The sequence below is a fragment of the Amaranthus tricolor genome, chromosome 14 (genome assembly GCF_026212465.1).
Source record: "Amaranthus tricolor cultivar Red isolate AtriRed21 chromosome 14, ASM2621246v1, whole genome shotgun sequence".
Classification (NCBI taxonomy): domain Eukaryota; kingdom Viridiplantae; phylum Streptophyta; class Magnoliopsida; order Caryophyllales; family Amaranthaceae; genus Amaranthus; species Amaranthus tricolor.
The window spans coordinates 1,038,204-1,100,458 of NC_080060.1; the positions used below are offsets into that span (position 1 = coordinate 1,038,204).

General features: G+C 28.5%; 3 protein-coding genes, 1 non-coding gene and 1 pseudogene across 5 annotated transcripts in view; 2 read left to right on the forward strand and 3 right to left on the reverse strand.

The window, feature by feature from the left end:
• Positions 1–3,686, reverse strand: part of LOC130800225 (fimbrin-2) — an 8,594-nt gene extending 4,908 nt beyond the window's left edge. Inside the window, exons 1-7 of the mRNA XM_057663669.1 lie at positions 3,435–3,686; positions 3,169–3,339; positions 1,885–2,126; positions 1,614–1,785; positions 921–959; positions 729–797; positions 516–632 (exon numbers count right to left, since the gene is read on the reverse strand). Of these exons, the coding sequence (XP_057519652.1) occupies positions 516–632; positions 729–797; positions 921–959; positions 1,614–1,785; positions 1,885–2,126; positions 3,169–3,339; positions 3,435–3,521 (897 nt within the window). The 5' untranslated portion in view covers positions 3,522–3,686. The remainder of the gene's footprint in view (positions 1–515; positions 633–728; positions 798–920; positions 960–1,613; positions 1,786–1,884; positions 2,127–3,168; positions 3,340–3,434) is intronic.
• A 6,130-nt stretch (positions 3,687–9,816) lies between these two features.
• Positions 9,817–12,610, forward strand: LOC130800226 (60S ribosomal protein L35a-3-like). Its single transcript, XM_057663670.1, has 5 exons — positions 9,817–9,965; positions 10,067–10,102; positions 10,866–11,094; positions 11,196–11,238; positions 12,410–12,610. Exons 1-4 carry the CDS (start codon positions 9,931–9,933, stop codon positions 11,235–11,237), a joined length of 342 nt encoding a protein of 113 aa, XP_057519653.1. The 5' UTR covers positions 9,817–9,930; the 3' UTR covers position 11,238; positions 12,410–12,610.
• A 5,402-nt stretch (positions 12,611–18,012) lies between these two features.
• LOC130800227 (uncharacterized) lies at positions 18,013–22,523 on the reverse strand. Of its 2 annotated transcripts, none has more exons than XM_057663671.1 (4): positions 22,366–22,523; positions 22,056–22,268; positions 19,197–19,412; positions 18,013–18,546 (listed from the first exon to the last, which is right to left on the reverse strand). In XM_057663671.1, exons 1-4 carry the CDS (start codon positions 22,369–22,371, stop codon positions 18,496–18,498), a joined length of 486 nt encoding a protein of 161 aa, XP_057519654.1. In that variant the 5' UTR covers positions 22,372–22,523; the 3' UTR covers positions 18,013–18,495. The 2 variants fall into 2 exon arrangements, with proteins under 2 accessions (XP_057519654.1, XP_057519655.1); XM_057663672.1 differs by having other exon boundaries at positions 19,197–19,409; positions 22,366–22,522.
• Positions 22,524–36,463: 13,940 nt separating this feature from the next.
• On the reverse strand, positions 36,464–39,215 carry LOC130800119 (uncharacterized; annotated as a pseudogene).
• A 9,536-nt stretch (positions 39,216–48,751) lies between these two features.
• Positions 48,752–48,867, forward strand: LOC130800550 (U5 spliceosomal RNA). Its single transcript, XR_009039431.1, has one exon. It is a non-coding gene; the product is annotated as a U5 spliceosomal RNA (small nuclear RNA).
• Positions 48,868–62,255: the final 13,388 nt, after the last annotated feature.

Sequence of the window (62,255 nt, forward strand, 5' to 3'; positions counted from 1 at the left end):
AAACTACATGAGTGAAGTTAAAGGTTATGATCATGTACTTATCCAAGTACAGCATTAACACGCATAAAGAAATAATTGAACACTTCACAGTATCATTTTCCATTCAATATTCTCTTCAAGTCAAAATATATTCCATCAGTCCAATTATAGTTGCCTCCAAAACCTTTTTGAATATGAACTTTTTGAAATGTGAATAAAGAATAGGTGTAGAGGAGTATATGCATTATTATCATTGTGTCATTACATGTCCAGACCCTATCCATAGTTTTTCTATAGGCGGGATACACCGGGTAGGATGATGATGATGTCCATCTAAAATGCCAACACAAAGGCATATCAGTATAGTACAATTTTAAAACAATTGTGCAAAACCTCATAAGATGGACAAGGGGTGGAAGAAGTGTCAGCTATTTCTTATTTTTGTGGTTTTCCTTCCTCTTTTTATCAAATAGTGGAATCTAGGAAATACATTGCAATGAAGATCAAAGAGAGGGAATAAAAAAGAAAACATTTACCTTTATGTCAGAGGAGAAGTTAGTGATGACTTTCCTGTAGCCAGCCTTTTTTAGCTGGAAGTTCATCCATCTCAACAAGATCTTTTCTGGTGGAAGACTCATCAACTCTTCTGCATCCTAAGAGTTTGAGACAGACACCAAGTAACTCACCAATTAGATAGATATTGACATAGAAGATCAATACAGAAAGAATTCAGCAATAAGAGATCTTACCTCACTGCTATCCACTAACTCAACCAACTGAGGTGTTTTCTTCAAGTTCAGGTCCGCCAAAAGTTGTATCTACAAATGAAAAACCCATACTAAGTACACTTATATGCATTAATCATCAAATACGGCTACAGAACTCCTCAATTGAAGTGAAGAAATAATCTACAGACAGACGATAGTAAGTTAGGAAGATACCTTTATAATTTGTGCAATTAATCCCAGCACAAGATGGCGCTGTAACCAAACCAATTGTGAAGTCAGTATCTCTTGTCAAAATATTAGAGCAATCAATGAATTTAAGATATGAACATTCATGAAATCTGTCACATGTGAGAAGAACAAAATAAGAAAAAGGAACCAAACTACCCAAGGGATCGCAATGTTTCAGTGTCACATGATTTGCTAATTTTCTTGGGAATTATGAATCGAAAAAAGTGAATTATGGTCAGTTCAAGCTATTTTTGGGCCATTTTAAGTGAATCACGAATTCAAACATCAAATTAGCAGAGCATCATGTTACACTGGTATGTTTGCATCATTTGTCCTGCTTACCTTATTATTTTTCATCCTTTTACAAGCATGTTTATGTATTACATACAGTTACATGCATAACTTTTTCACCCAATCTGATTGCTGCATGAGACACTAAATTTTGCCTCATCTGTGTAGGCCATCACAGAAAATTCTGATTTCTGAGATTTGCTTTATTTAAAATGATATGTCAAACTTTCCCTAAATTCATCAATCTCATACCCATGACTATTACTTGTTGTGGCTTATAGCTATCAGCAATTACTTCCAGCAACTATTGTAACATACAGGACCATCCTTAGAATTTTGAGTGAAACTAGCAAGGTTAAGAATCATTTAAACACGAATTAGTCTTACCCTTCCTTCAATGAAGTCTTGTGTACCAATATTAACCAATGTACACCCTATAGCCTTAGCTGAATTAAAGCATAGAGTATGGTTTTCATTTCTCTCCCATGGATTAAGCATTCTCTTCATGTTAATCGCACGTTCATCAATTGTCCCAGGAACCGCAACATTGATAAGTTTACTGCATAAATTGCCAAGCTAAGTTGGATAACTTGCCTAGGTATATAAGCCAAACAAAACTAGAGCATTGCAATTAAATGGCAAGGGAAAGAGTATTGACCAGAGAAGAACTCCATCCTTTACGATCTCAAACAAATCATTAGTTGAGGGATCAATGGGAAGGTACTGCTTCAAGAATTTGTCTTCTCCAAGATAATTGTTGATATGTGATACATAAGAAGCTTTCTCCGACTCGCTTATTGTGTGAAGCAATGTTGTAGTAGCGGCTTTAAGAAAGGCTGACGAATTCTTTGCTGGACTTCCCATTTTTGAACTTGCATGTGTGTGCAGCTTCAAATACACCTGTAACATCCATAAAGTTCTTCCTATGTAACTCCACATCTTTAACACTCTTTAATTTCTCCATGAATTATAACCATGAGAAGGGTAAAAAGCATATATTTACCCCTTAATCTCGAGGAAGTCGTATTTAACAACAATTAAACAAATGCCAAGCCACTAACAGCCTTAGTGGTTTACAATTTATGTTTCTTGTTATCAATTCGCAAATCAATATAGGTAGTTAAAATTGATTTCTCCTGCATTCTCCCTCACTTATATACTTAAATTTGTAAATTCATATCCAATTTTTCCATGAAGTATTTTTTTCCATGAAGTATTACATGTTAGTCTCCATGATTGCCACTCGCTCTCCTCTAATATGATTAGTGAAAAGCTAGAAGAAATTAGTCTTTTGCTTTTACTGTTTACGCCTATATCCAGTTGCAAAGAGATAGCTTTATCATCAATCTCAGCTCAATCAAGCTAGCATCAAATGATACATTTTACCATACTAATAACTAATACAAGGACAAATTCATCATAGATATTGGAGTGTTTTCGTACTAAAACATTTGATTATTACGCTTTTATATATATATTCTTCTAAAAAAAGAAAAAGTCATTCAATTATATAGCGTTACTTCTAAAAAATCAATGATCACAGAAACTTGTACAGTAAACAGCTTAATTTAATCCGCTAACCAATTTAATTTACACTTCAGACATCTGGATATCCGCCATCAACAAACATTTTTCCGATCAATCATCTCGAACAATAAACAACAACAACAAATCATCAACTTACATACCCTACGAAAAAGCTCAAAATCAACCTGATCATTCAAATTTTGATTAGTACTAGTAAGAAACAAATCACCACCATGTTTAAGAAAGTTCCTCTAAGAAATAAATGATCAATTAAACTTGAACAATAAACAGCTAAAATCAATCCACTAGCCGCAAAGAGATTTTCATTTCACATATCATAATATCCGTCAGTAACAAAGATTTTTCCGATGAATCATCTCAAACAATAAGAAAACAAAATCTTAAACTTACTTACCCTAAGAAAAAGCTCAAAATCAACTTGATCATTCAAATTCTCGTAATTACTCTTGAGAAACGAATCTCTTTCCTCTTCAGTTAAATTTTCTCCAACAACTTTGAGTTTCGACATCTTCGCTGGCAAATCGGCTAGAGTAAGAGGTCCACTTTCTCTCCTCATTGTATGAAACTGCATTCCAAAAACCAGAAAATTTCAATCTCGGCCAAGCGACTTTCATCAACAACAAAAAAAAAATCAAAAAGACAAAATGATAGAATTGAGACCTGTGATTTCAAGCTGCGAAGCTCGACTTGAGTGAACTGATTTTGAAGCCATGGATCTGAAACAAGAATTCCGATGTATCCAGCCATTGATTGATTGAATGTAAAGTGTTACGGATATGATGGAGTAGTATGTTTCTCTCTCTTGAGTACAATGCTTGGGGTAGAGTGAGAGAGGAAGGGAGTAGGCCGAAGGAGAGCTGTCAGAGCAAATAGAAGTATGCTTTTTTTGGAATTCAAAATAATGACTGTTTTGTTCTATATTCCCTCCCTTTACCGTTGGTAGGAGGACTTCTATTTTTTTTTTTTTTTACTATTCCAATAGGAAATTTTTTATCAAACAATTTTAAATATTTCCTCCGTTCCAATTTATTCAAAACAACAAAAATACTATTATTTATTTATCTCTTTTAATTTGTAATTAATTTTTAATTTATAAGTTAAAATATAGTTAAATGTGATTTTATTTGATTTGTCTCGATGTAAAGATTATTAATATCAAATTTTTATATTTTTTATTATACATAATTATAGATATAAAGAATTGAATTAGTGTATTGGACCACGTAAAAAACAAACATTACAAGTATTTCACAACCAAGGAATTATCTCTTTGTGCACAACATTATCGATTTAACTATATTTTTGGTTATTTTCATTGATAACTCTAGAGTTTAGGTAAACATATGTCTCGAAAAATTTTGATAACTCTCGAGATATTCGTATTGGTCTTTGTTGATTGTCGTTGTATTTTCACGGAAAATTTTGACTTATCACATTTTGTTAGAGTAATTTTCAGAATGAATATTTTATGTCTGATATTTAAGTCTAATATGATAGTGGCTTTAAAATATAATTTCTCAATTAATTTATAATCAACTAATAGTCTAATACACATTCCACGTAATTAATGAATCTTTCTAGATAGCATTATAAGAGCAGAAATGTTAAGAGAAAGTTTGTAATTAGAAAGATTTGATCTTCAACAATGAATACTCATGATTCCATCCAACATAGCCATCAGATTTGGAAATTCCATCAAAACTTAGGTAAAAATTTTCCCAATAAAGAAATAACTTTTACCAAATACTTCACTAATAACTGATTTATCAAATAATATTTTTAATTAGTTAAATTAGCCAATAACTTTAACAAACAATATTTTGTCAAACAAACAACTTTAATAATATTCACCATTGTATTTATATATCTTTTGTTATTAATAACTAAAAAGTACTCCATAATAATCTATAATCATAAAAATAATTCAAATAAGATTCTACTCGATTATTTTTTCCTAAACTCATTATACATAAAATAAACTTAAATATTATAAATGATATATAAACACCTATAGGAAAAAATTATATAATATAGCTATAACACCATCATAATATTACAGCGTAAGTATATGATGGCTAAACACGTGAAAGTAATCAAATAAAAGCTTATTACGTGACGCATTTACAAATTAAACCAAGCACTGCATGTGGCCAGTGGCTGGGAAGAGCCTACTTCTTTTTTCGAAGGTAGGTATCCTTTAATTTTACAGTCTCTTTGGCAGGTGGTAATGAGAATTAAAAATAAGTATATTTTTAGTTGAAAAATTTTCTTGGTTATCTTAATGGTCTTGCTTGTCCAACATCAATTATTTTATTTTCTTCATAAAATTCATTCTAATGCATTACCATTGGAAGACGTGGTATTAAATGGTAATGAAAATTTATAAACAAAAAATTTTTTTTGTGATCAAAGTTTCATTATCATGGGAATGATTTAAAATTTTTAATGAAATTTTAAACTATAAATGATTCTCATTACCACCATTTAATACCACTAATCAAACGGACTGTTAGGATTTAATTTGTCATTCCATTAGTGTGGCCCACCATGAATTATTTCTACTTTTTTTCAAAAAGTTTGAAAGACAGTGATAACCCAACGGCTACTTTGTTTTAATTCTTCAAAGATAATTAGTCCTCTTTTTCTCGATTAATCCTTTATTTTTTTATTTTTATATTGTAGTCTGTAGGATAGTCCTAGGATAAGAGAAGATTAGATGAAAATCAAATTGATAAATAGTATGATGACACAAGTCGTCCTCATCATTGTAACTACTATATTTCACTTATATAAGCTATCAATATCAAAGAGGATAAAAGAGGTTGCAGCTAGTGAAACCCTCGACTTGAAAAAAACTTGCAAATAAAAACTGAAAACCTAAAATATATCATAGGCATGACAGAAAACAAAGCAAATCAATACAAATATTATGAATAAAAATATAAATACAATAAAAAAGAAACAAGCATTTAACATATACCCTATGAGATCTAAGACGTTTCTGGTTAGTTTTAAAATTGTATTCATCAAAACAAAGTGATATATGAAATTAATTTCCTTGTATATCCGATTTAAGATATGGTGACACATTTTATGAACCTCAAACCTAATAATTCAGTATAAAAGACAAACTTAAAGCACAAAACAAATATACATATATTTTTTAAACTCTAATTTATTTAATATTTAAAAAAATTTTAGGATCTAATGAATAAGCAATTCAATTAAAAAAAATTAATTTTTAAAATCCTTTATTTTTAAAAATTATATATTTATTTACTCCTTTATTTAAAAAAATTAAAATTTAAAATTTTAGTTTGCCATACCTGTTAAGCACTTACAAAGGTAAGGCACACACCAATACACCATGGATCAAAGAGAAGAGACGGGAAAATTAGGGATACTTAAAACTGGTAGGATTGTGGGGCCTTATTTAGCTTAAAGGCAAGCAAACAAATATGGGCCTTATCTACAGATTTGCATGTACCAAGGACCCAATTTTAAGTTGGTGGGGAAAATTTATGTAGTGCCACAAATTTATAAAAAAATTAATTAGTGAGAGGACATTAAAATAATGAGTTTATGTAATTATATTTTCTTGCTTTTTGATTCGTACATATAACGTATTTTATAGAAAGACCGTCCTATACAATAATTTGTATAAAGTTAATAGTTTTCAAAAATTAGTGTATTATAAAGTTTTTTTGTGAGACTATATATGTGTTAAATACAAATTATGAAAATATAAACTTTTTTTCGAGGTAGTCTAAATAAAAAATAGTCTCTCACGAAAGTAGTTGATTAGTTTTAATCATATAAGGTGATATATTTTCAGGCTCATCTACTGGATTAATATGTTCAAAATAACAAGTTTTTAATTATGCAACATAAAAATATTCATCGATTAAAGATTTTTAAGAAGATTAAATGTTGAAGAAAAATAGCAATCATAAGTTAATATTGAGACGTCCTACCTAACAATATTAAAAGAAGATTGAGAAATTTATAATTAATTCTTTTTATTTTGTTTAGCATTAGAGAAATATAACTATTAGAAAAATAAATAAGAAAAAAATTTATTTTTTAATATTTATTTCTAACCATTTTAACTATTCATTTCCATTAGAGAAATAACAAACTTATTCTATTTCTTCATTTTAACCATCAATTTTTATTGTTCACTTTTTTTATACCTTATTGAATTTTCCTTCTCACTAATTTTCATCTAAAAAGTAAATAATGCTAATTGAGAGAGAAAGAGAATTCATTTAGTTGATTCCAATTGTTTACTTTTCTATTTCATTCAATGGTCCCCATCATTAATTTTTATTTGTCTAAATAAATTTGTTATATTTTTATTTTCACAAATTCTCAAATGAAAGTCTCATGGTGAGACTATTACTATTAGATTGACCCAATACACATTGGTGAGACTATTACTATTAGATTGACCCAATACACATTTATTGTCTTAAAGTGATTATTTATAACCTTAAAAACACCACCTACAATTTTAAAGTGATTATTTATAACTTTAAAATAATCAAATAGAGAAATGAGCTAAATATATAATATCCTCTCATGGTGAAACATTCTCATATAAAACTTGTTATTCTATTTTTGAATATAACCCCACCAATTTTACTCTATATATTTTTTTTGCTTATTTTTAAATATTTTTTTTAACTTTAATGCATTATATACAACTCCTTAAACTATATATTTAAATGAAGCAAAATGGTCAAAACTTATAGGTAACTAGTGGTTGCTCACTCACCCATATGCGTTTGTGATCCTTGTAATCAAACACTTGAAAGCACCATCATTACTAGCTGATTTTGCTTTGAATGATCATTAAAGCTATAGTTTAATTAATGTTTTATTTGATTCTGTAAGATATTTAATTAATATACGTACTCATATTATATAGTAAAATAGCATCGACATTGATGTATAAGATTTTTGAGTTTGTTTATTGTATTATCACTATTTGGTAATCGGTACTAAATGGTGATAATGGTAACAAAAATTTAGTGTAATGTAAAGTAAAAATATCTCTTAAAAAGCTTTATAGTTATGTTATACTTCTTCAACAATCTTATTTTGTCACAAAATTCATTTCAATGCATTATCATTTGAACATGTGATATTAGTGGTAATGGAAAATTGTGAAGAAAATTTTTTTTTATGATCAAATTTTCATTACCATGTGAATGAAAGGTACATATCATAAAAATTTACACTACAAATTATTTTCATTTCCACCATATAGCACCGATTAGCAAACAAACCGTTAGATACAAGCAAAATTGTAGACAAATTTTGTAAAATTAATAAAAAATAAATTTGTGGCTATCTAGACCAAAACCTTGACAATTTTCCAAAAATAATATATTTAATATTTCACACAACGTTGCTTTGAACCCAATAAAGATTAAAATATACTATTAAAGGGTTGCTTGGATTGAGAGTGAATATTTAAGGGGATAAAAAAAATCAAACTAATGTAATAAAGCTAATTAAATATGCAAATGAAGTTATTGAAATAATTGTGATAGAGGTAGAATGAGGCAAAAAATTTATCCACCCTCCCTTAGGGTAAATTTGTACCCAAACTAAGAAAACTAATTGCTATATTCTTCATTTTTCATTACCTTCTAATCAATTTTTTCACCTCTTTAACAATTAAATCTTTTTAATCATTTTTCTAATTAACTTTGTTTTTCTAGTTTGATTTTTATTTACCCTATAAATATTTACTTTCAATTCAAGCCATCCCTAATTATAACTATTTAGTATTTACACTACAATTTCAAGCACATGTATTATTGCATTAAGAGTAGCTAATTCTTTAATAAATTTAATACTGATTTATGTAGAGAAGAAAATTTATATATTTTCATCAACTTGCAAATGTGCCCATTACTTCCGTTTTTTAAAAGATTGATTTTCGTCGGTGTGTACTAGCACGTTAATAATCCAAATTATCTATCAATCTTCCTCATTTACACAAATTCTTGTATGAGACGGTCTCATCGTGAAACATACCTCATACTTAGGTTAAATAATTCAATAATAAAATTTTTACAATTTTTTATTTTAAAGTCGTCTAACCGTACTATAAACAGTTTTATATAAGACAGGCTGCTACATTTTTAATATAAGATCACACCTTTCTATACGCACTTCTTATTATCATGTTAAAGATCAAAGGCTGAAGTAAAATACAAATACACATCAGTGCACAAGGCTACAAATGAATAAAGATCAAGATGTTGCACGGATTAAATAGGTTATATTAGATTGTTTCAAGTTTAAAAATTTAATCATAATCAAACTCATTTATTAAATATATCAAGTCAGTTTAATTCATTGAATTAATTGAGTTAAAAGTTTCAACCCATATTCACTTTTTTCGGGTTGGATTTATGTCAAATTAGCATGCGAATGAGTTTGTGCCGAGCTTACCCTCAACTTATAATATAAGTTTTTATTTGAGTTATTTTTTTAAAGAGAGTTGACTATACTATAAGCAAAAAGTCTTGTATTAGACCATCTTACCATTATATGAACCGATATAGTTACCCTGTTTCTCTATTTGATTACTTTAAGGTTACGAGTGATAACTTTAATTGTTGTTATGACTTTAATGTTATAAATGATCATTTTAAGACAATTAGTATATATGTATATTGAATCAACCAAATAAAAATGGTCTCACCATGAGACCGTCTCATTTGAGATTTGAGAATTTATGTACCATAACAAGTTTGTCTACCCCTCTTGTATGAAACCGTCTCAACGTGAGATGAGTTCATGCAAGAGATCCATTATGTTAAAAGTTTCTATTATTATGCTATTTAACCTAAATATACAGTATGTCTCACAGTGAGACCGTTTCATACAAAAAATTGTGTAATTAGATTAGAAGGAGAGACAGCCCAATACAAATAACTTTCACCCGACCTTTAAGAACCTCAGCCCAAGCCCCAAGCATTTAACCCGATCCATTAACCCACAAACTTGAAGACTCAAAACCCTAATCCAATCACTTCGTATAAATATCAACTTTTCAATAATTTTCAAGCTTTTATGAACTGCAGCCGTCTTCCTCCTCAGAACTAAGCCCCAAATCCCAATCCCCAGCAAATCGAAAATGGTGAAGAATGGTCGCCAAGGAGAGCGCGTCAGGTTTATCTATCATTATTAATCTCCATTTTCATAATCTTTTCGTCTTTTTTCTGTTTCAATTCATGATAATTACAGTCGTAAATCTTTTTATTTGATTTCAGGCTCTATGTCAGAGGATCAATTCTTGGATACAAGAGGTAAATATACGAAACCCACTTTTTTTTTTCTTTTTTTTTTGTACTGGTTATGTGCTTATTTTGGTAAAGATCAATTTTTTTTGGAGGGATTTTTGTATTGATTTGTTTTGTTTACCCTCTTTTTGTGATTTGGGATTGATTGAATATGTATTTTGATATTACTATGTTCATCATTTTCTGAATTGGGGATTGTTTATTTTGGTTGAATTAATTTCTTTTCTCTCGTGGGGTTTTATTATTGTTTTGTTATGTTGTACTATTTCATGAACCCTAATGTCTGTTTTTGCTAAAATCTCTTGATTATTGATACTGAACGATGGTAATGATAATGAATTATTGATTAGTACTCCCTCAGATTTTGTCCCATTTGTTTTTACACTCAATCCAATGTATTAATTCAATCCTGAATCTCGAATAGTGTAAAAAAAATTAAATGGGATAATTGATGTGAATTGGAGGGAGTATTAATGATATATGTTTGACATTGAAGCTTCCATCCTCCAAACATGTATTTTCGTTTACAATTATTGTGAGATTGTGATCATCTAGTACTACCTTCTCAAGTGATAATGCTAGCGAATTAAATTTTTGTTGACAAAAATAGTGATTGTAGCAAACTCAAACTGACAGAGGGCATAGTTTTTCTTTTGCTAAACTATATTACCTTTTTTTAATTAATATTTTCACCGTTTGATATCAACAAATAAATAAGTCTTTATTGTTATGAGATGTTGATTTTTCTTTACGATTTGTATGTAATTAGGTCGAAATCAAACCAATACCCAAACACTTCATTGATTCAAATAGAGGGAGTCAACACTCAAGAAGAAGTTGCCTGGTACTTAGGAAAGAAATTGGCCTACATTTACAAGGCTCACACTAAGAAGAATGGTTCGCATTACCGCTGCATTTGGGGAAAGGTTTGTAGGCCTCATGGTAACAGTGGTGTTGTTCGTGCCAAGTTCAAGTCCAACCTTCCTCCTAAGTCTATGGTATGATATGTATTGTGCCATTTGTTCTTCAACATAGTGAGTGAAACTATTGTCGATTTTAGTCAAGATTTAATCTTTTTTTGTTGGGTTTTATTTTGCAGGGCGACAAAGTTAGAGTCTTTATGTACCCTAGCAACATCTAAGGTACTTCTTGCTTTCTTCTTTTCGCTCAGATGTTGAGCCTGTTTTGATAAGTGCTTGTTAAATGAAATTCATTCTTGAAAGTGAAATGATTCATTGATTAGTGTTTGTTGATTTTATTGTACTAGGATGATGTTGAAGGCATCTAAATCGAAATATTTGGCCTTCTGATCAATTCCTAATATGTGTATGATATACGCAATGCTTGGTGTTTAATATTGTTCCTAGGTGTTGAAGAGTTTAACAAATAGTCGAAATAGCGATAATTGGTTCCTGATCAATTTTTGGCCTTGAAATAGCCGAAGTTGGTTCTTGACTCTTGATTGTAGCGATAATTGTAGTAAAGGTGATATTGTTTGCTCTCCATTCACTATCCCTGATTTCAATGAATGCCTTATGGACTTGCAGCTCTTGATCGTACATAGTTGGGGTCGGCTGATACTTCACAATTTTGACTGTCACATTTCTTTACTAATAGATTCAACTGTTTCGAGCTGTAAATATGACTGTTTCAATGCTGTATCATGTAGGGTTACGTTTCCCTCATTTGGATTCCTATAGGGCAAGAGAGGGAAATGGAAGGAAAAATTTTGACGAAACGAATCTTTCCAACATTGTTGAGATTTGGAAGGAATTCATACTAATCACTCCTCTGATCCCTTTCCCTTCCCTTAGCTTCTCTCTCCTTCCTTTCCTTTGAAAAACGTTATCCAAACATTGTGCAAGTAGTTAGCTATTGATACTCGTACCATTTGTTATGTGAATTCATTAATTTCTTCATCTGACTCTAAATATTAAGCTATGTGACTTGGGCTCTTCATTTTGCTTCACATACTCGTGTCTAATCGTTGATGCTCAAACATTGGTATAGCACTTAGACACTTCATTTTAAGCGTAAAATTAAATATTTAGATGTATCCGACACTTTGACACGTATCAGTATCCGACATCACTACCCAAGTCCAATTAACATAGATATTAAGTCTTCCTCTTCTATTCATGGTATTGTTCTTTAAGTTGCTAATAAGAAGATGCACTTACTGGTTAGTGAAGATTTGATTTTATGTTTTGATGGAAGCATTTGAGAGTTCTCGCCTTCTCGGATAGATTAGGATAGTGCTACCGAAAGTGCAAAATTCGAACGCTAACAGTTTGTATTTTACTTATTTTGCAGAAGCGAGCTATGCAGATGGTGAATTAATGAACTAGCTACACCCTAGAGTTCCAAGAGACTCAATTTTCTTTATTTATCTAGCTTGTAGTGAGATAACTCGATGGTCATTTTTGGTGTAGGATGTATTGAAGATTTCTTGGTTCTAATACCTGAATTTTTGGAATTAATTTCACAAGTCGAAGTATACTTATCGTTGCTTGATATTATGTTTGATTTCCCTTCATTTCAAAAAAAAACGATTGATTTCCTAGCATCTTTTTGTATTCATGTCTTAAATCGTTGTTGCCTGAAAAAATCAAAAGAGGACAGTAAATTAGAAGAACAGGGTAGTATGTGCGCAACGGCTGTGCTGTGGTTCATTTGGTGCGCAGGCGATGTTGTGTGTCTGCGGCTTTGTGTGAGTGCCAATTAAGTCTGCTCAGCTACCCGGTACTCGTGTACACGGTAAAACACTCAGTTTCATCATATTTGGCCTTCTATGATTTGGGGCATGATGGCTGACCTTTTATGACATGAATGTGTTTTGGTATTTGTTGTCTTCAAATGCCCCTCGACTCAAATTGCTATTTTTTCATCACGACTTAATGGGTGGGAAATACGAGGTAGTAGGGAGTCATTTGACAACATTGGAAATTTTTTATGCTTTTTGTTACGGTGAACGTACAAGTTTTCTATTGCAATGAACTACATGAACATTTTCTTTGCGATAGACTATATAGATTATTGTTTAGATAGTAATCTTTTAACAATTAATTAACTAATCTCATTGCGAGTTGCGAATAACATTTTCTTATGGTAACTTTTGTTTTGATTTTTGATTCATACTAAAATTTGTGTAGTGAGTTAGGTACATCAATCAAAACTCAAGTTTCAATCAATAGATTAGACAACAAAAGTACAAAGGTGCCTTCTAAAAACATCATTACAAATTTACTATATCCCAACCAGAGTTGTTCATGGGCGGGCTACTGTCCGGTCTGCCCGGCTCGAAAAACGAGCGGGCATGGACAGCGTTTTTTAAAAAAAATTTAAATTTGGACGGTTAGTATCCGTCTGCCAAGATAAATGGGCGGATAGCGACACTAAAAAATACCCGCGGGTATACCCGCCCGCCCGCTTAGTTTAATATATATTAAATTTTTAATAATCAATTATATTAAGTTACCCAAAAGATAAAAAAAAAGAAAAAAATAAAAAAGGAAGTAAGGAACCACCTCTTTTAATGTTTTAAGTTACCCTAAAATTTCAAAACCTGCTTTTCAGATCTTGCCTTCTTCATATCTCCCTCACGGGCACAAGGCTTCACAGTTCTTCATTCCTCCCTCACGGCTTCACAGTTCCATTCTCCAATCTCCATTAAAGCTTCCCAGCGATTCGCGCCTGCTGCGGTAGTTCTCCAGAACTGCGGCTGTCTCAGGTAGTATTTCCGTAATTCTCCAACTTTATATTTTGTATTATATTTTTGATATTTATGTAATAAATACCCGCCTACCCGCGGGTCCCGCCCGCTTTAAAAATGGGCGGGTAGCGACAAAAAATTATGCCCTCAAATGCGGGCGCGGTTTTGTATATTTGTGCCCGTGGGTAGATTTTATACAAATACCCGGTCCGCTACCCGCCCATGAACAACTCTTATAGCCCAACAAATACAATTACTAACATAGATTCTTTGTTTTAAGGTTATTTTACTGAAAGATGGTCTCTAACAAGAGTAGTTAAAAGTTCAAACATCATTAACCTCATACATCAAAACTAAAAACGAAAACATCTACCAAAGTATTATAACGTATACAAAATATTAAATTACTTGCTCATGAAAACGAAAATAACATAACAATATATAAAAAGAAAGCGACAAAGTATTCGTTATATTCAAATGAATATTATACGTATTGTGATGATTTACTGAAAAATTGTATTATTCACAGTATTTTTATAAAAAAAATAAAACAATGCTCTCTGAGGAGATTGAACACACGGCCAGATGGTGAAAAGCCATGCGCTCTACCATATTCGCTAATTGATATAAAATAGTATTATAGTATGTCTAAAGAACAAGTATTGCGAACTACAATTTAGTTTATTCTTTGTATTAATTTTTTTAAAAAGTAGATGATTTGCTTTTAAGAGTGTGGTTATAATTGTGCATGAAAAACTTCTATGAAAATAACTTCAACGATAATCTTTTTTATGTTTGTGTTTTTCTTCTTTGTGTTATTGAAATGGGTACCACAATTTTTTGACTAAGATGTCTCATGGTTATACCAATTCTACTGACCTATTCCTATTTAGAATATTAGAATGATTACTTACACTTTTTAAATGATCAATTGTAAAAATGAGCTAATTATATAGACCCATCTCATTATGAGACAATCTCATACAAGAGGAGCTATATTCGGGAATAGAAATACAATATCACTACTCAGGCCCATTTAACTGCTCTTTTGTGCTATTGCTGTTATGTCACTCATTCACAAATCACACTTAATTCTCTGTTTTAGCCATTTAGCTCTATTGAGTTTAACACGACTAATAAATTGGATACAATTAGTTAAAATAGTGAGTTATTTAGGAATAACAGTGAATATAAAAAGTAAAAATAGTAAAATCAAATTCAAACTATTAAAAGATAAATTTATTGAAACAAATAAATTGAAAAATATGGCAAATCAAATGCGACGAAGAGCACGTGATAGAGCACAAATTGTTGTATGTTCTGTCATATTGTGAGTATGAAATGTCGTAACATGGACTGGATTTACATTTTCATTTCCAGCCTTTTGGTCAAATTTACTAGGCTTTGAAACTGAATTATGGGTCATATGTACTTTATCAGAAATACTCGATACTATTGGTGTTGGATTTTTGACAAATTGAGGATTTTGGATATTTGATTAGGTTTGTTTTTTAAATTAGGCTTCAGCATATTATGGGAAAAATACAAATTATACACATTTTATAAGTCAATAAAATATTATTCTAAAATTAAATAGCAATGAGACGAAAAGCTCTAATAACTTATAAAGTGTACATATCATCTTTAATTAATCGATGTGCGATAAACCATCCCTACACCCCTTCACTTAGTCATATACGAACCTTCGTCAAGTTTGCATGTGAAAGTAATTAATTAGAGTAGGAACGCCATTTTTTTCGAATCTACCATTTTAGTTTTTAATCAAACCATCAGCTGTGATACCATATTAAATTAGGCTATATTTATTGTGAATGTCAACATATTATCAGGGAAATACGAGTTGCACACATTCCATAAGCCAAGAAGATACCATCCCAAAACCATATGGCAATGGGAGGAAAGGCACCAATGACTTAGTATCACTTTAATTCATCGATGTGGGAAAACCATCGGTTCTGATACCATGTTAAATTAGGTTAGATTTATTGTAAATGTCAAGATATTATTAGGTAAATACAAGTTGCACACACTCTATAAGCCAAAAAGATACCATCCCAAACCATATGGCAATAGGAGGAAAGACTCCAATGACTTATAAAGTGTATACACTATCTTTAATTCATAAATATTAGATAAACCATACCAATGATTTTGAGTTGAAAATGTACGTATCTAATTAGTATGTTAATTTAGTATCACTGTATGTTCATTCGAATTTGGGTCGAATTGAGCCGGTTCATGTATTTGCTACAAATCTTGTTCTTGTACTCGTGGTATCTTTAATTAGATGTGATGTGAACATTGCACGGTGCATCCGTGTCCGATGAGTCAATCAATTAAATATAATGAAGCTTCTTCTAAATTACTTGTATTTGTGGGGTGTTCTTAGTGGGGGCTATAAAGATGCCGTTTCTTTCACTTTCTTGGCTAACACAAGGCTCAACTTTAAGCTTGATGAAAGAAACAAAGGAAAACTAAAAATAAACTTTAGCTTTAGCCTTTAATGGCCTCTAAACTTAAGGGTGCACTTCTTTAGATAAAAAGAAAAAGTTTTAAGGTTCAAAACAAGTTTAAAGAAGCCATAAATATTCATTTGTCCTACCTTTGTGAAGTTGTAGGGCTGCTACACCTCAAGTATCCATGTCTTTTTAGTTGATTTTTCTTTACTTTGCACTTCAATTTCCAATAAGGGATTTGATAATTGATATAGCTTGGGTTTTGAATGGAGGGTATTCTTCACTAAGATTTTACCTTTTTGCAAATAGAAAATGACATACATAGCATGATAACATGAAATTTCTACCCTTGAGAAAGTTTCATGATATTATTTAAGGATAGCAGACTTGAAAGGAGATTTAATTATTCATTGAACTTAAATGGTATGTACCAGGGTGATCGTGAAAGTCGATGATGAATGAGAACGAAGCTCAATCGGTTTAAATTTGATCCGTCGATATCTCTAATGAGTTGTTTAAAACTTGACAAGTAGTATAATTTGTGTGAATCAGTGATGTTGTTCGTGTGCATTTAACATACCAATGAGTCAAGTGTAAGTAAAAATTTTACACTATTTACACATTAATATAACTACCGAAACGAACACGTATCATGTAGTAGAATTTGTGAGAAGCGTTTCAAATATCAATTCTCACTTATTTTTTCATATATATTACAATTGTGTATGAAGTCACTGCCTATACTAATACTCGATAATTTAGCTTCGGATCTAAATTCTTTATATTCTTTATTAGGACGTATGTATAACAATTTTGTATCACTAATTTAAGTTTTCATGTATTAGGATTTTCATGTTGCTTTGCACATCTCTACTAGTTACCAAACATATTTATACAAACTATGGCTATAATCTCATTTTATGTAAAAGTATACACAAATTATGCTATACCATCAAAATCAAAGGGTCAAGTATAGTTAGTTGTTTGAGTTTTCCTAGTTAATATAAATGAACACTAGGAAATAACCCATTTTTGTTCACCAATAACTGAGATACAATAATATGAAGAAGGGTCTTTCTAGCTTGGCTAAAATCCAAATTAATTTCCACTTTCATAAAAAAAAATTGCCCAAAAGTTAACATAAAGCTAAAGATAAAAAGGTCACACAAACTAACCAATAGCTCAAGTTGCCATTCTTTCGAGCAACATACAAATATACATTATGAATCCTTTCATCTTTTTAAGCAAATGTTCGTTATGAAAGGTACATTTGTTAATATCCCCAAATTTTGTAGGTCATCTAATGGACACATTTGCATATATCTCGTGATGTTCTTCACACAAAAGAGTGAAATAAAGGGTTGTGTAGCTTCTTTTGAAAAAGCTCATTTTACCCCTAGAAAGTAATTTGTCATACAATTGCAAATATTTTTCCCCTCTAAATTACTTGGTACATACTACGGTTATTATACTATTCATCCTTTAAATTTATTTTATATATTACGGCTAATGTGTATGAAAAAATATAATCAAGTAAAATCTTAATTAAATCGTTCAATCGCATATTTTTCATAATATTAACTTTTTATAATTTTTAGATGTGCATTGTTTAATACATAAATGATCAAAATAACAGATTAAATTACGTAAATTGTCAAATATAACAAGTAGAGATATAGCAATATAAACCCAACTTCAAATTTTTCTTTGTAATAATACAATCCCAATAATACGAATTCGACTTTCGTTTAATGTTCTTTGAAAGATTTTGAAAATATATCTGAATATTCACCTCTTGAATTTGTAAATTTGATCTTAGTTATGAGTCATACAAATTAAATTCTCCCTTTGATAAGATAATTATCTTTTTACATAAACAAAAGCAGCTTTAAAATTCAATCGGTCTCCTAAAAAACGTTTCTCAGACCCAGCCCATTAAAACAAGTAAAAGATGATAATGGGTTTACCAAATTAAAATGATCTCTTAGAGAAACCGTCTTTCACAAAAATTTTCATTAAAATTTCATTCTCTTCAACTGTTTTTTCCTTTATACAAAAGCCTATTGGAAGAATATATTACAACCCATATATTCATAGAGAAAAACATCCAAAATAATATGCAGCCAAATATTTTTAGATCTCTTCCTATTACGTAGGCTCGTAAGTCTATATTATGTTTATTAGCCATCTTTTATCTCTTAATACAAAGATTAAGCACAAGCAGGCAGCAAACAGCTTGAAAAGAGCCCTAGTCTTTTCTTCTGCAGAATAAAAAAATAAAACAAAAACTATATTAGAAAATAAAAATAAAAAGTTAAAAACAAAGCTCTTTTTTCCCTTTCTCCTTTTGTAAAGGAAGGACATATACAAGAAAAAACCAATTAAAATACCACTTTCATTTTCAAATTTTGTAAAGGAAATTTAAAAAGATAGAAAAAAGAAGGAAATGAAAATGAAAAAGGAAAAAGCTAGAGAATTATAGATTAAACTTGTTACAATATATTAACATATTCTGGAGCTTTAATCATTAACTTAAATTTTTTGTTGAGTTGGTTCGTAACAATAGTATCAGAAACCAATATAACAAGTGATCACGTGTTCGAATATCAACCATCACTCATATAAAGTTGAATATTTAGTGTTAGGCATGAGTAGAGTATCTACTTCATCCACACTTCAAGACTCTTGTGTGAGAATATTTGATTATATACCATTATTAACATGCCATAGCTCACAGGGCTCAACCACCGATTTAAACTTTTGGTTGAATTAGTTATTTGACAAAACTTATGGCCGAAAACTTTATTTCATGGGTTCACCACCCTAGTGACAGGGGTTCAATTCTCAGTGCCTATCCAGAATTTTAAAAAAGGAAAATAAAAAAGTGAAAAAATAGAAAAAAATTTAGTACCCTTTTAGATTTGACATGGAGATATTCAGGAGGAATTTTGTACAAATCTTCATCAATAGCCTTAGAATTGTAAGTAGATGGTTTTGAAGGAGAAATAATTGGACTTGGAGGTTCCTTTATGTCATATGAATATCCTCCCCATTCTTGCTTTTGCTTTATTTGTTGCTGTTTTTTTACTCCATTGACATTTGAGTATCTTGAATTTCCTTTTCTCTGCTTTAAACAATTACCAAAGATATCATTTACTTTTGTCATTATCAACTAACTAATAAAGATAAAGGCCAAATTATTGAACTTTAATCCATTTATCTGTTTCTTTGAATTTACTACTTAACTATTTTTATGCAAAAGTTTTTTCACAAAATAACACAATATTTTTTTATTTCAACTAAATTAAGTCGTTCCCACTTAGGTGTCAGATGGCAATATAAAATACTAGTTTGGGACGAACTAACCAATCACCTTTTAGATGTTTACTAGAAAAAACTCGTTTGTCATTTTATGTGTTATATGTTACACAATTCAATATAAATATGATTTTTAACGAAACAACCCTGACCATGCTCTGGGCATGTCCGAAATTCAAACCTAGCAGGATTTTAGAAGGTCGATATAAATTATCTTACTCTATTTAGTAATAATAAAAAATTATTTTCGATCAACGTTAGTAATAAACATTATATACTATACTATTCACATAAAAAAATGCTTATAATTTCAAATTCAATTCGTCGATGAAATTTTTAATTGAGAAATTTATTTCTAAAATTTACACTATATAAGTTTTCTAGAGGAGAGCTAGGTAAAGAATTTGACAAAACATTAATAACCAAAATCATCATCATCAATAATCATGATGTGGCATTAACAAATGTTGTATTATCTTTTTTTAACCTACCTTTTAAAACATGATTTACACCACTAAATGGTTAATTATCGATGCTTGAGTTTTAACGGTAACAAAAATTTTAAACTTCTTCGGCTCTAGAGTCTAGCATACAGTCATCTGATCCGATCTTTTAAGATTAAAACTTTAGCATTACCATCAATACCGGTGTTGAAGCTGAGAACATATAAGATATGCGATCGTATAAAACCTCCTAAATGAAAAAATCTTTGAACATTAATTTATAGAAAAATTATTTTTGCTTTTATCTATTATTACCCTTCTCGATTTATAGCCATAAAATTTTAAAACATCATTACAAAATGAAGTCTTACAAATTATTATTTTTATGTATTTTTTCTCCGACTCTGACTGTATATATAATTATTACTAACTTCGCACTAGATGCGTTTAAAAAAAACCTGATGAACCGAAGTTTACTCGACCTTGTTGCCGAATCCAATTTGACATGACTTCAAAATGATTTACAATTATGTAAAAAACATTATAAACACAAAACCCGATTTCAAACCGACCCAAAACATTTAACCCAAAATCAAACCATGACCCAAATAAAACTTCTATTTTGCACTATCTTAATTCTAATAATGAATGGCTAGAATATGTTTTAAAGTGATATAAGAGTATTATCTATCCATTTTGTATAATCTAGTCATCCTCAATTGATTGATAAATTGACTATGACAAGGATCCAACACCCAAATAATAATGGTCCAAAACTATGGACATAAAAGTAGAATTAAACTTTACTTATGTGAACTAAAAGTCAAATTCTAACATTAATAACACAATTGTTAGTCAATGTCTTTCTACTTTCTTCAAATATAATCTTGATAATTAACACAAATAATCCAAAATTTATCTATGTTTAGATTTCATTCTTCTGCCTTATAGATTTGCTACATTATGCAACTCAAAGTAATATTTTATATATTGTATTCCATCTATAATATATGAGATCCTTTTGGGTATTATGATGGAAATTCAAAAAATCAGAAAAAAAATAATTTAAATCAAAGATCATCATAAATAAGAATGTTTTCTTTGTTTTTATAAGATGCTTTTTGCAGAAAAATAGTGGCATGCATATAGTAGGGTTCGTAATTGAGTACTTGAGTAATTCTAATGCTATTCTTTTTATTTGCACTATTTACTTTTTCACATTTTAGTATACCAATTAAATGATTGATATATCTGATTATATATATCAAAAAAATTATAAAAACTATAAAAATTTTAAATCAAAATGATTTAAATAAGATTTCATATAAATATAAATCAATTTGCTATGAACCATCAAATAGTTCTGAAGTCAACTTTACTGAAAAACAAACGGAGAAAGTAGAAAATAATACTCTCCTAATTTAGAGTACTTATCTTATTTAATTTTTTTTAACATTCTTTATTAATTATTCTTAATTTGGACCAAGATGTCATGTCAAAATGACTTATGATTTTGGTTGATTTATTTAAATATAAATTTTGTTTATATTATTTTTATAAATTTTAATCATACATAATTATAATTTTTTTAGAATTATTAATGTATTGGATACAATGTAAAAATTAAATGAGATATTTGTGTGAATAAAAAAAAAAGGAGTATGATCTTGTAAAATGTAACGAATTATACCAAACACGTCTTAAAGATTTAGGAGGTGTTTTGACAAATTGGCTTATCGATTAATTTTAGCAGAGTTTGGTTATCAAACCAGATTATATTAATGTTTGGTGAATTAACTGGTTGAAACATATTATTGATAGGAATAAGCTATTTTTAAACAAGCTCTTCCTCATAACAGCAGATCAAAATCAGCTAATCAAACCGATTAATAAAATCAAGTAATTAAATCAGTTACTATAATCAAATATTGGTTACCAACTAGTCATTTGACAAACACCTCCTAATATTTAGGAAGAGGGAATCAGAAAAAAAAAAAAAAAAAACTTACAGAGCTACGAGGAACAAGGATAACAGCAGGAGTAACGACGTCATTTTGGTATAAATCACCAGTAACATACAAATCAGTGTCTTGAGCATGAGTAGCAAAAGAAGTAAAATTAGGGCGTGTTCTAGCAGTTTCAAAATACTGTGTATAAGCCATATTGTCATCTTCATAATCCCATCTTCCAAATTCTGGTACATGATAATTCCATCTATATTCCTGTTTTATTAAATACCCAACATTAAATCAAATATTGATCACTAAATAATCATAATTTGAAAATCATTGAGAAAATATTAAGGAAAAAAAAACTTACTTCCATGGTGTTTTTTATTTATTTTTTTTTTTTTTTGGGTTTTCTGGGTTATTTTGGTTGTGAAAATTTGAGGTGTGGTGATACTTATAATGAGATTCAATGGAGGAAAGAGAAAGAAAAGGGACAAAGTTGTAAGGAAAGTAATGTCACGAAAGAGACAAGAGAGAAACAAAAGGAAGGAAAAAGGTAATTTTTACTAGTAAAATTGCTTTCTTTTTTTTTAAGAAATTTACTTTTTTTTTTTTTATTATTTCATGAATAAATTAATAGGTGAACAAATCATTCAATCTTAGATTTCTTATGTTTGAGTGATAGTATCAGAATGAGCTAAATTTTGTTAGTCTTGTTTTACGGTTGCTCAGAGGCAGGGTTCAAGGAGCAACATAACTTAGTGTAGTTAGCAGGTTTAAGTATAATCTATGCAAGGAACATTGGCTAGCTGAGAAGCCAATTATTTGCTTTCTAAGAGGTAAATATGATATAAGTCTTATTTTTAAAAATGATATAGGGAGCTTAGTGGCTAGTTATTGTTATTTTGATTATGTTATTGATGTGGATAGTAGAAGATCAATGACTGGTTATATTTTCACTTTTTGTAGTTTTGTTTTAGTTGAAAGGCTATTTTACAAGTGATATTATCAACTACTAAAGTAGAGTACTTTAAATTGACAGACGCTGCAAATAAGCGAATCTAATTGAAGGGTTTGGTTAGTGATATTGGCCTACATAATGATCATACTACTATTTACTATGATAATTTGGGTGCAATATGTATTGCCAAAGATCAAATACATTATGACACAACTAAATACTTTGATGTACACTATTATTTCCTTAAAATTGAGAGGAGAATTAAGGTGAAGTAGATTAACGCCATTGTTAATCCTGTAGATTTGTTTATGAAGCCTGTACCTCGGAGCAAATTTTAACATTGTATGGACTTACCAAATATCACAAGTGTTTGCGAAACTTCAGAGACATTTCAGGCTATCAGGAGCAACCTGGGCGGGCTATTAGAAGCAAATTGAGTCTCAAAAACAAGCTCGGTGGCAAGGAAAGTATGACATTAGTTGTGCATCTAGTTTTGTATCTGTTTAGTAGAAAAACTCAAGGTGAAAAATTGTAATAATTTGTAATGTATATTCTTTCTCCTGCTTTACAGTTGTGTGTGGGCATGGATCTCGTTGCCCGGTCAACGAGTCGGGAGTCCGGAGGCAACGTAATTTGTGTAATTTGCAAGTTTATGTCTAATTTTGGCAAGGAGCACTAGCTAGTTATGAAGCGATTTTTTTCACTATTTATGAGGTACATTTGAGGTTGTAATTTTGTTTCACGTATTTTGCATTATTTTAGAAAGAAAACTTTTGAATTATATTTTTAAAAATATTTTAAATTATATTTTAAAATGATGTTAAATGAATAAAATATAGAAGTAATAATTTATCGAAATTGGGTCTTATCTTAGTTGGAATAAAAATATTTCCTACATTCTTATTTAGTTGTAACATTGCCTTTTGGCACAAGTATTAAGAAATATTATTGTCACGTATATAATGTCTATAATATCCCCAATAACAGTAGGTAAAAATTTGATAATTATAAAGTAAGAATAAAATAGAGGTAAAATAGAAAATTATTTAATTATTTTCAGCAAAAAAGATAATGTTGCAAATATTGTAAAATAAAAAAATAAAAAAAAAAACAAATAATTTGAAACGGACACAATGTTTTTTATAGACAAGATTTTTCTTTTCCCCATCAACCCTATAACTAAATATATATTTTTTTTTTCACAAAAAAAAAATTTAGAAATATACTTAGTTTTTGGAACAGAGGAAGGCAGAGCATAAACAGAGTACTTGTATGTTTTTTTGTGTGGGTGTGTAGCTTGTATTAGTATATTCCAAAAGGCTCTTTTGTGGAATAACTTTTGCAGTTGTTTTTTCTTTTTGTTTTTGGTAATTTGTGGCCTCCTGAAGCATAAGAATTTATTCATTTTTCCTGAACGACTCCTAGTTGTTTTTAATGACTTAAAATTTCATATTTCTTTTTAATAGGGGTTGAAAAAAATTGGTGTTGTCACTTTAATTTTGTTATTTATTTGATTTTAGTTTATTTTTATTTTTTATTCTAATATTTAATTTTTAATCGGCTCTGATTTATTAATTGTTCAATTGAAATAGTTCATTTGACAAAAAACTCTTAATTTAGCCGAAAACTAATTTATAAACATTTGTTATGAAACTTGTTTTTATTTAGTACTAGTGTAGAAAACTCAGCACAATGCATGTTTTTTAAGCATCAACATAGATAAACATACGATATTATATTCTCTAATTTACTCAATTTAATTATAAATAAATTTTAGTCAAAGATACTTTAATGATAGAGATATTGATCAAGATCAAATGTCATGTCATTTTTCTTTAGCTTTAAATTCATCTCTTTAAAATTCTTACTTACCTATAAGATATTTTTTATAAACAATGAATCTCTTTTAGATTCTTATTTGGATATAAAGAATTAATTTAAAATTATATTTTAAATACTTACCTACATTAACTTTAAATTCATTTAGGAAAAATAAATTGTCATACATACAATCAATTATAGTCCTATTAAATAAGAAAATAAATTGTCATGCACACAATTAATTATAGTCCTATTAAATTAATACTTCTATATTTGGCAAAATTTTAAGAAATCGTCATGTTTTATTTTCCAGTTCTTTTATTAAATTGTGTGACTGTATGATATGATTTGGCAAATTTCTGAGAAATCGCCACGTGTTAATTTTCAATTTTGTATTAAATTGTATGATTGACTTGTCCGTCCCTTTATTTGTAATAAACGCTTAACTAAACATAATTATGTGAGAGTTAGGTCTTATTTCAATTGATATAAGTACCATCTTTCAAATAAGGTCTAGTTTTTGATTTCCATCTTGCTCTCTTATTCACTCGGTCTACCATGTAACAAACAAATCTAATTTAGTAAAAAAGTCTATAAATAGTTGATTTACTCACTAAAATTAAAAAAAAACAAAATAGTCAACATTTCACCGATTATTTTACGACAATATAACTTTAGTTCACTAAATTTTAGAAAAATGAAACGAATCTATAGTTATGAATTTGTCTAGTGAGATTAAATGTAGTTATCGAATTAAATCAATATTTGATGGTACTAGTTTAAAGTCTAAACCTGTAAAATTTATCAATAACTTGTACACAATAATACTCATATAAAAAAAGTATTAACTATATACAAATTCAATTAATTTTCATCTAAAAACTAATTTATAATAGAAATAATAGTTCACCAAACTTATATATAATTTAACCTTATTCTAATTTTTCAGTAACAATTAAATTATTTTTCCGAGATATACCCATAAACAACAAAGTTATAGACTATTAGCACCCCAACCCTAGAGATCCAGAATGAAAGAAAAAGAATAAGATTAGAAGAGGCATCACAAATGTTATCTTGATCATCTTTTAATGGAAGGTGAAGTGTGTAAAAGGCTCAAAGAAATACGCACGGGCACCATACCCAACCATGTGAATTCTGATGTGACACAAACATGGTGCTTTGTGCTCTGCCCTTTTCTCAACAGCAAACCCATCAGTTTTTAGGGACCAACTAAGGTTAATAAATCACTCATATGTGTTAAGATGTAATAGGGTAAAAATTTTGTTATTTTAATTTATCTTTTTTAATTTTGTTTATTTTAATATTATTTTTTTTGTCTTTTTATAATGATTTACAAATTACGGTTATTGATTAGGAATTTTTGACCAGACAAAGCTTTAATAGCTTGGTATAACTATTTTATGTTCACAAATTTTTGTGAGAGACGATTTCTTTCTAATTGGGTCAGCCCATTATATATTTTTAAAATATTGTAAATAGGCATTAAAAATAATGTGAGTAGATATTTAAAATATTAAAATTAGGCATTAAGGATAATATAAGTAGACATTAAAGATAGTATAAGTAGGCATTAAAAATACGATAAATAGACATTAATATTTAATGGCTTTGAAATCTCTCTCAAGAGACTAGCTGTTTTTGAATTTTCTTATATGCATCTGTCTCTTAAAATTGTTTTAATTTGAGATTTTAAGCTTTATTTATTGTTTTCCTAAATAAATTTTTATTTATCTAACAAATTTTATATTAAATTAACCTTTTTCATTCTATTGATGTGAGAATTTTTTAGATTAATCTATAAAAGTTTAAAATTGTATTATAAACTTTTTGTAATTTTATAGGAAATATGTTGATAGATATTGACAAACTCTGCAAAAATAATTTAAATAAATAAATTGTTTGTGAGTCAAAGTCTTAAATTTAGATCTTTTGCAAATTATAATATTAATAATTTTGTAATATTGCTTGAACATCATAGATATTAGAATGTTGGTGATTATAATTCAAAAACAAAAAACATTAAAGCTCTAACTCATAAAAGACCAAAACTTTATATCCCTAATTCAAAAATTATACTTCCTCCGTTCCACTAAACTTGCTATATTTGACTTATAATGCAATTCAATGTTATATATATATATATATATATATATATATATATATATATATATATATATATATATATATATATATATATATATATATATATATATATATATATATATATATATATATATATACACATATATATATATATATATATATACATATATATACATATATATATATATATATGTATATATATATATATATATGTATATATATATATATATATATATATATATATATATATATATACACATATATATATATACACATATATATATATATACATTATATATATATATATATATATATATATATATATATATATATATATATATATATATATATATATATAATGTATATATATATATATATATATATATATATATATATATATATTTATATATATATATATATATATAATGTATATATATATATATATATATATATATATATAAATATATATATATATATATATATATATATATATATATATATATATATATATCTAAAAATAATAAAAAGTTAACTTCCTCCGCCCCAAGTTATTTGCAACATTAGGATTAAAACACTATTTATTTATCAATCTTAATTTGCAATTAGTTTTTAATCTATAAATTAAAATATAGTCTGGTAGGATCTTGTTTGATTCGTCTCAATTGAAAGACCATTAATATCCAATTTTTATAATTTTTTATTATACATAATTTGAGATGTTAAGGATTTAATTAGTGCATTGAACTGCGTAAAAAAACAAATACTGTAAGTAATTTGAAATAGAAAAAATATTATGAAAGTATGCAATTAGACAATTCAAATAAGATTTTACTTGATTATGTTTTTTCTTACATGTTAGTAGCAATACAAAAAATAAATTTAAATGATGAACAGTGTCAACAATTTTTATGTAGGGAGTATTTCAAAAGGAAGGAAGATATTATTAAAATAAATTAAAGAAATTAAATTGAGTATAATTTATTGTTTGCTGACACTTAAAGTCCTTTTTTCTTCTAAGAGTTGTGACTTGTGAGTAGCTTGGTGTGGAAGGAAGAAATTAAAGAAAGAAAGAGATGGAGGGTGGAGCACGCAGACGCTGAAACTATCTTTTCTCTCCTTGTTTTGTGCATTGATAACTGTGTATTCTTACTTCTCATCAAGTCCAATGCTTCTGTTCCCACCATTACTGTTACTTAATAGTCCCATTCACTATTTTAGGATATTTTATTTGTTATTTTTACAAGAAATATTTTTATTTCACAAATTTTTTACAAAAATAACCTTATTCATTTTTATTATTTTCTCTATTCCGTTTAATCTATAAGTTAAAACATAATCAAGTGAAATCTCATTTAATTCGTCTCAATATTAAGATTATTAATATCTAATTTAAATTTTTTTTATTATATATAATTTGAGATATTGAGGCTTAAATTAGTATATTAAACTGCGTGAAAAAGTAAACGTTGCAAGTTAAACGGAGGTAGTATAGTATTTTAATATTATTTGTGATCCTTATAAATCTCCTTAATTTTACTTAATATTTTTATATTCCTTGTGGTTGTCATATATTTTCTACTAATTATATAAAAAATATTTTTTTTAGTTGTGGTCCTATATTTTTTCACTAACTTTTTAATTTTTTATTAATGTTTATAATTCTCACTTTTTCTCCATTAATTATATTATTTAATAAAATAATATATTCACTATCTAAAAAATTCTATTTTTTTAATTCTTTTAAACATTCCTTATGGGAATTTTATTAGAGAACGGAAGGAGTAGTTAATACTGACATACTGTCTCTCTCCACTAACTTTGACCGAAACATAATTCGCGAAAAAATTAAGAAATGTAGAGAAAATATAAATCGAAAAAAATTGCATAATTTAGATGAAAATATAAGTTAAATGTGTTAATGAAAATAAAAGAAAAAGTGTAGCTAACGACTATAAATAGAAAACAAAAAATTTGGTGAGACAAATTTTTTAAAAAATGAAGCAAATTTAGTGGAATAAAGAGAGTATTCTACGTCCGAGATGAAATACTTTTATTCATCATTCAAACTGATTTATATATTGCGATTAATCGCATATTTTCATGATATTAAGTTTTTATAATTTATAGTCTCGCATAACTCATTATATAAATGATTAAATTAACATATTGAATTACATAATAAAATAAAATATAACAAATATAATACAATATTTATTTTTGTTGAGTAACTAAAAATGGAAATAATAATTATTTCAAAATACACAAACTTGCATTAAAATATGTGCTTACTCCAATTCACGTGACTCAGCTTATTGGCTTTTACTTTAGCTACTCTCACATGACAAATTAACGAATTATACTTCCTCCTTCTCACTATATCGGTTATATTTGATTATCATGTAATCAAATATTTAGGTGTTCCATTTCTTTTTATGGTCAAGTCACCTTAATTATCCCATTTCTATTTTTGGTATGCATTTTTGACTATTATGCCCTTAATAGTTTATCTTATTTTCAATTATACCCTCTATTACCCATACTAATTTTCCCTCCCTTCATACTTAAATCCTAATTAACATACCCACTTATTTAAACACTCCCTCCCTTTTTAAACCTAAAACCCTACCCATCCCCATTCCCCTTGCCGTTTTCGTATTGTACTCATTTAAGAACCCTAATTCTGGGTTGAAGCTTTACCTTCTTCCTTAAGTTCTTTCGTGTTGTTTTCTGATAACCTTAATTCTGGGTTGAAGCTTTACCTTCTTCCTTAATTTCTTTGGTGTTGTTCTCTGATAACCCTAATTCTGGTTGAAGCTTCACCGTCTTCCTTAATTTCTTTCTTGTTTTTATCTGAAAACCCTAAATCTGGGTTGAAGCTTCATCGTCTTCCTTAATTTCTTTTGTGTTGTTCTCTGATAACCCTAGATCTGGGTTGAAGCTTCACCTTATTCCTTAATTTCTTTCGTGTTGTTCTCATGGCAAACTCCAGTTCGCCTTTTAAATCCCCCCTGAAGAACCCTAACTCGACAATCAACTCACCCATGAAAAACCCTAACTCGCGTACTTCTTTACTTCTGAAAATTCCCAAATCTCCTTACAAATTGCATTCTAAGATAGATTTTAAGGGGTTCGATGGTGGAAACCCTAGATCTGGACTGAAATCGTTTGAGGAAGAGTCTTTTGATTACTATGATGACTCAACTTCTGTTGAGACTGATCCTAAGTGGGGAAGAGAACTTGACTCTGAAGACTGATCGTGAATATTCTTTCATTGATGCTATTTTTTCGAATACTGATTGTGAAGAAGAAGATTGGGTTGATAAGCTAGGTCCTTTCTCAAGTGAGTTTATGTTCCTATTGGCGCATGTTCATTTTGACTGATGATGATTTTTAATTTAAATGTTTTTGTTGGTTGCTATTCTGTTGTTCATATGCTGATTTCTGTTTCTCCAGCTGAAATTCGTTGAGATTGGTTGTTGCTGTTTTCTGATAATTCTACATTCAAATCCCCTTGATCAATCCCCCCCTGCATAGCCAATTAGTTCTACAAGCTGATTCATTTTTTTTGTATTTAGCTTTGTAAATAAATGTTGAAGTGAATCAACAACCAGTTTTTGTCAATACTCAAGTAATCTGGTAAATCCGTGAAATTGGTGGGAATCATTAATTCCTTAATCCTTACAATTAAAAACCCATAATACTACCCTCTCTCCTACCTTTAGGGTGCCATTTTGACTTTTCTTAAAATCCGTGAAAAGTCAAATGGGACTCTTAAGCTGAATAGGAGGGAGTATGTTATTTTGATTATTTATATATCGAACTATACATATTTAAAAATTATAAAAACTTAATACTATGAAAGTTTGCGATTAGACGATTCAAACAAGATATCGCTTGACTATATTTTTCCTTACACATTAATAGCAATATATAAAATAAACTTAAACGATAAATAGTGTTAAAAATCATTATATAGCGAGTATTTCAAAACGGAAAAAATATCAAATATGATAATGACATCTTTTGAATGAGTGTAAAATTAGCTTAATAAGTCCTTAGATCCTGTGGAGAAAAATGGTTAGCTGCTTTTATCATTTTGGAGAAAATGGCAAACAACAAATACTTTTATTATGATAATATTCATGATCATTGTGGGAATAGAATTCATAATGTCACCCAAAGTTTACTCATATCAATTGCATTCAAAAAGTTATGTATATATGTACATAGCTTTTTATTAACTTATAATGTGGTTAATATGTGTTGTGCATTTTTCAATTAGAAGTTATTCCGTCTGTCCTAATAGATTTATCTCATTTGAATTTTATTCTGGTGTCATCGGTTTTGTTTTAATTTTATTTTTTAATCTGATTCATACTCATTATTTATATTCCTTCCACTTATTTAATTTATATTTTCATCTAATCTAAATATTTCTCATAAAAGATAATAAAAGATATATCTTTTTATCCGTATTACTTAATTTCTAAATTTTGACTTTATTTGTACGTAAAACTTATGTATAAAATAGAGTGACTATATCATTTAGACAACATCATGGGGTTTAATTTAAAGGCCAGCTGTAGGTAAAAAAGAATTCCTGGGTAATGAAGTTGCAAGAAGCATGCTGAAATAAAAGGTCATTTACCGCTTCATTTAGGGTTACGAAAGGGTAGAACTACCTTTAAGATTTAGCCAATTCATAAGACTTTCTAATTCTCATTTTAAAATTACATCTTGTCTTAGTACTACTTTTAAGAGAATATTTTCGTTTAATTCTCACTTAACTCTTTTAATTTCTCAGCCTAATCTATAATTAAAAATAAAAAACTAATAAATATTATTAGTTGGTGATTACTGATTAGGGTCATATTTGAGATAAGAATCAATAATGGAGTTGATGTTGAGATAGGCCTCAATAATGAGTTTAGTAAAAATGTAGAAGACTAGATCCAAATCATAAAAATTGATTTATATATTATTAATATAGAACATCGTAAAATGTATAAAATTTTCAATAATTAATATATAATCAATGTGATTTTCATTTTTCAATTTTAGCTATACCTGATAGCGGACTCATGCAGAAAGGTCCTAAGAATGTCTATGCCATAACATAAATTATATTATACTAAATTTCTTAAGAAAAATTAAACTATTTCATGACCAATCCTTTTTTTTTTTTATCTACTTAATATAATCAATTTCAAAGACCCCTCGCATAAAATTCTGATTTTGGCACCAAAATAAATATATATAGGGGTTTTTGACAAATTAACTTATTGAGCAATTTTAGCTTATTTTGATATAAAAAGAGGGTTGAGTGGTCAAACCAGCTAATACTAGTGTTTGGTGAATTAGTTGGTTGATACAATTTATTGATACGAATAAGCTATTTTTGAACAAGCTGCTTATAGAACCAGGGGCAAAATCAGCTGGTCAAACCAGTTAATAAAATCAATTGGTCAAATCAGCCACTATAATCAGCTATTAGCTATTTTTCAAAGACTCTCATAAATTATTATATACCCTAGCTAGCGTTAATCAAGCTTTCAAAGATGTAGGATATGAGCATGGTAATTGGTTCTTTTGCAGTATACAACTTGATGCATGTAAATGTTGAGTGAAATGGAAGCTACTCTTGCCAAAAGCTAAAATTAAAGGTTGTCGAATTATCACGTAGAAGCATATGATTTTTGTCTCTTTTTCCTTTTAATGAACATATTTATTATAAATAATTACACAAAAAGTAGTACATAAATGGATTCTAACATAATGACCTTTAAGTAAAGGATTTATGTTGGGATGAGTTATCTCACATCGATAAATTTAAAATGGTGTGCACATTTTATAAGCTATTAGAGATCTTCTTCCCATTGCCATATGGTTTTGGAATGGTATATATCTCCTTGGCTTATGAAGTGTGTGAACTTGTGTCCCCCGTTAATATGTTGACATTCACAATAAGTCCAGCCTAATTTAACATGGTATCAGAGCCAATGGTTCGATCAACAATTTAAAAATGGTAGGTTCGAAAAGAATGGCGTTCCTACCCTAATTGATTACTCCCACATGCGAACTTGAGGGGGGTTCGCATGTGAGGGGGGGTGTTGGGATGAGTTATCCCACATCGATAAATTGAAAATGGTGTGCACACTTTATAAGCTATTAGAGACCTTCTTCCCATTGCCATATGGTTTTGGGATGGTATATATCTCCTTGGCTTATGAAGTGTGTGCACTTGTGTCCCCCGTTAATATGCTGGCATTCACAATAAGTCCAGCCTAATTTAACAATTTACCAATATTATTAATTTTTAGATATCAAATAAAATTTAAATACGTAATTTAGACTTGTAAAATGATATTAATTAAGAGGACAATCTCAAAATAAAATATAAATAATTGTATTGAATACTTTTGTGCATGTACCAAAATTCTAAACTCCAAAGACATTGAATTAAACGGTAAAAGAATAATGTTTGCCAAAAATATATTGACTCTTAATCAAAAGTGAGTAATGGTCTTTGACTTGAATTAGGTAGTATTTAATTAGGTTTTTAGAATTGTTTCTCTATTTTAAAGCACTTTTTGACCAAAAAATGTGTTTTTGAAAATTTTTTACTTTATGAAAAAAGACTCAAAAATTAACTTTAAGATACTTCTATTTAATAGGGTGGTAGTATGATAATGTATAGAAATAGTTTTGATATAGTTGGATTATTGAATAAAATAGTATGAATAAATGTTTTACTTCCATCAATGAAACATCTAGGCTAGGTGTGTATGTAGTTTACATTGCATGAAACATTTTAATTTATTTAGGTTGTTTTATTGTGGAATAATTTTGCATAACCGTTAGTTCTTAAAATTACTATAGTTTAATTTTTCATTTTTCTCCAATTCATTTGAGGGCTTTAATATTTAATGATAGGGTAATTAAATGCTGTATATGATCTCGAAAATAACAATATTTAGTGTATCTCATTTATTAAAATTAATGAAAACGACAAATCATAACCTTAGGTTAAATGACTCAATAATAAAAAAAATTTAGTATATGAGCTTATTGTTTTAAGTTTGTCTCACCGTGAGATGATCTCTCACAAGAATAGCTCTAGCACACTCAAAATTGGTTGTTGGGCGGTTGGGCCCGACCCTAATTGCTTGGTACAACTCTTTTTAATTTTGTCAATGCGACGGGTTGGAGCGCTTTCATGAGACCTTTCCTTTTCCAGCCTAATTATCTAAATCTAATCCATTTTTTAAAATTCAAAAAATTAAACTTTTTTTTAAAAATGTTTTAAAAGTTGCTAGACATATTAAGTTTTGAAATTAATAACAAAAAGCCCTTGGGGTACTTATTTTAACCCTTGGTGAAAAATGTTAAGGCTTAAAGTAGGGACTTTAATCCTCAGTGTAAGGATTTTAAGCCTTGAAATGATCAAATGAACATTTTAACGGTTGAATTAATTAGTTGAAAAATAAAGTTAAGTTTTCGAAGCATGATAGTTAAGGCTTGGAGCAAGATTTTTAAGCCTTGAAATGAGCATTTTAAGCTTTGGAGTTAATGTTTTAAGGCTTGAAATTGGTATGTAAAATAGTAAATAAAAATTAATTGCTTGGGCTGTACGGTCGCATGCATGCGGCAATCTTACGACAAATCTACCGATTTTGTTTTAGGTAAGGTGGTTTATCCACCAAAATATTTTAATAAATTATCATTCAAGACGGTTACATCGTGATATAATTTTTAATTGGACTTAACTTAATAATCCAACTAAATTAATTTAAATAATTTACTTTCATAACTAAATTATAATGTTTAAATGTCATTTTGAATGTTATATTTACACTCTGAACATCAATACACTCATTTTTTTAATTCAGACCATTTGCATGGAGCTGTGTTACCGTGAGACAATCTCAGTCATAATCTCATCCACAAATTCAATATTTTTCTCTATTTTATCAACATGGCATTCTTTCATCCTTTGAAATTTTGTCCTCTTTTACACTAATAACCAATAAAAATTAAAAAATTTACAAACCCATATTACAAAAACATACTAAAATCAGTGGGACATAAAAGTTTATCATCAACCATAATAAAATTAAATTTTAAATTACATACAAGTGAAAAGAGTTCGAGTTACATAAAAGAATTAATATAATATAATTCCTTATCAAAATATTTGCAAAATCATATCCAAACTGATTACGTTTTTTTATTTTTATTTTTTTTTGTTACAACAAGGACCTATACTCGAATAATGAAAAAAAAAAAAATCCTAATTTAGCTATTATAGCCAAACCTTCATAATATATACTGTTATCAATCCTATCCCTTACTTTTCTATAATTTTTTAGTTGTCTCACTAATTTTTATAAAGATGGCAAAAGAAAATGTTTTCTCTTAATCACATTAAAATTTGCTTTTTGTGATAAGTACACTAACACCTAATGAAAAGGAAAATGAGACTCCGAAAGATACTCGTGCTGGAAGTACATGAGATAATGACAACTTCATCTGTAGGAGGCACATCCTCAATGGTATTAATGATTATAGCTCAAATATTGCTATATTAAATAACTTATTAATTCGAATTTATTACATACCGTAAATTTACCTTCTTTATAAACTAAATAATTATTTACCATAAATTTATCATCCTTTTAAACTAAATAATCTGAATATATCTTTACAAAAATTATGAGCTAGGAATTTTTTCTCCAAAAAAATAAGATAAATAAATAAGATTAAAAAATAACATGGATTATACTTTTATTAAATTCTAGCTAACATAAAAAACAGGTGGTTCAGTTAAATTAAAATCAGACTTTTTTAACGATTTTATTGGAGCATATTTTTTAATTACAGAGCATTTAAAATCTCTTTGATTAAGGAAAAGTAGATAAATGGTTATTATGAGTAGGCAATTGTGAACTTTTCAAATGACATAATTGGATAATTTTTAAATGAGTTGTAGCCTTTTATTGGAGCATTGTAGAATAGTAGTAATTAAAAAGAAAATAAAAGTCCAAAAAGAAATAAACGAGAAGGTAAGAGAAATAAACCAGTTACTTGGTTAAATTACATAATTGACAAAAATATCTTTTCAAAGATATTTGCATTATTTTTAATTATTTTTATATCGTATATTATGCATTTAATTTTAAACTAGAAAAATATAGTCATAATTATTTTCATTAGCATCATCATCATTGTCATACGGTTGCAGTTTTTTCTGAAATACTTAAATATAAATATCTTGATTATTAATATTACGTGTAAGACTAATTAATTTATAGATTAATAAAAATATTGATTTTATTGTTTAAATTTTCAGCCCGTCTTGTATGAGACCGTCTCATCATGAGATGGACCTATATTATAGCCCATTACTTTAATTAATTACTTTAATTAATTACTATAAGATCGTAAGTGATTGTTTTAAGGTTATAAATAATCACTTTAAAAATATAAAAAGTAACTATTTTAAAATTATAAATAATCACTTTAACTTTATAAGTAATCACTTTAAAACAAAAAATATATATTGGATCATCCTAATAAAAATGGTCTCACTATGAGACCGTCTCATTTAAGAATTAGTGTTAAATTTTATATACAAAACGTCAAATGTTTAGATGTATACAGAGATAGTAATCTCCAAAGTAAAATTGATAGGGTCTGTCAGCAAGAAATATGTTGAAACAATTATGGAAGGTGGACATTTGTGAGCTTAGTCCTCTTGCTAATTTCATGCCTCTTCTTCTTAGATTTCGATTTTGTGGAAATGCCTTGAATTTGTACGGCAGCCCTTCTTTGGGCAGTGTTTGTAAGAGGCTAAACACTAGTCTTCTGAAGTTCTTTCACATCAATCTTCTGAAGTTCTTTCTCAACATCGAGAAAATCATGTGGCAACTCGATGCTTCGAAAGAGTTTTTTGAGATCATCATCCACCTTGTTTGGGACCTGAACGTTGTTTGGGTGAACTATATCGTCTTAGGAACCAATGTTTGAGAGCAACCAAACTTTTCTATCAGCCTTCAAAGTCTGGAAAAAAAAAGTTTAAATTCCAGATTCAATGCCAATAATCGAACAAAACTTTAAAAATTTGACTTCAGCATCAATACTAAGCTCAAGAAGGGGAACGAGGCCGTTTTTTAGGGTAGTTTTGAGGTGCAACAATTTAAGGTCCAACTCATAAAAGGGCTAAAATTGAGTTAATCCTTATAATTAAATGAGTATTTGCATTAGTAGCTTTTAACATGGAACGAACTTATAACATTAGGTTCCTTGATTGGAGAAAAAATGATTGAAATTTTATTTATATAAGGACCCTTTTTATTTTTTGCCTACGATTCAAAAATTATCAGTAACAACACCTGGAAAAAAAGAAACACAAACGGAGCAAATAAGTTGGAATGTATCATTGAATTTAAACTACTATGAACAGCTTCAACGGTCAACAAAAAATGCAAAAAGGACCAAACCGCACTTTCCCACAAAAAATCTGCGTTCCTGGCTAGAGAACAAATTGTTTAGTATCACCTATCTGTTCACAACTATCTAGCATTTCTTTTGATACTCTATATTTAAACACTAGTAACCTCTTATGAGTGACATTTTTTACGGAAAATAATCTACAATTGATCTCACGTTGAAAAATTAAAAAATATTGATTAAAATATAAGTTTGATATCTTATTACCAATTATTTTGAGATGAAACTCACCTCTTGTGTGGGTCTTAAGTTGTACTTCTATAAACTCAATAACAAATTCATCATAGTATTAGAGCCGATAGTTTTCGATCAAATAGAAACAAAAAAAATTCAATCTTCCATCAAAAGAACTTGTGTGTTAGAAAAAAATAGCGTTTCCGCCCAATCAAAAAATGGAAAATAACCCACATATGATCAGACATCGAAGAATTTAAGAGGTTGAATAATATCTAAGCTTAACAGGCTAAACCTCATACTACTAATTTGTTTTTAGGATGAACCTCACTGAATTTGTGTTTAGTCAACTTTCCTGTTGCGCAGGTCTTGTTTTGTACAAGCAAGAAACAAATTTATCAATTTTGTGTGTTCCTTTTCCCCACAATTTGGCCTTTGCTCATTTTCAATCTGCTCTCTCAAACGTAACCACCCTTTACAGAAATATCCAAGCATAAACCAATTCCGCCAACCAATAACATAATGTTACCCATCAACAAAGTGAAAATGAAGTTACCTGCAAATCTTCCATTACATTTGGATAAGCATCCTCTAGATCAATTACCGGCATGCCATTATAATTATTCTGTATAACAACAAGCAGTTCGTCCATGTTCTTAGCTTCATGAGTTGACTGTACAGACCAAAAAATTTGGAATCAAAAGCATTAGCTTATCCAAAAATAAATGGTGTTAATACAAAAGCCCAAACAATCATTACAATAATACCTTGTAAGAAATGCATCTCCCATCATAATGCACTTTTGGGTTGTTCTTCAATCTTTAAAAACAGTTTTGTTTCCATACACATCAACATAACATGCTTCATTGATTTGCTCAGGAGTTAACGCTTCCCTCCTCTGCAATCAACCCCAGGAATTCAAGGAAGTTATAAAGAAAATGCCACCAAAATGTAAAAAGTAAGACCAAAGTCCCCAAGTCATTCCCATTGTATAAAACTTTGATCACGAAAAAGTTTTTTTTTATAAATTTTGAGTACTTTCTGATACTACCTCTTCCAGTGGTAATGCATGAGAACGAATTTTTGGAAGAAAATGAAATGATTGAATTTAGACAAGCATGGTCATAAAGATAGCCAATAGATTTTTCAATTAAAATTACACTAATTTTTTATTCCTATTACAACTGTTTATTACCCCTACCAAACGAGCAGTTAGGTTAGAGTTGTTATGAGGAATACTCACGGCACAACAGATCTTCAACCATCACTATTTAATAAATCGATCAAATAAAAGTAATAATATTCAACTCTTAATTCCCTCCAGACCTACAATGATAGGCCAAAAAAAAAGCCCACTATAAATATAAATATATAAATATAAATAGACAAGCAGACAGCCACAGTAAAGTAGCTAACCTTTCGTAGCAGATCAATGACACGCTTCAATTGAGCTTTATCAGGAGACTTCCTTAGTTCCTTATTTTGTTAATGGACTGAAGCCTTTCTATATCATTCAAGAATTTCACAGCGGGAGGAGGAGGTCGCGTGACTGTTGCAGTTCATTTTTGGACATTATAACTACACTTCGAAGGAGCTTTAAACTTTGCGAAAGATTCGTTCAATAACATCTAAGGAAATCCAAAGAATGCGAGAAATTCAAATGTATATCAAGCACCAACACTGTCAAAACTGCTAATAGTAAAAGTATATATATATATATATATATATATATATATATATATATATATATATATATATATATATTTTATTAAAAATATTTCCAACACTGTCAAAACTGTGTTAGGAACTAAAGTGTATTTCAGTTTCATTTTTTGCACATTTAATCTCGCCGCTCTCATTTATTATTCTCGGTTCTCTTTCTTCCTCAATACACATCCAGACATTCAATCGTACCGCCTTCATTCCTCAAGTAGCCGTCGCACTCACGAGACTGATAGGGTCACAGTAATTAGGATAATGGAGCTAGACTAATTAAGATAAAAGATAGATATGATTTTGCATAATCCCTAATCAAGATATTCACTCCATATATATAGAGTGTTACAATAAAAATAACCAATTAATTAGCCAACTAACTATATCCCACTACTCCCTAATAATTAGCAAACATAATGCTGGAAAATACAATAATTAACTAAAATAAGTAACCTCAATAAAATAAGGTAGTTACTAATGCTAAATAAAGATAGTGGAGGCATTTCTCATGCATGATCATACGCTCCCTTAACTCGGAACTCAAGCCACGTAATCCTCTAACCAACATGGACGCCTCTTGCTGCGGGATGGACTAGGCTCAGCCATGGGCGTATCAGAGACCGCCTCTTTCTTCCTCAATACACGAGACGCCTTCAGACCAAATCCAAACTAAATTTATTTCTAGACCGAACCGTATTTTTAATTCACAGACCAAATACAAATACAATTACTTTACCATCATTGTCAAAGTCTAATAGGAGTAATACATAAAAACAGAGAAACACAACAAAAACGAAAGTACATAAAAACAGAGAAACACAATAAAAACGATTGTTCTAATCGACAATTCAGGTTTAGAAAAAAATATATAGATTAAACTAAATTAGGGACTAACCTTGAAGAAATTGGACTGTAGAGTGAAAAAGGGAAGGTTTAGAGAAAAATGGAGATGGGACGGAAGAAGATTCGATTATGGAAGTGGGACGGCAGTTAGAGTTAGTGGATTAGGGAAGAGAGAATGAAAGAGGATTAGATTTAGAGGGAGAGAGGACGACGCTTTATAGTTACTGGGGAGTGGGCAGTGGGGATTAAATAGGAACTTAAGTTTTGGGCCTGGGCTAGTGATGGTGGGCTATACTAAACTGTTAAAAATTCAGCTTGTCTTGTACCAGACAGTCTCACCATAAGATGGACCCGTATAATTAGTCTATTCTTTGATTGATTACTTTAACAACGTAAACGATTGTTTTAAGATTATAAATAATCACTCTAAGACTATGAAAAGTGCTTATTTTAAAATTGTAAGTGATCACTTTACTGTTATAAGTGATCACTTTAAGACAAAAAATGTATATTAGGCTAACCCAATAGAGATGATCTCGCCATGAGATTGTTTCATTTAAGAATTAGTGTAATTCTCAAATTCTTGTATGAGACGGTCTCACCGAGAGACATGTCTCATATTTATATTGAATAGCCTAATGATAGAATATTTATTTTCGATCTTGTAAATATTGGGTTTTCTACACTTCCAAACCTAATTATTTCGGTTTTTGAATTTTCAAATCTAATTTAAACCAAATTTAAAAAATCACCGAATCATATTTGTTATTCAATTTGGTCTGGTTCAATTTGCGGTTTTTATCCGAATAAGTTTCACCCCTAATAAATATCTCATTTGTCAGTTTCAACAGCTGAATAATTTTTTAATAATATATTTTCTTGAACAAATTTAATTTAATTTTTTTAATCATTAATGAATACATTTTTTTCTTAAAATAAAGCTTCATTTTTTAAAATAATTGAATGATTTTTTAAATTGTTTCTAATTAGAGTCAAAAATATTACAAATTTGGTCTCATTTTAAAGGTTTTAAAAAAATATTGTCGTTAACTAAACTATTTTTTAAAGCAAATAGAAATATAAAGTAGATAAATAGCAATTACATTAACTTGTATGTCATTATAACCATGAAGAGTAACTTTAGCAAATAGAGCCAATTTTCTGAAAATGGGCATCTCAAGTTCTCAACATACTTCCTTATCAAAATACTTACAAAATCATATCTAAACTGATTTTGTTTTTCTTGTTACAACAAGGATTTATACTCGAATAATGAAAAAAAAACAAAAATCCTAATTTAACTATTATAGCCAAATCTTCATAATATATACTCTTATCAATCCTATCCCTTACTTTTCTATAATTTTTTTGGTTGTCTCACTAATTTTTATAAAATTCTGTTTTTTACTTATTTCTTTATTGTATCTACATATTTGTTTTATCCAGTTATTTTATAGCTTATTTATACACTAACATACCAACTCAAAATTAACAAATATACAAACCCACATAATATTAAACTAGTATATCATTAACCTATATTATCATTTCTCAAATAAATAATTCATCTAATCCAATAAATTAAATTCAAATTATATAAAAATGAAAAGGATCTCGAGGATTCATTTCATAATTACAAAATAAAACCATATAATATATATTTCCTTATCTATATATTTACAAAATCATATCCAAAGTGATTCTAATTGTATATCACAAAAAAAATTCACAATCAAATCATAAAAAAAAATAAATCCTAAATTACCAATTAAACACAAACCTTTGTAGTATATATATATGATAAAAACAATTCCAACACAATCATATTCTAAAGCACAAAAAAAATTATATAATATATATTATTTTTAAAATATGGAGATAGTAGAAAAGAAAATAGGAAATTTAGTGATAGTAATTTATATGATGATTGTAATTTTTACGCTCGTATAAAATGCGCACGGGCAAGGCGAATTCATATGCGGGATACCCATGACTTCGTACTCCCGTGCCTACCGTTGGTAAAGTTGCCGAACCCAACGCCACCTAGCGCAATATGTTGTGGCGCCCGTGAAACAAGCTGATGAGAAATGTCTTTGTGGTTATGCTACTTCTCCTTTATTGCCTAAATATGGGATTGATAAAGGCCTTTTCTTGGCTCTCCCGGGAAAATGTGGTCTTCCTAATTGTTCTTAAATTTTAAATGTTTTTTTAATAGTTTGGGATTAATAAAGTTACATAATTTTGTATGATTTTTGATTAAAAAAGGATGCATAAGATTATGAGAGTTTAGTTTAGTTGAACTTTTTTGTTTTGAATTTAATTTGTGTGATGATGTAATATAGTTAAGAATGTATATTTCGAATGAATAAATGTGATCAGATTTAAATAGTTTGATATTTTAAGTTGGATTATCGGAGATTTAATATTTAATTGATTTGTTTTAATTTTATCTCATATCATTGAAAAATAATTGTATTCCAAGGCAGGACGTAATTAGGCTAGCACAAAGCAGACTTGTACTAAAGGGTTGAGAGAGTATTCTTTGGGTCATTCTATAACTATGTATTGAGTCCAAGTTAGACTTGGATTAAGTATGGGTTTATAGTTTGTGTCTAGGTTTGAAAATATTGAATCTAGCTAAATTTGTTAATTTTTATTGGATTAAGATCCAGTCTAAATCCGTTAGTAACTAAATTAAAGACTTGCACTTTTAATTTTGCGTCAAATTTGAGACGGATCCAACTAGATCTGAAAGTTATGGCTATCAACCATCACTACACATATACCCTCTCACCCTTTGAACTAGCTATATTGTGATTTTCAAAATGAGAGTTTTTTAAATACTAGTTATTCTCTCTATTCCATTTAAGTTATACCTGCCTCAAATAATCTAACCTTTTACTAGCTTTTCTACAATATAATCTTAATTTTTGATTAACTATGAATAATCTCAATTAGGTCACTTTACTTGAGAATATTATTGCCTAATTAGTGACTGATTTTTACAAGTTATTTGCTATGATATAAAGAATAGTAAAATAAAATTTCAATTTTTTTTATTTCCCCTACTATTTTTAATTTTTCTTTTGATTTTTTTATGATTTAATTTTTTATTTTACTTTTTTTTTATTATTTTTTATTATTTTTTTTACTCAGAATGACTTATTATAGGTCATATAGCTTGGTGCATTTTTAGCATACACCCCATATTACTGAGATTATTTATGATTAATCAAAAGTTGAGATAATTATAGAAAAATCACTAAAAAAAATTAAATTATTATGCGCTATTTTCTTTTTGGATGTCTCAATTACTTTGCACATTTTTTCTTTTGGTAATGATACCCTTAACTTGTTTTAATTCCATCCATAAATTTATTCACATGTTGATCTCATCCACTAATTTCTTAATTGCACTTGATATACAAACTATAAATTTATATTTAACCCCTATTTGAAAGAGGAACAAATTAAAATAATAGAAACAGATTAAATTCAAAGGAGCAGATGAGTATACTCAATTGCCAACCAAAAACCCATACGTTTTCTGTTTTTGGTTGTTATCCCTACTTGCAAAAAATCATGTATCCATCTACCATTAAAGACTTTCATCTACCTTTAAAGATCCCCTTTTTATGAACTAACGTAAATGATCATTAGCACTTAGCAAAATAGTGTACTTTTTACATTTGAAACTGCAATTCCGCATACTTTTGTACAAAAGTCCAAATTTTGCAACAATAATCAGTTTTGCAATAGTCTAAAGTTGTATACTGGACCCAATTTTATCAAGGGCCAATTTAGAAATATGAATTAATGGGATACCAACACCAAATCAATCCTAAAAATGATGGGGTATTATGTTAATTACAAATATTATAAAGTTTCAAAACTTTAAAACTTTTGAGCATAACCATGTCTAATCCAGAATACTAGTATAGGATGAGACGAATATTTATGTAATAGACTCAAAATTCTTAATCTTACTCTTCCGATTAATTATTTTGAATTTTCAATTCAAATCTCTAATCATTTAATTATTCATTTCAAACCATCTTTAATTCCTAAACCTTTTTCGATTTTGTAATTTCTTTCAAATATTAAACTTTAAAATAGTATTTTGTTTAAAATCTTTTTATAAGAACTAAAATATTATTTTATTATTTTATAGCACGAAAAGTAAAATTTTATAATTATATTCACGGTTTTGTAAAATGTTATGTTTTAACTTTCTTCCTTAAACTAATATTACTACTTATTATTTTAACCTTATAATTTTAATTTAATTATTTTATACATAAAAATGATTCGTATTTTTATTATTAACATTAAGTATAGTTTAAGCAAAGTTTTCTAAGTAAACTACATATTTTCATGATCAAATTTACCCATTATTTTAAAGTATATTCACTTGTACATACTAGAACAAAAATTTGATGAACCAAAATCCTTTCTATAGTAACTCATGATGTTCATCACTTACACAAGTTATCACAATTTTCTTACACAAGCTAACTTTTTTCTACACTCCAAACTCTTACACATTCAGTTACACACTCCAACTCTTACACATTCACTTACACACTCTAAATCACTTACACACAAGTTAACATTCTTCTATATTCCTAACATTTCTTTTCATACAATCTAATGAATTACAAAGTTGCCCAAACCCATTACAAATACCCCACCATGAGATCACTTACACCAAAATCTTTCTAACATTCTTTCTTATATTTTCACTTCATTAAAACCTTACTACATTAATACCTTTATTATTAGTTGAAGAAATTCAAGAACATGGAGCTTAGAACACTCTTTATTAGCTTAAATCATCATCATTATGGAGCATTATTGGGTTATTACTTTGGGTACTTAATGTATCATTATTTTTGGAGTTTAGATTTAATTATTTTAAGAGCGTAGAAGATCATCAGTATTTTGGGAGTTTGGATTAATTATCTTTGGAGCATTATTATTTATCTTGGAGGGTCTTATTTCTTATTATTTTATTAATTAGTACTTAGTTTTAATCCTTGGTGTTAGTACGGTATAACTTCTTACCCTACTCTTTTTGTGGAATTTTACATTATATTTACTTTATAATATACAAAGTATGAAATATGCATATATGTTTTATAAGGAAGTTAGTTTAATGAAATTATGATCAAGACTATATTAAGTATGTATATGCTAAAAGTATTTTTAGTATGTTAATTTAATAATCTTTGAACAAGTTTAGGACGTTGGGTGTAAAATTACATTTTAGTGATATTAAGTATGATTCATGTTATAAACTAGGGCTAATATGTTTATGAGTTATGTGTTACATTAAGAATGTTATTATATTTAAGAATTTTTATGTTAGAACTTTATTAATATGTTTATGTTAGCCTTCAAATTAGTTTATAAGGTAGTAAGTTATTTTATAAACTTATTTTTTTATTAAGTATGATTATATTAAGAATATTGTTTTATACTTTATTTTGAGATTTAAGTTTATCCTTAAAGTTATAGTAAATTTCTAAGTTATTGCGTAAATTTTTTTTTTAAGTGGTTATGTTAATTATTTAAATCTAGGATTTAGTAGGATAAATTAAATTAAGTCGTTCTTTTTATGTGAAAAGGGCCCAAAACACTCATAGGCTATTCGACCACTGTCATATAAAAAAAAAGAGTTTGATTTACTATTTTAAATTATTACAACTATTTTTGTGATAATAATAAAACAACAATTTAAAAAGATATTTTTGAGAAATTTTTATAAGTTATTAAATATTGAAGTGTTTTTCTTAAATATATGAGATTTCATAATAAAAGTAACTTTTAATCACTATTTAGTACAAAATATTTTATTTGCTAACTATTTGACCAAAATTTTTGTAAAATGATGTAATTATTTTTAGTATACTTGCTGCTCAAACTATGTGTGAAATATTGATTTTGTTAGATTACAAGTTTTACTTGTTTTATAATTAGAAATATTGACTTTTGTGAAAATTATAAGTTTGACTTGTTTTAAAACTAGAAATATTAATTTTTGTAAAATTATAAGTTTTGTTTATTTTATAACGAGAATGTTGATTTTTGCAAACCTAATAAGTTTACTTATTTTTCTAAACTTGAAATATTGATTTTTGGTGAACTTTTAGAATTTTTAAAACTTATCCAAATGATGCAATTTTAACTTGAATTATAATTAGAATATTTGATTTTTTTTTGAAGAGAATAAAGTTTTATTTATTGTAAAGTTAAAAATGTTGATTTCAGGAACTTATTTAAAGAGAAATAGATTTTAGTAGCTATTTGTGGAAAATATTAATTTGTAGACTATTGATAGAATATTTAGTTATTAGTGTGAATTTAGCGAACTATTAAAAATAAAGTTATAAATATAATTTAATGTGTAAAAATTTAAAAATGAATGTATAAAGACATAAAGGTTAATTTTATGTTATGATTAAGAATTTTATTAAATAACAGAGGTTATCACCTAAGTTGATCAAAGTCAAAGTCAAAGTCAAATTGTAGTAATAAAACTGTGATGTACTGGTGTGAATGAGTATTGATTGAATGACCCTGATAGTAAGGTAATGTCGAACCATGGACCGGCATGTACAATCCCGGCGCTCGTGTTGGCGGACACATAATATGCTGTGTAAGACAGGGGGTTAACTACGTATCCTGTAGAGCTCGAGCATAAATTGTATTGGAGGGGTGATGATTCCCACCATAGTTAGGGTTTAGGACTACGGTGCTCACCTAACCAGACGCTTACATATATCAGGTGTCATATTAATGTGCTTATTGATCGGTGATAAACTTGATTAGTGTTGATGCTATGATGCATGGTATGGTTATGAGTATTAACTAAATGAACTTACTTAAGTGTTAAGATTACCGAATTGTATAAGTGGCAGTAACATACTTCTGTTAGGATTGAGAATGGTATCTTAATGACTAAAAGTATGGAACAGAAAAAAAAATATGGTAAAAGTATACGGTGATGTCAATTAATTATGAATTCGTACTTAAATTATTATTTTGTAAATGTAACGTATAATTTTCGTATTTTGAGTTGGATAGGAAGTTATGCTCGATGTTAAACGCTGACCGATTAAATCGATTGTCATCCGTATCATGGATGACAGCATTTTGCAGGATTTAGTTCAGGTTTTGATCCAAGTCGCAACAATTACTATTTATCGAGAACTTAGCTGCTTTTTGTATCTTTATTGATGACTTGATGATGATGTATTTTTTTCATTTTAAGCAAACAATATTTCTTATCAGATGTAATATTTTACTTTTGTTTTAAACAGTTTCAGTTTTTATGACTTAAAGATTTTAATAGTTCGGCATTTTAAGACTTCCGCTATATTTTTGTATTAAAAATTATTATTATATGTTAATTATGTATTGAGATTGCCGATCCTATTACAATTTATATCTAAAAATACACAATTCAACTCAACAATAGAGCTGTTCAAAACAAACCCGACCCGAAAATCCGACCCGGAATCGAAAATTATCCGACCCGAAAAATGTAAGTTTTTTAGGTTTACCGAACCGCAATTACTCGAACCGATACTTCACTCGAACCGTTTGATAACCGAAAAGGGCAAAATCGAACTTGAACTGCAACCGAATTTTATAACCGACATATAAACCTTAACCGATGTTACCCGAACTGAACAGTGATCGACCCGAGTCAAATCCGACCCGAATTATGCACGTAACCGAATGTAACCTGACTAAAACCGATTAAGATCGAACTGTTTTTAACCCGAATTGATACAAACCCGATCGATTATTAATCGAACTGTTTTTAACCCGAACTGATACAAACCCGAACCGATTGTAAATCGAACTGTTATAAATCCGAATCAAATTTTCACCTAATTTTAGCAAATTAAGTCCAATTTCAGTTTTCTAATAATACGGAAAAAGGAAGAACACAAGTTCTATATAGAAGAGATTGCATACAGAATATATATATATATATATATATATATATATATATATATATATATATATATATATATATATATATATATATATATATATATATATATATATATATATATATATATATATATATATATATATATATATATATATATATATATATATATATATAAACTAATTGAAATAAATTGATCTGCCTATTAGGGCTGGCAAAAGCTGACCCGACCTGCTAACCTGATCTGAAACCGACTCGAAATTAGCGGGTTTGGGTTTAGATTTTTGACCCAATTAATTAAATGGTTCAACCCGACCTGATCTGTTTATTAAATTGGTTAGGTTCAGATTGAATATTTAAACCCGAAAAAAACCTGTTTAACCCATTTATTAAATTTAAGACGGATCAACATTTGCCAAATAATTCGTAAAACTTAGATAATACCAATTACCATGTATTGAGGGATTTGTCAGCTGAAGATGACTTTCAATAAGAAAGGAAGTTGTCCCACATCGGCTAAGGGATTTGTTAGCTGAAGATGACTTTTAATAACAAAGGAAGTTGTCCCACATCGGCTATGAAAGATACTAATAAAAGAAAAATCCTTTAAATCACTTCCACAGATCTCATACCAACTTACGCAGCCACGCCGTGAGCACAAAGCGAACTATTCTTTCGCCTTTTACTAAAGAATACCGTGTGCTCGCTGCATTAAGTGGCATACGTTTATTTTTGGAGGAAGCCTTTAATTAAGGTTAAATGGGTCAAATGACCTGAAATATATAAATTAAATGACCTAAAAAAAAGTAGGTTAAATGGGTCATTAGCAGTTTGATCCGATCTGCTACAGATCAGATCGGGGTTTCAATTTTTGACTCATTAATTAAATGGGTCAGGTTCAGGTTAAGGGTTTATTGACCCATTTATATATGATCCGAACCTGAAAATGACCCAACCCGACCTGTTTGACACCCCTATCTGCTATATCTGATAAAACAATCGGTAATTATTTTTTGTAAGTAAATGAGCATACATCATTTAAAAACCTGACTATTAACTTATTTCGATATTGACCCGATCAATAGTTATCCGTAACCGATAACTACTCGAAAAATAAAGCTCGAACCCGATCTGTACCCGAAAAAACCGAACCAATTAGTAATCGATGACAACCCTAGACCGATTGACACTCGACACGAACTTCAACCGACACCGAACTGATGCTAACCCGATAGCTTGAATAACCGATCTCTAACCAAACCGTGACTAACCGACTCGACCCGATTGTGACCCGTTGTAACACATAGCCGAAAAATAACCGATTCGAAATGCAACCGAACCGAATAACACCCGTCCGAAACCGACCCGATCAACCGAATGAACGCCTCTACTCAACAACAATATTTGATTAACTCATCGCCATCAAGTGGCTTCCACCAGAGTTTGGGTTAGTTAGGCGTATTGGATGTCCGCAACTAAGCCTTGATATTAGTTAAAATATCATCAAGAGATTGATTACAATTGATCTTTGGTAACAATCATCATATGGAACTTCACGTAAATAAGAAGTGTGCATGATTTAATGAGTCGTTTACATGATTTAATGAGTCATTTACTATAATCCATTATAATTTGAAATCAAAGAACTATATAGGATATACCATGCCTTGTGTTATATGTTAGAGTAATTCCTAGGTTCCTTTCATTTTGCACCACTTTTCATTATAATTTGTCTCACTGATTTTGTACTATTTTTTTTTTGCAATGGTCTCACTCTCATTCTTTAGATCGTATCCATAAACTAATACTCTCTCTCTATCGTAACCACTTATTTTTATTTTCCACTTATTTTTTGTCTCATTCTCCAACTCAATTTTCCTTTTCACTAAATTTCATCCATTTTATACTAAGTGCAAAATAAAAGGATAGAAGAAGTACAATATTAACAGATATTCTAATCTTTTAATCAAATGACCCACGTCATGACCCAGACAAATCCGAACCTAGACTTTCCCTCTTTACCAAGACTTGAAGTGTATAAAAAGGCATGCAAGGTGCAAGGGAGTTCATTCCTCATTTTACATACACACATACACTAAAAAATACTTAAAAAAAAAACAATTTAGATGGAGATGATGGGAAAGAAGATGGTGATATGTTTGATGGTTGTTATGGTGGCGACTGCGCTTTTGCAAAGGGCCAACGCGCAGTTGGTGATCTGCGGTGTGCCGGCGGTGAACTTTGCACCATGCTTGCCCTCATTGAGGGGTCCCAACCCACAACCACCAAGTCCGGTGTGTTGTAGTACTATTAAAGGGTGTGATCAAAAATGCCTTTGTTCTTTTATTTCTTCCCCTCTTTTGCCTCGTTATGGCATTGATAAGGCTCTTTTCTTAGCTATTTTTGGCAAATGTGGCCTTCCAAGTTGTCCTTCAGCTTGAGGTCTTGTATATGTAAAAGTTATGTCACATGGTGATCAATAACATACTTAAACAACTTTCTTGGTTCATGGCTTTAATCAAACGATTGTGTATAATTAATTTGTTTGAATCTCCTTTAAATGTGCTTTTCAGTGAAAACGACTGAAACTGTTATATTAAGTTGAAAATTGAGAGTTCTATAGACATAGATTAGACAAAAAAATATTTAAAATTTCTTAATCTTCGTTGTGGAATAATTAACTATAATAATCTTTATTTAATTATAATCTAGAAATAAATAAAATGTAAAAACAATTTTTTAAAAATGCTAGATAATTACACATGTTTTTTTTAAATTCCTCAAGTCTTCTCATTCTAGAAACATTTCTTACGAATTACTATTTCCATTCACATTGTTTCATATACTTTCATTCTTTAGTTTTATGGAAGTCTAAGGATGATATCTAGTTTGTGAATATAACGTTTACAATTATCGAATTTTATATTTGAATTTAGAGACACAAATATTGCTAAGAATGTTGTTTCACCAAAAATGAGTTACCGTCCCGGATGGTCATTGGTGAGATAATTTTATATGCTCATAAATTATTATTTCCTCCAATTTAAATTTTATATTGATCATTCTTAATTTATATTTTATTCTTTATCTAGACGTTACACTATGGTCAAGTATGTCTTTTTTGACTCGTCTCAACTCTCAATGTAAATTTTATTAATGTTAAATTTTTATAATTTTAATTATGCACAATTAGAAATTATTAGGATTAAATTAAAATATTAGATAATATGCAAAATCTAAATAAAACGTTTAACGTGAATTGAAGGGAGTATTAGCTAAACTATTCAATTTATGTTATGTATGGAGAGCGTTTTTCATAATGAGTCTCTCCAAAAATCTATGTTAATGGGCCAAATGCAACCCAACACCTTTGGGCCATCAACAAACACAATTTGGGTGTGTTCTTGACCATGGACTTCTTACAATTTGTTGCAGTCAGAAATATACATGCTTTTGCCAACTCTTGTATGAGATATCTCACGGTTAAACATTTACAACATTAGTTTTTAATATAATTAATTAAAATGATTGTTTTGATACCCAAAGTGTTAATTTTGATATCTAAAACGACATGTTAAATTAAAAGTAAATATTTTAATCGTAGAAATAAGAATCAACCAATCAAGTCTTGTGTCAGTTGAATCAAGTATCGTCTTTTTTAGCGAGGTCCTAACTAGTATCGAATCTCACTTAACCCTCCCCTCAACCAACCCTATAACCTAAAATAAAAAATACAGTAAAATTCTTAATTTATTTAATTTAGTTATTTAGCCAATTTAATTAAGTATATATGATAAGGAGAAAAAAAAGAACGACGCCTGAGAAATTCGAACTCTCGAGGGGAAACCGTATGTATTTCGCAGGCACACGCCTTAACCACTCGGCCAAAGCGTCAGGACTTTTTGCTCTCTATTATTTTATTTATAAGATATGAGATTTATACATTTATTGTCCACAAATTAGGTCCAAAACATACTCCACCTGCTATGGTTTCTTTTATATAATCTACTAATCTTGGTCATTAATTCTTATTTAATTTTGCATAATATTTTTTATGCGTTTGATCCTCACATATTTTTTATTAATCATAGTTTGATATTTATAAAGTTTATGAATCTTATATTTTCCGCTAACCTTATTATTTAAATAAAATGATATATCCACAATTTATCTCATTAATTCTTCTATCATTTATTTTCTCTTTCTTAATTTCTCCGAAATTCAATATATAAAGATCAAATAGAAACAAAGTGAATGTAACTTTGCTAGTAAGGATATAACATTTTCACAAATCCTTGTGAGAGACGGTCTCTTTGAGAGACGCATTAGATATATGAGCTAAATAACTCAATTAATATAAATGAAAGAAAAAATAAGATTGTAACCTTGTTTTGAGATCGTCTCTATGAAAGATGATTTCTGACAAGAGTAACGGTAAGACTTTTCGTTATATTATCAACTTCTCTGTCTTAATAAATTTGTAAGAACATTTTCATTCATAGTAAATGCTATTTTTCTCTTTTTAGTCACAATTTCATTTTTTTTTCACTTAATTAATTAACAATTTCAATTTTATCTTCATATCATTCACAAATTTCTTGTAGACATTATTTTTTATATTCCACGATACAAGTAACTATATGGAAAATTCATCAAACCATATTAGTTTCACCATACAAAAAAATTTGCAATATTAAAAAAATTGAATAAGCCAATAAGAAAACAAATTTATTAATTAAATACTTCTATAAGAAGTAGTACTTTATATTTAGTTGCAACAACAGAAGCTATTGTGATCCCTACAAGAGGGCGTCAAGGAGCCACAAGACAGCTTACAATTATCTAACGTACAGTAACCACGGTGCACATAAGCACAACCATTCTCTTGCTTCTGCTGGGTTCTACTCCCAACATTGAAAGATCGTATATCTTCAATCTTTTCGTAACTCATAGCACCCATATCTGTTGCCACATACCTCATCATTGTTGGTTATATTTAAAATATTTTATTTACAGAAAAAGATCGATTTTAAATTGAAGTGATCAAAAGTAGCCACTAGTGACTAGCCTCACAACGTGCATGAAATATATAGTACTCTCTCTGTTTTATATTGCTGATTATATTTAAAATATTTTACATATAAAAAGAGAAATTTTAAACATTGTTTTTTCATGGATAAAAAGGAGTTAAAAATATTTATGTAGAGTCTTGTTAGATTCATATCAATATATAAAATTTTAATATATATAATTTTTTAAATTGATTTATAGATATTAAAAATTGAATTTTACTTGAAAAATGTGAAAGAAACTATCATAGTAAAACGAAAGGACTACTAAAAAGCCAATTGACTTTTGACTTGAATAAAAAAAGCCAATTGATTCAACCAGCATGGAAAAAACAAGAGAATAATGTTAAAATCTTAATCTACATTTCCTTTGTAATTCTAACTCACAAAAGTTTTTCTCCTTTTAAATACCTTCTATACAATTTAATCAATTTAATTCTCTCAATAATTAAACTACTTTGTAATATTTGCTAAATCTATTTGTAGTTCGCAAACTTAAGGAGACCAATAGTATATAAGATAAACTCGATTTCTTAAAATTAAATTGAATTTATTTATGTGAAAATATAAACGGAAGATGAAAAAAATTCACAAATTAAACTTAATTTACAATAATGAATCGTGTCTTGTTTCAGTTGCAAAATAAATACCATTTTTTACAAATTGTTTTGAATTTTATTCTTACCCAATTCTCTATTTCTTTCGATATACTATGTATTCAATAAACAAAAAAATCAATAATGAGTTTGATTTGCAACAACTACTTACAGTTTGAAAAAATTATTAGTACCACAAGAATGCGAGACATGAACGACGTGTGTGTATTCTTGGTCATTTTGTAAGTTGAATTTTTTTGAAACTTGCAATAAATTAACGACGAATTAATCAGTTATGATTGAAAAATTGAGGAATTTATATTGAAGGTTTTGGATAACTTTAATTTTTTAAATTTGGGAATCACTAATTATTGCCAGTATATATTTAATAAATGCCATATTTCTTTTTTATTTCCTCCTTGTCATATCATATTTTTGATGGAAATGAAAATCATATTATTTAATTCAATTTTTAAGAAAATCAAACCGTATTATTTCATATTCAAAAATCATAATATACTATAGCTATCTATCAATTCCTTCTTCAACGTCTATATAAAATCATTTGATTTCTTTCCCTTTTTAACGTTATAAAAAACAATTTACCAAATTTGAAAAAGATTAAATGCACAAAACTTGTTAAGGGAAAATTGTGTTGAAAACCTAATCCATTATCATAATCATCATAATTAAATCATAATAGATAAATAGTATGTTTAACTCTTCGTGCAAATATATAAAATATTTTGTATTCAATCATCATTAATTATTTATTAGCTTCTTATAAATAAACGAAATTGATTTTATACAACCTTGAATAAATACTTATGATTGAGATTAAATATTTTTATTTTTATAATATTTGCTGATTTGTTAAATATTTGTCTTTTATCTTTAGGATAACATATTTGGGATACGTATCATTGAGACAGATTAAAATGAAAAGTTATTTATTATACAAATTGCCCATCTAATACATAATTTGATAATATAAGCTCTTTGTTGATGTTGTCTCACCAAAAGACGGTCTGTCACAAGATTAGCTTTATTTATAAAACTTGATCAAACCTAATCCTCTAAGACTAACATAGACAAATCAATTATACTCCCTTAATACATAACTTGATCCATACAAAACAAAAGCTAAAATTTGATGTGAGCAGATCCCAGGAAAACTGGTTAGCCAAGATTTCATTAGCTAATATTATAAGCACAATATAAATTTAAGCGTTCTTAATTTGTTAATACTAGATTGAGCTGAACCACCATTAGCATACAAATCTGAAGTTAATTAATTAAGATTAACACATCCCTCAAATCTTGGTTAATATGGAGTATCCTGGATTTTCTAATTAATTGCCAATAATTGGAGGATAATTAAAGTGATGTACAAGGTTATTTCAACAACCTAGGATAGTTCATAGTTCTAGGTACTAATTTGGTCTTGGGATTGGGATGTTTTATTTGTTGATTTTAAGGTACAAAGTTTTCTCCAACGATTATGGGAGAAAATGAGTTAAAAACTTTATATTAAACTTTTGTCTACATTATTCATTAACAAATGTTTTAGAATTTATATGTTTGAAATATTTCATGTACACTTAACATGGTTTTCTTTAGTTATATAAAAGTTGAAATATTCATTGTAAAATAAATTTTCACTTACCCAAATTTTATTTTTACTCATTTCAACTTTACGCAAATTTTATTCTATCCTTAATTAATTTGAATTTTGCTTTATTATTTGATTTAAAAAACTTTTACAAAATTAGTTAAAAGGGGCAACCTTAAAGTCAGGGCGTAATACATTTATATTGAATATTTTAATTCCAATCATCCAACTATGAAATATACCTAGACTCCTAAAGGCTAGAGCTTTTTTTTTTTTTTTTTTTTTTTTTTTTTTTTTTTGAGGAAGAGGCTAGAGCCTTTTACGTGTAAAAAAAACACTCTTATACTTCAAATAAAAAGGATGTACAATCTTCAAAAATACTTTATTTTTTGGTATTTATATATAAAGAAAATTATACTTGACTTAAGGAAGCATATAAAATTAAACAGTGCATTTTCACAATTATTAGTATATATAATAATTAATGACATACTCCTATTTAATAAAATTTACAATATCTATTTGATGTCCTAAACAAAGACAAAAAAACGAAGAGGAGAGAGATTTCTTTGTTATACTTCATCTTTTTCTGCCACAAAGCTCTATGATCTTATAACTATAGAACAAATGGTGCATTTAAAAAAACTAAGAAAGTCATAGAGATTGATTAAAAATCTTTCAAATAGATTATGTTGGAAAAATGTTTTTTTTGTTCTGATTTTAATGGGAAGTTTTTTCTGCAAAATAAATCTTTTGGGCTGCCACATATGAGTTGAAGATGGCATTAATTGACCTTTTATATTCCTTTGGTTTTAGCTTGAAATTATTGTGCTTATACATGCCATTTTACAAATAAGGTTCTATAGAAAATTTTGCAAATTTCTCCATATATGTTGGTGCTCTCACAGCCCGTTTGGTATATGGTATTAAACGGTGGTAATGAGAATGGAAACTAGTGTAATTTTGGTTGAAAAATTTCTTTGCTACCTTGAAGCCCATGTTTGTCCAACTTTGATCATCTGATTTTCTTCATAATACGCATTCCAATGCATTACCATAGGGAGAGGTGGTATTAGGTGGTAATGGAAATTTGTAAACAAAAAAACTTTTTTGTGATCAAAGTTTTATCACCATGGGAATGACACGAAACTTTTACTGAAATTTTACACTATAAATTATTTTCATTGTTACCATTTAATACCACTAACCAAATAGGCCATTAGAGAGTTACTCTAAATCCGTCTGAAAATAACATCTTAATTTTCATATTGATTGTTAATTTGTTATACATAACTTATTCTCATTTAAGTACGTGAATATTTACATTAAAATGCTACTTTTTTTTTCTTCTGTGTGAAAACTTTTAAAGAAAAATATAGCAGTTAATTGAAACAGAAAAATATTGTATCAACCATTAGATCATAAATAATGCTATTATTTCCCATAATTGTGGGTCAAAATTGAAACCAAATTTTACAATGTCAAGTATCAAACCAACCCACCCAAATAAGAAAAAAAAAAAAAAAATCAACACAGAGGAAATGTTTGTGGACGTAGAATAGGCAAAGACCTTAAATAAGCATCAATCCACTTTCTATTAGCCCCTATTTCAGCCATAAACTTCTTTAAGACCCGGATTGGACCCGCCATGCAGCTCCAATGCATCACCGAACGTGGGCCCAAACTAAACCCCCGGCGTCGGTTTCCAAGCCGTATTGTGCACAATCGCCGCCTCCTCCACCGCCTTCGTGGGCAGCACAACGCTAAAACTAGGGCTGAATTTGGTATCAAGGAAAGTGTGACTGACCCTCTAGACTTAAACATGATTAATATGTTCTTAATCACCTTGCTAATCTCTTTCTCTAGGGTTACTAATTATAGACTAATTATTTTAGGTTTTGGTTGAAGTGTAAGTAACTTAGAAGAGAAATATATATAGTGGATAGGTAATCATGATAGTCATTATGTCAATTATGTTTGCTTAAGTAGTCATCTTATGATAAGAATTAAATTAATTACATAAACTAAGTAAAGTAGGAATATTAATTTGCTTTAATGATCTTGTATTAGTTTTTGTTTAAGAGGATAGATGGGGATAATGATGACAACTACTACAAATGACTCTTTTCAACTTTTGTGATGAAAGTGAAACCCAATTGAAATCACTAGTCCACTGATTTAATAATATATACCTCAATTGCTTAATTAATTAATTTAAGCTAATTCTAAAATAAACATTGACAGATCTTCAATAATTTTTGTACGTCACTAATTTAATATAAATCAGATAAATAAAAAATTCAGGAATTCAATTTTAATTTTTGAACACTTATAAAAAAGTTTGAGGTGCTAGGACGGCCATAAAGAAGATTGATTTTTGGTAATGAATTATAGTAAAATGACACCTAAAATCTTTTTTTTCTCATATAGCTACATGAAAACTTTGGAGGTGTTTGACAAATGGCTTCTTGAATAGTTTTAGCTTAATTAGGTACAAAATGGATTTTTGGGTGGTCCAATCATTATATAATTTTAGTGTTTGATAAATTAGTTGAAATATTTTGCATTGTTATGAATCAACTAATAAATTTATAACAAGTTTCAGTCATTAGTGCATTTAAAATTAATTGATCAAATCAACCATTTCAATCAACTATCAATTATAAGCTATATTATCGACTATTAGTTATTTGTCAAACACTTTTTTATCTGAATGTCTCAAATCTTGTCTAGATGAAAGCCGCTCAATACTATAAAAACTTGATGAATATATATATATATATATATATATATATATATATATATATATATATATATATATATATATATATATATATATATATATATATATATATATATATATATATATATATATATATATATATACTTTAATTAATTAAGGTGATTAACCATAAAGCTTAATGAAAGTACCATACTCCTATGTGAAGCAATAAAGGTCCCTAAGGAAAATGTACGAGCCACTCAAAATTAAAGTTAGTTAAATGATTACAAATTACTATTTGAAATCTAAAAGCATGGGCCAAGAGGCAGTTAGCATACGAGTATATAGGAGTATGTCATATCATCATGTATAATTGCTATCTCTCTTTGATTTGCAATTCATAAAAGTAAACGTAACAATCATTCTCGAGTCACATGTTTTGAAAATTTGTTCAAATTAAGTATTTAATTTAACAAAAATTTTAATTTTTGTCTATTATAAAAAGTAAAGGCTCAGGATCACCATATTCTATTTAAAGATATTGTTTGGTTCACGTGTTGAAATCTGTATATTTCAAGTAGAATTATCAAAATAATTTGTTGGAGGGGTTTTGGATCAGATCATATTCAGTTACATTCGATCATACCTACTCTGTCATGATGGATGTTTTAGTCACTCAAAAAAAGAATAAAAGCATGTTTTCTTTAAATTATAAGATAAACCGAAGAAATGAAAAAATTAGATAATATTTGATTTTATGACAAAGGTCAGATAATATTCAATTTTATGACTTTGCCTGAAAATACCATACTTATTCCATATAAAAACCGATGCTAAAAAAATTTACAATGTCCTAATGCCTCTTCCCTCTTCGAAAAAACAAGTACTATGCTATGTGTCATGAATCATGAGAATTATAAATGACACTAGAACATAGAAGTATATTTTTATATATATATATTATTGCAAAATGTAAATATTTTACATAACTGCATTACTAAAAAGTCCAAAACTTGTGGGATCATCTTCTCATTATCTACGCAAATATTTGGTGGTATGTTCATGTTGTTTGATAAAATTATTCAACATTCATATTCTAATTAAAAATTAAATACCATTAAAAAATTATATACCAATAAATTCGCTTCTCACGTACCATATTAAAACAATGAACTAAAACTAAAAGATATAAAAATTAGAAAATGACTTGTGCAATGACGTTATATTTAACATCAAGCTCAATCAACTCTATGCGCTGCATTTTTATCATGAGCGATTAGTTTTTAAGACACACTATTTGATATACTATTTCGGTTCTGAATTAGTTGTTACACAAAAATTGTTGTAATATTTATTATTTAAGTTTATTTTATATATATATATATATATATATATATATATATATATATATATATATATATATATATATATATATATATTACAATAAATTTAATTATAAGAAAAAATATAATTAGGTAAGATTTTATTAAAATCGTCTAGTTACGTATTTTTATGATATTAAATTTTTATATTTTATCACTATGCAAAACTCAAGATATATATGATCAAAATTATTGCATAAAAAATAAAATGTGATATATATAATAGAATGGATGAAGCAGTAGATGTTTGGCTTCTAAGAGGCATTACTCCCTCTGTTCCAAGAAACGGCTTCATGCATATCATGTGAAAATAAAAAAGTGGTAAGAGCGATATAAAGGTATTTCTATGAAAAAATGAGAATATATGTACATCAGATAAAGTAAGTTATATGTTTAAATGAACTTATAAAAAATTGTGGGTAATGGCTAAGAATTGAAATAAGGTAAATTGAATAAGACATACTAAAAAAATTAAGCTAATTATTTGAGATGAGGGAGTAATATCTTGATCATAAGTGATAATTTGACATAATGAACAACAATTTAGGATTAATGAACCTAATTTATACTCTAATATATACTCTAATTTATAACATCTATTATTTTTTGGGTGAAAATTAGTGAAATAGGAATTGAGTTGGAAAATAAAAGAAAATTCAAGTAGAGAATAGAATTGAGTGGATAAAGATGGAGAGAGAATAATCAAATAAGTAGGAATTTGTGGGTGAGATTAAAATAAAAAGAGTAGAACCACTGGTAAAAAAAGGGTGTAAAACTAGTAAAACAAACTAAAATGAAAAATGATACAAATTGAAAGAGACAGAGAGAGTAATATAAATTGGGACTTTAACTATCAGCTTAAATTTTGCAAGAATCGGTCCTTAATTTGGTGTGGTAGTAAAATCTTAGGTCACAGGTTTGAATCTCATCCACTTATCATTTTAAGTGAAATTATTAGAATTAAGTATGAAATAAACTTAAGTTTTTTATTCAGTTAGTTTTTTAACATTATTTAGGACTATAATGTATAAGGAGTATTAAATTAGTAGAATTAGGTTTAAAAATTTATCACTGAATCATGCATCAAACGATAAAATTATGTTTCTAAATATATAGCATTTCAAAGAAAAAAAATAGTATTCCAAGTGATATATAAAATTCTTAAGTTATGCATTAGTATATTGGTAAAAAAAAAAAAAAAACCTAAAAAAATAAGAGTTATTTATATAATAATTGTCACATTGTTTTATCATAATTGTCAAAAATACTCCTAATACTTATAGAATTTCGTTAATTGGTCCCCTCTTACAGGGTTTGTCAAGCTCACTTTTGATGGCTCTGTCAACATAATAGTGATTATTAATGATCTAAAAGTTGTCTTCTCCCGTTCATGGCATATTTAAACTTTGATACAAGACATTCGAGGGCGTTGATAGGCTTCAATACAGTAATTTATTATAAATAAAATTCACAAGCTTTTTTTCTAATATAGTATATATATTGACAACTTAAATATTTATATAAAGATGGTTGGATTAGTGATAAAATCAATGTTTTTATAATTAAAAGGTTAAAGGTTTAAACTTTACCTTTGTATTTTTTAATCTAAATTTATTGTCATTTCCCTTATTTTTTATTTTTTACCCAAGTTAGTCAGAAGTAGTGATTTTTTTCAAAGAACTTAAAGGGATCAAATGAACATTTTAAACCTAATTTTTTTTATTAAAACATTATACTATAACTTTTACATAATTTCGAATAAAATTTCCAAAATTAAAAATCCCAATTTTATGTGTTGATCTAGTAGTCGCTGACTTTTTCTTTCAATTTTATAATATAGATTTAATTTCCATTACCTAGGGGATGGATTCATTTCATCTTCTCCCATTTCTATAACCTAAAACATATTCTTTGGTCTTTCACCCTATAAAAAAATCTATACAAATATGTGTGTATCCAAAAGCACACACAAATCCAAACTCATGTTTTGTAAAAGTGAAGGGGTTCTTTTATAGAAACCTTAATCAACATTTGTTCACTAATTAATAATACTTTCTTTAGGTGATTTAATCAACATTTGTCTTAATATTTTTTACAAGATCCACTCTTGTGAGAGACCGTTTTTTGCTAAAACAACTTTATAATTTTACGCTAATATGTTAATAATTGTATTACTTGAGCTATTCAACCCTTATACGAATGTATACAAATAGTATCTCATAGTAAGACTGTCTCAGACAAGAATTTTTGTTTTACAAACGTCCTATTGCTCTTATTTGATGAATGAGTATTGGGTATGGACAAAAGCACAAAAGACAACCCAACAAATTGCATACTGTCTTTCTTTATTTTCTCCAAACATCATTAAAACTATATAGAAGTATAAGAAAACATCATGAACTTTGGATTTTTGTAACGTCAAATATATGATATATTTGAATAAACATGATTAATCTTGTTAATGTATCATTAAAGTGGTCAAAATATGTGTTAATACATGTGTATTGACTTGCAAAAGACAAACCATAAGGCCAATTCCCCCGAGTGTCAAGTAATAATGTCAAACATGCATGTAATTAAGCTAGACATGGCACATCAATTATTCATGATAATCTTAGAATAAAAGTTACTAATTAAAGCAATCAATTATTCATTTATTAGTTACTATATATGTAATGAAGGGATTTGTAATTACTAATTCGCTTAATGTAGGCACTTTTACATACATGCATAATTTGTGATGATTAGAATGTTTTGTGTTGAAA

Excerpts from the sequence above, each read along its gene's own strand:
- LOC130800226 (XM_057663670.1), top strand. The coding sequence starts at position 9,931 with ATGGTGAAGAATGGTCGCCAAGGAGAGCGCGTCAG. Across the intron at positions 9,966-10,066 it reads CGCCAAGGAGAGCGCGTCAG|GCTCTATGTCAGAGGATCAA; the intron begins GTTTATCTATCA and ends ATTTGATTTCAG. Across the intron at positions 11,095-11,195 it reads ACCTTCCTCCTAAGTCTATG|GGCGACAAAGTTAGAGTCTT; the intron begins GTATGATATGTA and ends TTTATTTTGCAG.
- LOC130800227 (XM_057663671.1), bottom strand. Across the intron at positions 19,413-22,055 it reads TCCTTGTTCCTCGTAGCTCT|CAGAGAAAAGGAAATTCAAG; the intron begins GTAAGTTTTTTT and ends AATTGTTTAAAG. Across the intron at positions 18,547-19,196 it reads TCCATGTCAAATCTAAAAGG|AAGAAAAGACTAGGGCTCTT; the intron begins GTACTAAATTTT and ends TTTATTCTGCAG.